This window comes from Mus caroli, unplaced genomic scaffold (genome assembly GCF_978045245.1).
Source record: "Mus caroli unplaced genomic scaffold, Mus_caroli_1 scaffold_19, whole genome shotgun sequence".
Taxonomy (NCBI): domain Eukaryota; kingdom Metazoa; phylum Chordata; class Mammalia; order Rodentia; family Muridae; genus Mus; species Mus caroli.
The window spans coordinates 82805723-82877811 of record NW_028227274.1 but is presented as its reverse complement, the minus strand read 5'-3'; the positions used below and the strand labels follow the sequence as shown (position 1 = coordinate 82877811).

General features: G+C 46.7%; 1 protein-coding gene and 1 pseudogene across 2 annotated transcripts; both read right to left on the bottom strand.

Moving 5' to 3' along the window:
• Positions 1 to 33045: 33045 nt before the first annotated feature.
• Dipk1c (divergent protein kinase domain 1C) lies at positions 33046 to 54155 on the bottom strand. 2 transcript variants are annotated; one of them, XM_085833448.1, is made up of 5 exons: positions 53967 to 54155; positions 43873 to 44532; positions 37211 to 37375; positions 36935 to 36996; positions 33046 to 34782 (listed from the first exon to the last, which is right to left on the bottom strand). In XM_085833448.1, the coding sequence occupies exons 1-5, from the start codon at positions 54153 to 54155 to the stop codon at positions 34590 to 34592; spliced, it is 1269 nt and encodes a 422-aa protein (XP_085689574.1). In that variant the 3' UTR covers positions 33046 to 34589. The 2 variants fall into 2 exon arrangements, with proteins under 2 accessions (XP_085689574.1, XP_021006835.1); XM_021151176.3 differs by lacking the exon at positions 36935 to 36996.
• Positions 54156 to 59005: 4850 nt separating this feature from the next.
• On the bottom strand, positions 59006 to 60051 carry LOC110285166 (WD repeat-containing protein 53 pseudogene; annotated as a pseudogene).
• Positions 60052 to 72089: the final 12038 nt, after the last annotated feature.

Below are 72089 nucleotides of genomic sequence, written 5' to 3'. Positions count from 1 at the left end.
CCTGCCCCTCCAAATCTCTTATATTCACTCAATTACTCTCTATCCTAGGTTTTACAATTTTATACACAACAGAGCAGCAATCTACTAAAGAAGACAAGCCCACCAAGTGTGCTGCGGGTGTTAGTGTTGATTGACAGTTTAACATGATCCAGACGTAACTAAGACGCAAACCTCCAGGCACACCTGCAATGGATTATCTGGGTCCTATTAACCTCTGGGCATGTCTGTTAGGTTGATCAAGGTGGGAGGACTCACCCACTTTGGATGAGACAGGTCCTTGAGATAGCATCTGGACTACAGCAGAAGGAGAACGGGAGCTGAGCAAAGCACGCATCTCTGCTTCCCGACTGTGGATGTGACGTCACCAGCTGCATCAAGTTCCTGGTGCCTGGACTTCCACACCATGATGGACTGTGAACTGTGAGCCAGAATGGACCCTCCTTCCTGAGTTGCTTTTGTTGGGATGTGTTATCATAGCAACAAGAAGGAAACTAAGACTCCAGTGGGAATATGTCCCCCACAGGCTTCAGTGAAGTGTCTGGTGTATATACAGACCATCCCTGAGGCATGATTTTCTGACTGTAAGGTGGGTTGAAGGCATGCCTACACAGCCATTCTATCATGTTCAGGACTGATCCCAACAAATCCCACAGTATACTTGGTATTCTCTTATAAAGGGGAGTTTCATGGTAGATAGTCTGACTGGGCTTTAGGCATTTTGAGCAAATTGGAGGTAGTCTGTAGTTACTGTTAGCTAACCTGTAGTGTTCTGTAGAATAGGTGTAATGAGCACATTTCCAACTCCTGATACAGTCGCACTGTGACATGTTTATCAAGACAGTCCAGGTATTAGGTTGAGAAACAGCTGTATAACTTCACTTACATACACTGAGTAGCACTCCTTCCTTCCTTCTACCTCATTTGAGTGTCCCAACTGTCTGGCGCATCTTTCTTTCCCTGTCACCTGGGGCTCCCTGGCACCTGAGGCTTGTTGAATGCATGATAATGGTAAGCCTGGCTCCATAATTCACCCTCTTTCTCATTGCCTTCATCTCCTTTGCCCCTCCAAAGTCAATGAAACCTCACAGCTCTCAGCCAATGGGGCTGCACCATGGCCAGGCTCCACACAGTAAAGGGTCTTCTCTGTTTGACCTGCACACAGTAGGTAGCTTGCCGTCTCCTTCAAAATGTCCTTCTAGATATGGTACAGAGCAGGAGAGACCCACTTCCGTGCCAATGCATTTCTAGGTTTCATGTTTCTGTGGCTCTGCTCTATGCTTTCCTTGGCTTTACCCCAAGCCTCTTGGGCAATTATTTTTGGCTCATTCAGAAATGGCTTTCAGCCAAGATATTGTGTCCTGAATACTTGATGTAGGGCTTGTCTGCATGTAGCATTTATGGCATTGCTGGCTGGTATTTCTGGGTAGTAAGTTTTTGTCTGTAACCCAGTTTCCTGCTCATGTTCCAAGCAGTCTGCCGGCCCAGCAGGGTACAGAACAGAGGTGAGTTCTTCAGTGAACTTATTTCAGGTTTCTTAGACCTCAGATCTGAAGAATACTGTCTAGAATGTCCACAGTGTTGATCTATCCAGATTAGCAAAAAAGCTTTTGAATCCCTAATGTGGTCAGTGGTGGGGCTAACAAATCCAGCGTGTATCTGGTTTCTGTCTCCAGCGGCTGGAGACAGTTCACATAAATGGGGCTTGCAAATGCATGACTTTCTCTCTGTGGGCTCTAGCACTCTGGTGTTGTTTGTTTGTCCTCTTGCTAATAAGAAACCCTAGGCACGGGCTGGTGAGATGGCTCAGTGGGTAAGAGCACCCGACTGCTCTTCCAAAGGTCCAGAGTTCAAATCCCAACAACCACATGGTGGCTCACAACCATCCGCAACGAGATCTGGCGCCCTCTTCTGGAATGTCTGAAGACAGCTACAGTGTACTTACATATAATAAATAAATAAATCTTTAAAAAAAAAAAAAAAAAAAAAAGAAACCCTAGGCACAGGAGGCTGGGGGTGGGTGGGTGGGGAATGGCTCAGTGTGTAAGGGGCTTGCTGACTTAGCACAGTGACCTGAGTTCCAGTCTCAAGTAACCAAGTGACGTAGACAGGCATGGGTTTTATCGCCTCTCTTCCTGTGAGAACACCCGAGGGCACACATAAACACCAGATCCAGACTGCTTCCTCGGATGGACTCTGCCTTAGTTGCTGCATCCAATCACTTGCTCATGGGAGCTTTATACCCACACAATGTGTGAGATTAGCGGAGGTGTGAGCCATTTCACTACAACCTAGCACCTACTCCGGCACATGTAGAAGTCTCATGGAGTCCCCTGGATTCGGCATTCCTGGATCAGTTTTAGATCTTCATTTCTCAGCTTACAATGGCAGCCTAACAGGAGGTATCCATTCAGTTCCTGCAGTTGCAAGTTGCCTAAGACAGCGAGCATGCTTCTGATCCTATTCAGATATGGAAATCTTCCTAGTTCCAGAATTCCAGACAGGCAGCCCCTTCCCGAGAGATGAATGCCAAACCCCAGGTCTATGCTAAGCACAAAGTTTTCAGTGGAGAGAGAGACCATCTACAGACACCCCGTTTTTCTTCCTGTAGGTAGAGCCAGAGTCCTAAGCATTCCCAGGTCATGAAATTTCCAACCTGGTTCTCACCTGTGATTTTGAGTCTTCTTCACCTTCCATCAGGGAATTCTTAACAAGGTCTTAATTCTGACATGGTTTTGAGTCTTCATGTACTTGGAAGGGGCTCTCATATGAAAGCCTGCCTCCCAGCCAGCTCCAACTGCCATCATGTGTTAACCAAAGTCTTTCCTTTTTTTCTTTTTTCTTTTTCTTTCTTTTTTTTTTTTTGTTTGTTTGTTTTGTTTTTTGACAATGTTTCTCTGTATAGCCCTGGCTGTCCTGAAACTCACTCTGTAGACCAGGCTGGCCTCAAACTCAGAAATCCACCTGCCTCTGCCTCCCAAGTGTTGTGATTAAAGGCGTGTGCCACCACTGCCCAGCACCATGTTAACCATCGTAAGTGTAGTTTGGTGGTATTTAAGTTCAGTATAAAGTGTTGCCACCATCGTGTGCAGAACAGCTGGTCCTGCCCCTCTTTGGGGGCTGCATGGCTTTCCCCAGTTGATAGCTTCTGGAGAGGGTGCAAGTGAAGGGAAACTCAACTCCCCTGGGGGGTGGGGGGTGGCCACTCGGAGTTGAACCATGCTCCTGTGAGTATATGGATAGCAAAACTTTGTGTTATGTTTGTTTTCTCTTTTTTCTTTTCTCCTCCTCCTCCTATTCTTAGTCTCTTTGTGGTGGGTCCATGGGGTAATGGAGCAGACATGGAGTACTGGGAGATTTCGGGGTGCATGATGTCAGATTTCCAAATAATCAAAACTAAAGTGGTGGCCACTATCCTGACCCTCTCTTTGCACATCTCCCCTGTGCCTTTAGAACTTGGACTCTATTGCCCCTGAACACAGGCTAGCTCCTTAGCCTCATGGCAGCCCCAGCTGGCCCTACTTCTGCCTCTCACAATCTCTTCAACAAGAAATATGTGTTCCCAGTTGCAGCTTTAAAATGCAAAGATGTTCAGCAGGAAGAAATCAACCTGGGCACATTCCACTGGCAGTCCTCCTCAGGTTCCGAGGCTACTGTTGTCCTACAGGTCCTGCCTATGAAACACATGGGATAGGAGAAGAGAAGAGAAGAGAAGAGAAGAGAAGAGAAGAGAAGAGAAGAGAAGAGAAGAGAAGAGAAGAGAAGAGAAGAGAAGAGAAGAGAAGAGAAGAGGAGGGGAGGGGAGGGGAGGGGAGGGGAGGGGAGGGGAGGGGAGGGGAGGGGAGGGGAGGGGAGGGGAGGGGAGGGGAGCGGAGGACAGGGGAGGGGAGGGGAGGGGAGGGGAGGGGAGGGGAGGGGAGGGGAGGGGAGGGGAGGGGAGGGGAGGGGAGGGGAGGAGAGCAGAGGACAGGAGAGGGAAGGGGAGGGGAGGGGAGGGGAGAGGAAGGGAGAGGGGGAGGGGAGGGGAGGGAGGAGAGGAGAGATATATTCCCCTCTTAATCTGGAAAATGAATTCAGAGTTTTAATGGAAATTTCATAAATTTATAAGAAATTCACGAGAAACTTTTGTGGAAGAGAAAATTGGAGGTGGGTATGATCAAGATGCATACAAATACAATATTGTAAAAGAATATTTGATACCAATGAAAGCACATCAAGTTGGGGCTGAGGCATTAAGAGGGCTGGGGTAGGGGGTGGGTGGCCTGCAGGGGACCCATTGAGAGGGTGCACGCCCTGCTGAACAGGTCTATGCAGATTTTCCCACCCTCCATTCTGGGACCCTGGTAGGGCTGATTTCCCTTCTATTCAAAGCCTCCCATTCATTGGACTACAATGCCTCACTTGATCTAACTGATGACCCAAATAACTTTAAGTAGCTCTCTGTGGGTGGCCGACTAATTATGGAGGGTGTCTAGTTACAGCTGTGCAAACCGGCCCTTTTCTCTCCCGTAATGATTGTGGTGCGGAGGGGGCAGTGTGCTGATTAAGAAATTCCTCTAACACCCTCTCCAGAGAGAAGAGGGGAAAGGCCCATTTGTCCCCACCATGGCCAGTGCAAACAAGGAGAGGAGACAGAAAGAGGAGAGGCAGAGGAGGGTGCAGAACACCTGAGCACCTCTGCTGTGTCTCCAGCATTGGCCTGATTGACAGTCACCTTTCCTGCCTTGAGGGGACATGCATGTAGTGAAGGAATTCATCCAAGCCAAAGAAAGGCAGAAGTTGAGAGTCTATTAGACATATTACAGTGTATCCTGAATATTCAGGGCAGTAGACAAAAACTATACAGAGGCATGGGGGAGGACACTGTTATGGGAGGGACTCTATGTTGGCACTTGAGGAGTGGTTCAGTGTCACTGTGCCCTGGTTTTTTATGTGTTTTTATGTGAGACACCTGTGTAGGCTCACACCCAGCTGTGTAGGTGAATATTTCATTGCTTCATGAGCAACGTTTTGTAGTGTGAGGTGTTTCTTGCTGGGACTGGCTATCTGTAAAAGGCAGAATGAAAACCCAGAGATTACATTTCTGGTAGTCCAAGCCTGCCACAGTGGCATTGTTGGACTGGCAAGATGGCTCCTTGGGTAAAGAACCAACTCCCTCATTGTCCTCTGTTCCACTATATACCCACTGTGGTATGTGTGTAAATAAACTAATAAATGTGATTTTAATGATTAAAAATGGCATTCTTGGCAATGGGATCACTACACCCTATGATGTAAGTGATGTGTTTATGAAAAGCTAAGAGATATAAGATATGTTCTATGGGGGTATGGTGAAGTATGGGGGAAGGGGGTGACTTGGCTGGCCATGCCAAGGCATCCCTTCCCCTGAGGGACTAGCCACACGACGGTATAGTATAGAATGGCATTTATTTATTCAGGGAATGGGAAGAGAAGTTAAGAGAGCAGTAGAGGCAGAGAGAGAGAGAGAGAGAGAGAGAGAGAGAAGTAGAGGAGAAGAATAGAGGCCACCCATGAGCTATGAGCATGGGGGTGGGGGGAAGGGAATGGAGAGAGAGGGAGCAAGAGGGCAAGAGTAAGAGAGAGAGAGGAGGGGACAAGCAGCCCCTTTTATAGTGGGGTTAGGCCTACCTGGCTGCTGCCAGGTAACTGGAGTGGAGTTTAGACAGAATGCTAATAGTAAGGGTTTGCTATTTCTGGTTCTTCCCAGAGGTAACAGCAGCCTTACTCTGAGCCCAGCCTGCTTTGAAGCAAAAGCAGCCTTGTTCTGGGGTTAGAATACCATCATGGCCATCCATCCTAGCATCCATATTTTCCCTTCTACATGTGCTGACCCCTGTGCCCATTGCCTTGCTGACACATCGTTCCCTGGGTCAGAGGGGGCCATCCTTCTGCCTGAGGCCTGAGGGGCAGCCATAACAGTCTTCCTGGCCATGCAGCCACCGTGTGTGTAGTTCTCTGCTCAGGACAGCAGGTTTCAGACACAGAGAAGCTGCTGCAAGCTACACATCACCCAGTTAGCTGGGCCAGTATGCCTGCCAGCTGCCCTTGCACCCCACAGGACTAGACTCTACTGGGCAGCACCCTACCCTCCAACCCAGGTCTATGTCACCATTGCTCTCCAAGCTGTACCCCAACAATCCTGCCCTCCTGGAGTGTGACTCCATCCCCCAAGGACCCCCATCTTAGTCCCAGTGACCTGGGAGTGCTCCCCTCCAAGGGGAACACCAAAAAGGCTCCTTGGTTCCTGCCAGGCGTGTTGGGTTGTCATCCTAGGGACTTGAAGGAAACTAAAACGATGACCAGTGGGCCTTGGTGCTCTCACACCCACCCTCAGCCCAATAGCAGCAGGAATTTGAGCATCCTCTAAGTCTACAGCCTTAGGGAGGCCTGTGTGTAAGGCTCCCATCTTAGTTGCCTCTACAGTCTTCGAGGCCAGTAACAAAATGGTTCTGTCCTCTGGTGTTCCCTGGAAGGTCTCCCTCATGAAAAAGATGTACAGTGCTTCAGGGACTGACAAGCGGAGGCAAGCAGCACTGACTGGGTCTTCATGCTCTCCAGCAGTGCTCCCCAGCTGTGCTCCTCCACAAGTGATGAAGTTGAGCATCCTCCTGCCATGCATCTAAGAGCTCTCCTTAACACTCAGCTGTTGTGCCCTACCCAGACTGGAAAGAAGGCATGTGCCAGCACAGCACTGGATCCAGACCCATGAGCAACTCACACAGAAATGATGTGAGAACCATTGAAGAGAAGAGGAAAACACACATGTTCATTCCCTTGCTGGATAAGCAAAGGTTACATCTGGCCTGGGGAAGAGTGTGATCTCAGATCTGAGGTCAGACCTACCTGGTTTCTCCATTTCTGCCTTCCTGGAACTGAGATACATGTCCCCATAGGGTCAGTGGCTTTGTTCTAGTGCAGTGGCTTCCGCTGTTGTAGAGTCTGGAGCAGTGGAGGGGTTGAAGAGACCACATCCAGGCTGTCCACATTAAGAAGGCTAGAATTAGAGCAGGGAAAATGACTCTGCCAGTATAGTGCTTACCACTTGAGCATGAAGACCTTAAGTCAAAACCCAGAAACCCCATAAGAAAAGCCCAAGTGTAACAGACCTGAGACCTGAGAATGACACCGGCCTTTCTTCTGCTTGTCACCCAGTGCTGATCACTCTGGTTTGAATCTACCCTCTAGAGTCATTTGCAGGGGGCATCACTCGAGAGCAAGTGGCATGTGGCCACAGCTGAGATATTCTGGGAGGACTCTTGTCTCCATGTGAACGTGGTTGAGCCTGAAGCCACCTATGCTCTGGAGCAGTACCCAGGCTGCTTATCTAGAAAGCATCCCGTGGCTGGCACCAAAGACAATGCACATAGGAGGCTCCGGCAGGAGATGTGGCTCTCCTAGGGCATGTGGTTGTAATCGCTGGCAAAGCCCAGACAGCTATAGGGATCACAGAGGAATCTGTCGAGAGTCACTAGCAACCAAAGAAGAAATCTATGTCTGAAGAATTCACACACCATCCATTCCTATCAGAAAGCTCTGCAGTGAGATCTAACTACCATCTAGGGATCTTGATCACATTCATTTTCTCTACCATGTAAAGAACTGAGAAGCAGGAAACTTCTCGGACACAGCAAGCAATGACAGACAGGTAACAAATATATTAAAAGCAAAGATAAATACACAGCAAGACACACAGAGAGGAAGAGCCCCTAAAAGGTAGAGACAGCACCTGAAAACCAAACTCTGTTTTCCCTGAGGGCTGATGGTTTTGATGATCTGGGATTGGGCCATTCCCGTAATTATGGATTGTTCAGCTTAAACAAAGAAAGGGTAGCATGCTTAGAACCAGCTTCAACATACCTGGCCAGCTTGGACCAGCCAGACAGAAAGGAAGCCCATGCTAGTAGGAAGAAAAGCCCACTAGGCTTCAAAGAAGAAGCTGGAAGTTTACCACCATTGTCATCTATCTGAGGTCCCTTTCCCTGTCTATCTGTCTGTCTGTCTGTCAGGGGTCTATCCAGCTCCTAGCTCCCAGGCAATGTGTAAAGATTATCAAGGAAAACCAGAGTGACCCAGTAAGGCCTCATTATTACTGAGGAACTCACAGTAATGTGCATGCTGGAAAGAAATCAAATTGTACATTGGAGGAGAAGAATCTATAGTACGCTGTCATTCTTTCCAGAATCTCCAAATAAGGGGCCTGGCACAGTTGGAAAAGATTTTGAGGCACAAGCAGCATTTAAAACAGGCATTTCCTGCCCACCTGCTAAGGCTCTAAGATTTAGGGTTCACCAATTTCAACATGACTCCTGGCCTTCTCTCTCCCTCCATCCCCACTCCCCATGTGTGTGTGTGTGTGTGTGTGTGTGTGTGTGTGGTGTGCCTGTGTGTGAGTATGTGTGTGGTCTGTGTGTGTAAGTGTGTGTGTGAGTGTGTGTCTCTCCCCTCCCCTTGCTGGGACCACAGCTCTGGACCACCCCAGCCAGCCCCTGTCTGCTCTGCTCCTTTCTCACAGAAATCTGGCCTGAAATGCCAACCCTCATGTCCCGGTGTTCAGGTCAGGGCATATCTATCAACCCAGCCCCAGACACAAGATTAGAGTGGTCATTTTAAGTAGGAAAATCAGGCTTGGGAATGCTAACTGCATTTTTATGGAGTGTAATAATCCGCCTTGCTATTCACAGAGCGTGATAGTTAAAAACACTGTCACATTCAATAAATGTGTGTGAGCCACAGCTATGAGCCAGGCTCTGCGCTGGATGCTAGAGACATAGAGACAAGGAGACCTAGGCTCTGACAATGAGCTCTTAGAGCAGTAACAACATAACTCTGTGCTAATTGTTTCTGACAGGTAGCTGCATCTGACTTACACACAGGGAAGCAAAAGGATGCTCTAGTCAGTACAATTGTTTTCCAATGTAGTTGGTATGGCCTGCCAGTCTTCAGCCGAGAAGGCTAGTTGTGCCCTGGATCTTTTTTTCAGCACATCATGCTGACACTCAAGACTCCAAGCCAGCAGCAAATCTTCCATGTTAAAAAGCAAACGAAGGGCCGTGCAGCCAGGACAGGAGCTGGCTTCCAGAGGGCCACTGACACATGTCACCATTCAGCCTTTCCTTTCCAACAGAAACATGAGCTGTTCCCTGAGACCCGGACTTTCTGCAAAGGCCTGTGAGGCTTTGCCCTCCCTGGGGCCTCCTCTTGGCTACTCTAGTCACACAGATTCTTTCCCTTTGGAAAGCTTGCAAGGGAGAGAACACGTTCCCACACTCAGAGGGGACCCAAACTGTATTTCCAAGCCATTGCAAGCACTAGCAGCCCAAAGGGGGTTTTCATGTTAAATGACTTTATTTGGCATGAAAGGCAAACACATTATTCACCATTCTTTAAAACACCTCTTTTTAAATACAAGTCAGTTGTAAGTACCTTTCTACTCACAGTCTTGATGCACATTTAAAAAGCCTTCCCTTCCCACCTTTCTCCCAGACCTTGTCAAGGCTTGTAGTGATTTGTAATCTGTGAGACTGTGTTTTAATATCTGCAGCTGTGAAGCTGAAAAAAAAAAAAAACTGCCCTCAGGTTCACCTTAAGGATCACTTACTTCACAGGAAAGTAACATTTCTCAGGACAGTGTGACTTTGGGTTAAACAGCAAAACTAAGCTTGGTGAAAATGGTTTCTATTCGAGTCCATGATGCCCCAGTGTAGACATGACCTTGTGTCTATTTGAATCCATGATGCCCCAGTGTAGATGTGACCTAGAGGCTTAGGTGACAGCAATAACTGACACAGGTCTCAACTTCTGTCACTCTGGGCCTCTGGCTCAGATACAAAGGTAGTAAACAGGGCAGAGGGAGACCCTTTCTCTCAGGTGATAGTCACACGGTCTTTGCTGTCTCAGACTGGGAAGTCCACTGACTTGAGAGGATGCGGCGGTGTCTCTCTTCACATAAGGGCTCAGTGGTCTCTTCAGCTTTGCAGTTCTCTCATGGAACCAGCAAAGCTCCCTTGCACTCTACACAGCTCAGCCTGGTTATGTTAGGAGATAAACTGCCCATTGTGCATTTTTGTGCATTCATTGAAACTAAAGTGTGTGGCCTGCTGCTGATCAATGACCTCTACAGAGATGCCCAAGTCCCTATCCCATGAGGGATATATGACAAGAGGCACTTCACAGATGTGACTGGGAATTCTTTTATGTGTTCAGTAAGTATTTATTATCCATAATCAGCAGGCCTGGTCAACAGCTGGATATACAGCCATGAACAAAGCAAACACGAATTCCTGCACTGATAAGACTCCTTTCTGAATGGGAAAAGAGACAATAAAAATAGTAGGAAAAAAATAAATAAACTAGAGAAGGCCATGAAGAGAGTGGTAGGGAGACCCTAGAACTGGAGTAGTCAGAGCTGCCCAGCCACACTTTAACCCAACACACCAAAAAAGACAACATTTTGCAAAGACATGAGAAAGAAAGAGAAGGCACATGGAAATTCCGAGGAGGGGCACTGCAGGCTGAGGGCTTATGGAGGGAGCATGTCTGGCATATTCAGGAAACAGGAAGAAGGTGGCCAGTGTGACCAAAGCCAGCTTGGGGAGCAGAAAAGCAGAAGGAACGAAGGAAGAAGGGCACGAGGGCCTTTAGGTCTTTGCCCTTTTATTCCAGGAAGCCGAGAAGCCAATGGAGGCTGCGTTTTAACTACATATGATTCATTCTTTGAGACTGTTGTTCAGCTAGACAGTGTACATTGATCAAAGCAACCCCATGCTCTCCCCACTCAGACCCTCTTGCCATGTCCCCTTCCCAACTTCATGTTCTCCTCTCATAGCCCACTGAGTCCAACCAGGGTTGTCCACATGCCCATGGGCAACAACAGATACCACTTCCCTTAAGAAAACTGGCTGTCCCTACACCAGCAGTCTTCAGGTGCCAACGCTTGTCAGCTATGGGTAGGGTTTCCAAGCCCCTCATTCACCTGTGTTAGAGTTTTGAATAGCTTGGTCTTTCAAAGGTCTTGTTTGGACGACCAGAACCGCTGTGATCTGTGGGTGTAGAGCCCTATTGTGTGCAGAAGACAGCACTTCATGGCGATTCTGGCTCTTAGTCTTTCCAGTCCCCCTTCCTTAATGTTCTCCAAGGCACATGAAGTGTGACATGAGTATTCCCATCTAAGGCTGAGCACAGTTATTCAGTTACTCTCTGAACTCTGGCTGGTTGGGGCTCTATATTAATCAATGTCCACTGCAAAAACAAAATCCTCTGATAAGAGTTAAAAGCTACCCAGATCTGTAGTGAGAATGTGAGAATTTTGGTTTCTTTAAAAAAAAAAAATCAAAATAAAACACATGCAGAGATAAGTGTTCTCATCTTAATCCCAGGTATGGGATATGGCGATGCTTCAAATTGTCCACAGCAGCTGACTATGATTGGCCTCATGCTCTAAGAGGGGTGTGGTTTTGCCAGATGCAGACAGTTTCTGCAATTGATGTTGGGAATTCTGGGGACTTTTCAGAGTATATATAAATGCTGGAGCCCCCCCCCCCAGAAAAACACAAAACAAAACAAAACAAAAAATGCTGGAGCCCCAATAGGTGGGTTGGTTGTTGGGTTGTTGGGAGTTGGTGGTTGGTTGCTGGTTTTGGTTGCAGTTTGTTAAGTAGTTGCATGCAAAGAAGAAAGAAGAAGGAACTATATATCCTGATTAGGACGATAGAACTTCTCCCAGGGAACCTCACACCCCTAACCAGCAGAGAGCAATCTAATGATAATGGCTGGCCGAGGCCCCTGTCCATTCTATCCTTTTTTTCTAGTGTTAGGGACTTGAAAGGGTGGGGAAAAGGTGGAAGAAAGAACAACCCACAAAGTAGCAAACAACAGATCTATGGGTAAAGATGTAAGAAGTTAAAGGCAGTTTGATACTGTTGTCAGTCTGGATTGGGAGAATCACAATCCCAAAAACACAGCTTCCAGAAGCTGAAAAGACTGGGAAAAAGTTGACCCTGCTACCTCACAAAGGAGCCAACACCATGACTCCGTTACCCCAACCCAGTGATGCTGACTTTGAACCTCTGACCACAAGAGTGGCAAGAGTCACTTATGTTGTTTTAAGCTCCTAAATGTGTGGCACTTGTTACATGAGCCATGAAAGGCTGATACAGTGTATGCATATTGGTTACTTTTCTGTTGCTATGACCAAAGCAGTTTATGGGAGGAGAAATGATCAGGCTCATAATTTGAATCACGTGGTGGTAGGGAAGCAATGGTGGTGGGCTGGTAGCAGGAGCCAGCGTCTGTGCTTCACCTCCTCACACCATGGCAGAACAGGAAGCAGAGGAAGGATGTTGCTGAACGTGCAGTGTTACAATTTGGTTTTCCTTTGTTCAGATTGTGACTGTGCCCCGGTTCTTCCCTCTTGAAATAAGGAATTATTCCACCTACAGGGTTGCAGACTCCTTCAGCTCCTTGGGTGCTTTCTCTAGCTTCTCCATTGGGGGCCCTGTGTTCAATCTTACAGATGACTGTGAGCATCCACTTCTGTATTTGCCAGTCACTGGCATAACCTCATACGAGACAGCTATAACAGGGTTCCTTCAGCAAAATCTTGCTGGCATGTGCAATAGTGTCTGGGTTTGGTGACTGATTATAGGATGGATCCCCGGGTGGGGCAATCTCTGGATAGTTCATCCTTTCATCTTAGCTCCAAACTTTGTCTCTGTAACTCCTTTCATGGGTATTTTGTTCCCTATTCTAAGGAGGAATGAAGTGTCCACCCATTGGTCTTTCCTCTTCTTGATTTTCTGTGTTTTGCAAATTGTATCTTGGGTGTTCTATGTTTCTGGGCAACAATATGAACTAACCAGTACCCCCAGAGCTCATATCTCTAGCTGCATATGTAGCAGAAGATGGCCTAGTCAACCATCATTGGGAAGAGAGGCCCCTTGGTATTGCAAACTTTATATGCCCCAGTACAGGGGAATGCCAGGACCAAGAAGCAGGAGGGGTGGGTAGGGGAGCAGGACAGAGGGAGGGTATAGGGGACTTTCGGGATAGCATTTGAAATGTAAATGAAGAAAATATCTAATAAAAAAGAAAATAAAAGAAAACTGGTGAAAATAGGGATGGCTCCGTGGTTAAGAGCATTTGAAATGTATATAAAGAAAATATCTAATAAAAATAATAAATAAATAAATAAATGAAATAATGAATTATGTAACTTGTTTGATTTTTTTTTTCTTTACAGGTACCTACAGTTGAGAGACTTTTAAAAGACACATTGGGCTTTGAAAGAGAATTTGGACTTTTAAAAAAATGTTGAAAAGTTTAAAGGCTATGGGACTTTTAAAGTTATACGATGTTTTATACTGTGATGTTAATATCAATGTTATATTTGGGGGACAAATGAAGAAGGAAAGTTTATGGTTTGCTAGTAGAGTATTTGTGTGTCAAGTTGAGAGGGAATTAATTGTGTTGACTAGTTCTTGTCAACTTGACATTTTAAGTTACGAGTCATCTGAGAAAAAAGGAGCATCAGTTGAGAAAATGCTTCCATTAAATTGCCTTGTAGGCAAGTACATGGAGGAATTTTCTTAGTTAATTATTGATGTGGAAAGGCTGTCCCACTGTGGCAGTGACACCTCTGGGTAGGTGGTCCTGAGCTACATAAGAAATTAAGTTGAGGGCTGAAGAGATGATGGCTCAGTGGTTAAGAGCATGGCTGCTCTTCCGGAGGTTGTGAAATCAGTTCCCAACAAACACATGGAGGCTCACAACCATCTGTAGTGGAATCTGATGCCCTCTTCTGGTGTGCCTGAGGGCAACTATAGTGTACTCATATACAATAAATAAATAAATAACTTTTTTTTAAAAATGTAAGTAAGCTGAGCAAGACATGGGAAGCAAACCAATAAGTGGTTCCTCCACGGCCTCTGTTTCAGTTCCTGCCTCCAGATTTCTGCCTTGAGTTCCTGCCTTGGCTTCTTTTTGTTATAGACTGTGAACTATAAATAAACCCATCCCTCCCCAAGTCTGTTTGGTCAGTGCTTTCTTACACAATAGAAACCTAGCTAAGATACTACAGTTAGTCCTCCACATTTCAGGAGCCCTTTGGCCTTGAAGATTATAGAAGGGAGGCAAATTCTTCACATGCAGTAACTCCACTTGAGATACTTCAACTGAGTATGAGGTCTCAGATCAGAGTTTCCGACCGTGGTGCTAGCACTTGGGTGACTGGGAAAGGCATGCCATCTCATATGAAAGGGCTCAATGCTGCCACTGGGTACTTGTCCACTCTGTGGGTGTCCATTTTTATTTTGTATTTTTTCCAACTAATTTCTTTGTTTAATCATCAATAAACCTCCTTTGTATTGATTCCCATTTGTTTCTTGCTAGGAATTCAAAGGCCTGATGTCAATTTCAATTTCAAAAGCTAGCAGCAATTGAGAAAAGAGCTTTCTTCAGATCAATACTCCCTCTCAACCTGGCACTGTGCAATTAATAATGACTTGGCATATGATTTCTGTACAAGGAATCAGGAGCCAATAGGACTGCAACACGCAGATATAAAACTAGTCATTTTCCCCTCTACCAGATTTGTATATAGAGACCACAGATGCTTTAAAGGGGAAGGAAGCGCCCTTTTCACTCATGCCCCACAGCTGTCCCATCGACTGTGAATGCCATGATTGCTTCACCAGTAACAAAGGAAGCCTTTTTGGCAAGAACATTGCCTCCTCTGCCCGCTGTGTATCAACCCCTCATTTCCCTTCCACTGATTGCAAATTGACAACATCACTGTCCATCCCAGCAATTTAGAAGCAGTTCACAGTTGCTAAATTGACTTGCTGGGATCCCACCTTAGTTGATCAAGGAAGTCTTAGGTGGGTTCTGCTCCAGAGTCCTCCACTGGTGCTCCTCTCACCTCGCATTAGCACCCCTTCCTAGCTCTAGGGACCCCTTTAGCAGAGAACTGTAGGGACTTGTGACCATAGCCTGTTAACCTCCACACCACCAGCACATGCAATAGGTTTTCCTAATAGATTAGAAGAGCAAACAGGGATTTTTAGTGCAAACAGGGTGCAGTGACTTTCAGAGCTACCTCCACAGGGCCAGGAGGCAACAGAAAAAAAAAGGCCAAGACCTTAATGGTATCACTCACTTCCACCTGGGGATAATTAGGTGTTTCCTACATCTTCTTGCTGCTGGAGTCCCCTTTCGAATGTACACCTTGGTGCCAGAGTGATATAGACTGTGTGATCTCTCCCTACACTCCTTCAGACTCTTTCTCTCTCCCAGGTGTTGCTTTCCACTCAGACATCCAGCTGGCACTGACTGGTAGAACATGCACACTCACACACACTCATGCACACTCACACACACTCATGCACACTCACACACACTCATGCACACTCACACACACTCATGCACACTCACACACACTCATACACACTCACACTCTCTCTCACACACACACACACACAGATGTACACAAGCACACTCTCATTATTCCATATATGACCATACACTCAAAAACACCTGAACTTTGACACTTTACATATTTATACACACACACAAATAATCTCAAACAGCATCCCCAAATTCATACACACTTTCTCCTTTCTGTCTGCCCCCGACTCACACATCCCCATTCCGCCCCCCCCCCCCTTAGAGAGAAGCATCAGAGTCAATTCAGCCTCCAGGGATGTAAACATATCCTAATTTCCCAAGTTCCCAAGACCTTGACTGTCTTCACAGGGGTCATAGCACTGTTTCATCTTGGCCGTAGCATTTCTCCTCCAAAAGCACGCTAAAGCATTTTAAATCATGCCAGCAAGGAGTAAGCGTGGCTTCATTTCTGAGAATACCGATGCATTTAACCAAGATGCAGCTAAAGATGTATACTAACCACTTCACTGAGTTACCTGCTTTCTCTTGGGACTGAGGCACTGGAGTGGCCACATAAGAGTGAAGCCTGACTCGCTTAACAATATCTCCTCTAGTCACTGCTCTCCACTGTCACAGTCCAGCACAGTCTCGCCCAGCCATCTGCATTGATTTCTCCAATGCCTACTAAAGACCCTGCACCCAGCTGAGACACCCATTCCACTTCATGTATTATCCATGTTAGAGTCTACCTAGGCGTGTTCAACCTGCAGCCACAGCCTTGTGCTTCCCAGGATAGCTGTAAATGAAGCTCAACACATTTGTAGCACATAATATCGTGTCACAGTGTCAAAGGGTTGGACACCTCTGGTACTGTAAGCGTCTCTTTGAATGTTACATCTCAAAAATAGTTTCATATACTACATGCTGAGTTGGATCAGCAGGTAAAAGTGTTTACTACCCGTGCCTGATTGAGTCTGATCTCCAGAACTGACTCTAAAATTGTCCTCTGATCCCTAAACACCCATATATATATACACACTGAAATATGTGTGCTCCCCTATACACTAGTAATCAATTTTAAAAGAACAGTTGCATCTCATTTCATATTTCAAAATAAAGTAACTCCAACATAAGAATTTTTTTTCAAGGAACTACTATAGGAAGGAGAGATGGAAGGGTGGATAGAGGGTAGATAGGTGATAAATGATAGATAGATTGATTGATAGATTGATAGGTGATTGATAGATGAGGATATAGATGATAAAGAGATGTAGATAGATTATAGATATAAATAGAGGATAAAGATAGAAGATAGATTGATAGATGAAGATAGAGATAGATGGTAGATTGATAGATAGATAGATACATACATACATACATACATACATATAAAAATAGATGGGTAGATAAAGATGAAGAATAGATGGATGGGTACAAAGGATAAGGAAGTAATGGTTACTCTCTCCAATGCTGACAGAATCTTGTCATTTTCTCAAAGCAGGCGCCCAAGACTTCCCTGTCTCCAGCTTTCCTCTTCCCATCCAGCTGTTCTTCTAGCAGGGAGGAGATGGCTGCACTGACAACTTCATTAGCCATCCCAGACCTGTGTGTTCCAAGGAAAATCCACATTAGGATTTATTATGGTCTATCTGGACCCTGAGGAGCAGCAGAGGGAGGTTCTGGCCAACGACCTGAAAATCACACCCCGGACCTCAAGTGGAAGCTTCTCCGTGCCCCACCCCAATTTGAACCTTCCAAGTCACCATCTGGTACTTCCTGTCCTCCCTAGTCCCTCCCATTTGGCCCCTGGCAAGGAGCTTACAGCCCTGGGAAGGTTTGAGAACACGGCAGAAGATGGATCCAAGAACAAAAGGTAGAGCCAGGACACAGATGTGCTCCAGCACACATCCAGCAGACCAGCTCAGGCTGGATGTGGAAGGACATGACGCTGACACCTCTCCTTAGTACAGAAAGTATAGAGGTCACCCTGTGACTGCAGCTGTCCTCACAGTTCGGAAATCAACACGCTGTCTCTAGTGTCCTCAGGCCGATAAATCAAAATCAAGCAGCCAAGACCCCACCGGTGACCTCAGCGATCGACCATCAGAAAGTCCACACTTGGCTTTCTTTGACTGACACACCAGCACTCTCCACCTGTATCTTAAAAGCCTGAGAACGCAGCTTCAGAAACCCCACGTTCATGATCAATCTCTCTGTAATGGCGACCACTAGCCACAAACTCACTCCATCTGTGAAGAGGGAGGAAGGGATGTTAAAAGCCACGTCATATGTTTCTACTTACACTTAGCTCATAGTTAAGACACAGCCCTATTAATCTCTGTTTTAAAATTGCATTAATTTATTTATTCTGGAGGCTATGGTATGTGAGAGCGGATGGATTCACATGTAATATGGTGTATATGTAGCTCTAGGTTACCACAGTGTGTGTGTGTGTGGCGGGGGGGGGGGGTTGGGGGTAGGAGGGTGGTCAGAAGACACCTCATGATAGTCAGTTTTCTGCTTTCACAGTATAGGTCCTGGGGACTGAATGCAGGTCGTTAGGCATAGTGGCTAGCGCTCAGACCCACTGAGTTCTCACTGGCTCCAAGCCTCACTCCTCTTTGTTACCCAGTTTTCCTTCCCTCAGAGAAAAAGAGTAGAAGATAAAACTGTGTAGCAGGGACGTGAGAGCTGGTTCAGCTGTTAAGAACACTTGCCACTCCAGCAAAGGACCCAGGCTCAGTCCTGCACACCCGCATGTACACAACTGTCTATACCTCCTGTTCTACCCATCCTCGTGCTCTTCTCTGGCCTCTGGGAGCACAGCACACATGTGATTCACATACATACACCCAGGCACACACATAGAACACATAAACAAATTAGTCTTCTTTAAAAAGAAAACTACTTAACATAATTTAAAAACAACAGCAGAAGGAAATATCGAAGTCCAGCTACACAAAATATCTGGGTAAGTTGGGTGAGCAGCACCTCAAATTTTATACCATACAGAGAACAAGCACCTGGTTCAAATATGAGGGTTTCTTCCCACTGTGGGCCTAGCGTGCCATAAAGGCTTTGTTTCTGAAGGGTCACTTGTGTAAAGCCTGTGTGAGACGCCTCACAGGAAACACAGGTCAGGTGCTCACTCGGATGGAGGACAGAGTTCTTGGCTTCCCCCTCGCTGATGACTCGAGCAAAAATAACCTCGATTTTTATAGACTAGAATTTTTTTCCCAAGGCCTTGTCCCATAATCTTATTAAATGGGACAGTTCAAAATAGGTCTCCCTGGGAAACTGAGAACGAGGCCACAAAGTCACGGCTTTAGTTCCAGCATAGGCCCTCAGAGTTCACATCTCCGTGCCCCTTTCCAGGAACCTGGATGCCATGCTTGGGTGTGGACAGCCAGCCTCACTGTTTGCTGAAGACTTAACTAGCTGCTGCTCCACTCAAAGTCCACATCTTCAGGAAGGGCAGCCCCATCCTTCAGTGTCTGGTGCCCGGAAAGCTTGGGACTTCTGTCCGTCCACCACTGGCCGGTCGGTAGATTCTGTCCAGAAGCTGTCTGTTCACTGAACATGCTTGGAAGTTCCATCAGAGCCCCGTGCTGTCTTCCTGGTGCCTCCAGCTCTGTTAAACACGACCTGCTGGTGTTTCATAAAAGCCCAGTCCCCAGCAGAACCTCGTGAGGTTCCTCATTATTCTCTCAGCTCCTCGCTGGTTACATCCATCTCCTCCCGCATCCCTCTTATAAAGGACCAGCCTCACTGCCTTTCCTTGCTGTCTGACATCCTCCTCTTCCACATCTTCAGCAGGCTGTACTGCTTCCTGGCCAACATCCACCTATTTCTCCTACTCTGCCTCTTCCCAGGGTACCCGGCGTGCCTTACCGTGTATCCCTTCCTGCTAACTCACTGTACATTATTCTTGGTTTTATTATCTGCCCCCTGGTGCCCGGCCCTGCAGTGAGAAGTTCTCCCCCTCAGAGCCAGGAAAGCTGGTGAGTTTGCCCAGCCTGGGATGCACTTTCTCTTAGTTGTAAATATCCCCAGACAGTCCAAAGTTCTGCACTCATGAAGTGGTTCATCATTACACTATTCAGGAATTAAATTTGGCAATGCGCCCTCGGGGGGCTGCATAAATTACAGTACTGAAAAAAAAAAAAAAAAAAAAAAAAGGAACGTTGTGACTGTTTCCAGGCTCCAAACTGCTTAGGGGAGATGTTGCTTTTGTAATGTGCTCCATCTCCAGGGGTTCCCGAGACACCAAAAGGGAACTGAAGCTCATACACAGCTCTTACAAGGCAGGCAAGAGTTCAACTTTTTATGAATAGCTTTGCCCCATTGTCTTTCTCCCTCGTGCCTTGAAAGCCCAAGCCTCTCTTGTTCTAAACGTTTGTAACGTTCCTCACCTAAGAACTAGGGGGAGGGTAGGTGTTCCTTAGTGTTTCTTTCCAAGATGATCACTCCCCTGGCTAGGCAGGGCTTCACCTATGTGCAGCATCAGCTCCTGGTTGCTCAGTTCCTACATGAAGATCTTAAGAGCAATGGGCAGTGGTACCCAGAGTGGAGTCTCCATCAGGCACCCTGAGTCTCCTCCCATTGTTTACACCCTGGCTAGTCTTCAGTCTAAACCAGTCATTCTACATGCCCTGCCCTCTCCAAGGACATCCTCCATACCCTGCTTGAATGATGGAAGCTTTACAACTGCCCTTTTCCTATGGACTCCCCTGGAACCATATCTCTGGTACCCAGGCAGACTCTATCTGAGGTCCTGGCTCCATGCTCTGAGCTCCTGGTCTAAGCTGTGAGATGACTGGTCTATACCCTACACATGGTGTCTATACCCTAAGCATGGTGCCTGGAAGCTGGGACAGGTGCCTGTTTGTATGGCAACCTCTTCTGTCACCTGAAGTAGCAGAGGCACAGGTTGCTGAAGATGAAGGCAGCAGGAGGAGCTGGGTAGTTAGAGCATCCAAAGAGTGTGAAGGAGGAACCTAGAAACCCAGCTTCTCTGGTTCAGGACACAGAACCAAAACTGGTTTCCAGTCAGTGCAGTTTTTCTAACTCTGGGATTGCCCCCTGGAGAATTATAAAATCAGAGGAAAGTACCAGGCAGACTCACTATCTTTCACTGAGACCTGGATGGTGGAGGGAGTCACCTGACAGGGTGACAAGGGAACAGCAAAAGGATACATCTATGGAAAAGCTGAGATTCTGTGGGCTGTGCACTCTGATAGAGACATATCACCACCAACAGCAACCCACAAACTCAGGCCAGGAGGTAGGTTTGTTGTATCACTAGAGCAGGAAGCAGGTCTTGCGGGTGTGGCAGGAGGTCTCACATGGAGGCAGGGGCGGTCTCCGGTTGTAGTCTTCTGGGAGGAGGAAGCTGTGGTTGCTAGGTTTTGCACACACTGATCACTTATGTACCTGGGTCAGAGGATGGCTTTGGCATTCCCTTAGATTTAAGCCCTTGACATGGGGGTCTTAGACTTGGCTGTGTTCCTATCAATATGGGGGTCTCTGATATGGCTGTGTTCCTATCAATCATTCACTCAGTCCTGCACCCCCTCCTCAGAATTTGAAAGGAGCCTGATAGTGGTGGTCTGTGGAGTGGGGTGGGGTGGGGTGGGTTGCATCTTTAAGAGCTTTTTAACATTGAACCATCTCTAGAATAGTACCTCAACCTCAGAAAGCTACAAGGCAGAGTGGGTAGGGACAACTCTGTCAGAACTAGTGACTTCAAACAAAGGGAATGCCCTTGGAGGCCTATGTAAGTCAATAATCTCTCCTGTACAGAACTAATTCACAATGGCAGGGTGCCTGTGACATACTCACATGCCAGGCACATGCTGGGCCCTCAAGCAATATGAGACAGGGTCTGTTTAGATGGGATACAAGTGACCTAATTAGGTCAAATGTCTAGACCTAATGTCTAGACATTTGACCTAATATTGTTTCAAACAGTCAATGAGAAGTGTGTGTGTGTGTGTGTGTGTGTGTGTGCATGTGTGTGTGTGTGTGTATAGCACCTTCTATTACATTTTGTTCTTATTTTGCTTTGCTTTGTTGACACAGCCTCGCTCTACAGCACAGACCACCCTGTGATTCACTATGTAGTGTATCTAGTCTGTCCTCAAATCCTCCTGCCTCCCTCTCCCAAATGCTGGGCTTAGAGGCATGAGCCTCCACACCCAGCATGTCAGTGCCATTGCTGCCCCAGATCATAGACATGGTTTACTATGATGGCATCGAGTTCTCACTGAGTAAGTCTCCCTACTGGGAGATGGCAGCCTTACAGTCTCCAGGAAGCTCCCTGCTACCACAGTCCTTTTTGGTGAAGTGGCAGAGACTTTGCATCATGTCTCCTCTGGGCTTTTGGGTTCATTCTTCAAGTGCAAGCTGAAACCTTTACTTTTCCTTCTCATCTCAACTATTGCTGTAAAAATTAGCCTCTTAGACAAAACCCTCAGAGGCAATAAGCCCTCATGTGTCCCACAGAAACTCAGAGTGCAGTCTGTCATAGGCTGCATCTACACACTCTCTTGATGGCCTTCCTGGAACTTGAAGCTGAGGATGGAACTCCCAGCCCATAATACTCCACAGAAGGGAAACTCTGAAGGCCTGGGAGCCTGCAGGATGTGGGGACAGAGGGTGTACCTTAGTTTCTGGGCTACTGCTATAAAGAGACACCAAGACTAAGACATTGCTTAAAGAAAGCACTTAATGGGGCTGGCTTACAGATTCAAAGGGCTAGTCCATTATCGTCCCGGCACAAAGCAGACAGTCGTGGTACCAGAGCAATAGCTGGAGACTTTATGTCCTGACCCACAGGCAGCAGGCAAAGAGAGACATTGGATCTGGTGTGGGTTCTTGAAACCTACACCCACACCCAGTGACACACCTCCTCCAACAAGGACAAAGCTACTCCGACAAAGCCACTCTTCCGAATCGTTCATCAGCTAAGGACTAGCATGCAAATGTATGAGGCTATGAGGGGAATTGCCAATCAAACCACCACCGGGTTGTTGCAAGAAGGAATACTGCTCCCAGGGCACTGTTCACTTGTCTCCCGTGGAGAGCCACAGTGAGAAGTTCACTTCCTACTGTCCATGCAAGTCACCTGGTGGCTAGGTGAGGGTTCTGGTGTTATTTCATGACTGGTGTGGTAGTTAGGCTCCTGAGAAGTGGCACTATTAGAAGGTGTGGCCTTATTGGAGGAGGTGTAGAGGAAGTTAGAGGAAAGTGTGTCATTGTGTGTCACTGTGGAGACAGGGCTTTGAGGTCTCATTTATACGCTTAAGTCTGGGCAGTGTGATCCAGTCTTGTCTTGACTACCTTTGGATCAAGATGTAGAATTCTCAGCTCCTTCTCCAGCACCATGCCTGCCTGGATGCTGCCATGCTCCCAGTCTTGAGGATAATGGACTGAACCTCTGAACCTGTAAGCCAGCCCCATTAAATGTTGTCCTTATAAGAGTTGCTTTGGACATGGTGTCTGTTCACAGCAGTAAACCCTTACCAAGAATAATTAAGATTTGGAGCAGAATCGGCCTGCAGATGATTCCAGCAACTGTTTTAAGAGAGAGAGGGGAAAAAAAAAATAAAACAGCCAAGCTTACAATTCAGCAGAAGGGATGTTTACAATAATCAGGGGCAGTGATCAAAAGCGCCAATTTTAAAAAATGGTGCAGCTTTCTCAAAATTATGCAACCTCTTATTACACTGTTCACTCTGGTTTCATCTCTCCATCTTCAAAGAGATGGCAGGACACTAGACAGAATGAAAGGGGGTTGATTAAAGAGAAGGGAACGGCACCACAGGAGGACTCAGAACACTGGAAGAGCCCGAGGAAGGCCTGGGAATCTGAGGCTGGGCTGCAAGTGCAGACTCCATATTCCTAGATGATCTGTCAAGGGTTGAGCTCACCACCTGGCAAATGTGGCTTTAAGGAGAAGAAACTGTGTCCCTGCTCTAGCAAAATATTCAAGTCTCTGATGGATGGCTGGAGCAGAGTCCCCACAGACATCCCTCAGAGACAGAGAAACAGGAGAAAGCACAGGGTTCTGAGCTTCTGCCAGTGCTGCCTGAGGGTCAGATGGAAATGCCAGCATCCTCAGCAGTGCCAGAGCAGAGACACAGCAAGAGGAAGGAACTGAAGCTACCAGAAGGGCCCTGCAGTTTTATGGAGATGTGGTGTTACGTGTGACGACTTAAGATGTACTAGGGTTCTATGTGGCCTGTAACAGTGCCCAGCCTTTTGCCCCTGTGACACAACATTGTCACGTAAAAAGTTCACATTCAAGAACCAAGCAATCCAGTCACCAAAATGAATAAATAATAAATAATGCAGATGTGGTTTCATGGTTCTTTACATACATTTTTATGTGCATTGGCACTGGTCCTGCCCCTCTGTACTTCTCATGGGGAGTGTCTACTACTCTCTAACACATTTCTGAAGCTGAGCTTCATTAGCTATGCTGCAGAAAAGTTGGCAAGATGATTCAGCTGGTAAAATCACTTACTCACTAGCTGTATAAACTGCTAACACATGTGACTGTATCTTTATGCACCTAATATAATTGTCTCTTGAGGCATATTGCCTCAGTCTGCTAATCTAGGCTTAGTCCTGGAAGCTTCTAGCCTCCATACAAACTAATCTAGACCTAGAATGTTTTCAGCCTTCTAGACTTACTGCTGAATAAGCTCACCTTTTCTAGAGCCTTCTGAACTCTAGCTGGCTGGTCAGCTCAGCTGTTCTGGCTCAAACTCCTCTCTCACTTGACCAATTCAATCTGGTTTCTCTCTCAGACTCTGACTGAATTGTTTTGCTTGGCCTCAAACTAACTCTGGCAATCTGTTCTAATCTTCCGGCTCCTTCTCATTCTCTGGCTCGTTCTGTCTTCACCTGTGTCTAGCTTATTCTCTCTTCAACCTGTCTCTGTAAGATTCTCCCAGGAAAACTGCCCCCTGTCCTCTGCACTGTTCTCTCTGTTCCAGTGGGAGTTGGGCATGTCTTATTCTGTCAAATCTGTCTCTGACCCATTACCTTTTCTGCTATTCAAATAGGCATCACCTTCAAACTTGGGTGTTTCCTTCTACAAACTAACTTTACCTTCGATGTTTGGGATTAAAGGTGAGTACTAAGGGCATGCCTATATTCCAGCCAGAGGGATTAAAGGTGCATGCTAAGTCTGAGCCACACCACAACTAGAAACAGGTTTTCCTAGTAAACAACACAATCTCAGGGTTCACAATGTGATCAAATATCCTGCAACAAACAGGACCATTCCAAGGCATAATTGAAGGAAAGTTGATTTGGTTTTTTGTTTTGCTTTGCTTTTGTTTTTGTTGTTGTTGTCTTGGGTTTGGTTTGGTTTGGGTGTTGGTTTTGTTTGTTTGGGGGGTTTGGGGTTTTTTGTTTGTTTTTCTCTGTGTAACCTTGGCTGTCCTGGAACTTGCTCTGTAGAGCAGGCTGACCTTAAACTCAGAGATCCACCGGCCTCTGCTTCCTGAATGCTGGGATTAAAGGCACAATTAAAGGGTTTTTATTGTAGATTTATTGTAGAGAAAGAGAACAGCCAGAGGCATCTTGGAAGAGTCCAGAGCAGAAAGGGAAAATGTTAACGTTTGGTATTTTGAAATACTGAACACTGGTTGTCCCAGAGACCTCACTTAGACCCAGGTGATGCTATGTGGCCTTGCCCACCAAGTTATCCCTGACTGGTAAATAAAGATGCCGACAGCCAATAGCTGGGAAAAGGAGACACAAGCAGGGTTTAGAGTCTCCAGGCTTGGGATCAGAGGAGAACCATTAGGTGAGGAGAAGAACGTGAATAAAGGAGAAGCCACTATGGACTAAGAATCTTAAAATAATGGCCAGATGGGTTGGCTAATTGGAGTTAACAGCAGACTAGATGAAGCATGGCAAATTACATAATGGGATTATTGGCTGGGAAATGGACAGAATCACATGAAGGATAGATATCTGCCCAGCTCTTTTGCTGATTAAAGCTTATAATAAATATAAAGATTGTGTGTGTGTGTGTGTGTGTGTGTGTTTTATCTAGGAACTGAATGGTCAAAGGTAGGTTAGAAACCCTGTACTAGGATTAAATATTTCTACAAGAAAACAGTACACTGACTATGGCAGCAGACTGGGCCTGGCCAGGAGACTAAGCAGGAGCACAGCAGAGGCAGTGAGGTGCAAGGGGCAGTGTGAGACGAAGACAAGGTGAGGGCCAAGAGAGGAAGACAGGAGAGCCACATGGTGGACATAGCAGGGTGATGAGGAGAATGGGAAGCCGGTGGGAGGGGAGCTCCTGGGCTGGAAGAAATTTAGGGTCAGCGAGAAGGGAAGGAAAACTGAGAAGAGCCAAGATGCCAGCATGGACTCCGAAATAGGTAACAGGTACTGAGGGACCCTGGAGGCTAGCGTGCGCTTTGATATTCTAATAGAAACCACAGATAGCCATTTGTCCCTTCTGCCAGCGATAAGAGACATAGTTCCTTCGGTAGGGAGATCTGGCTTCACAAATTCCTGAGAATGCTGGCTTTTGTTGAGCTCCCAGAATTTGTGAAAATGGAGTCTCCTTTGGACCTGACACTGCCAACCCTGCCTACCTGCCTATGATCGCTGGAACCCATGTTGAAAGGAGAAAGGACCTCCGCAAGTCATATTCTCATATGTTAAGTTACCACTACATGTGTGCTATCACACACACACACACACACACACACATACACACACACACACACACACACACACACACATACACACACACACACACACACACACACACACACACAATGTAAAGTACCTGTACAGGATATTTTTTAAACTATTTTGTTTTTATTTTATGTATAGTGTTTTCCTGCATGTATGTATGTGCACCATGTGGTTTCCAGGGACCATGGAATCTCCAGAAGAGAATATCAGATCTGCCTGGAACTGGAGTTATAGGCAGTTTTGAGCGACCCTGTGGGTGCAGGGGACTTAACCCAGATCCTCTGTGGAAGCAGCAAGCCCTCTTAAATGCTGAGCCATCTCTCCAGGGCCTATACGATCATTTTTATGAGTTATAATACAGCTTTTGGAAACTACAATTTTCATGGGAAAGGCAAGATGGATAGTCTTATTTCTGGATGTGAAACTGAAAAGGTCATCTCAGAACTGTTGGAAAACTCCACCAGGCGCCCTTCCCCTCCTGGAAGAGACAGATCAGAGTACATAGGCTGAAAGGAAGAGGCTAATTAAGCCCCTAAAACCTCATTCCCTGAAGACTAATCAGTTTAAAGGGTGCACTGTTCCACCAATCACATTGTGCCTAGTTGCTGATGCTCTATTCTGCCCCTGAAAATTGTATAAAAACTCGCTGAACTGGCTGCCCAGGGTTGCCTCCTCTCCTTTGGGTGCAGGATGAATGACCCCCGCATGCTGGAAAAATAAATTCCTCTTGCTTTTGCATCGATCTCCAGCTCATCAAAGTCTTACAAAACCCACCAACCAAATAAACAAGAACAACAAAAGAATCAAAGCAACACACACGGAGAGACTTTTCAGGAGAGCTCCCTCAACCCCGTCTTCAGGTTGTTCCTAAGGAGCTTGTCGTTTGGATGGGTTTGCACATCAAACGTGAGTTTTCAGGGGCTCCAGAGATCAAAACCTGTAGGCAGGCTTGGTCGCATGTGCCTTTACCAGCTGAGCAGTCTCACCAGCTCTTCTGTAGCATATCTAATGAAGCTCAGCTTCAGCAATTGTTAGAGAGTAAGAAACACTCACCCTGAAAAGTACAGGGAGCAGGACCTTGGCATCAGCTATAAAGTGTCTTCCAGGTGGGCTGTGAGTCCGAAGGGTAGAACAGTTGTTCAGGGGCTTGTTTACTTACCCAAAACTGAAAACCAGACGTGCAAGGCAAGGACACAGCCTGGGAGGCAGACAGACCTTTAGTACAGCATTTCAAAAGGAAGCCATCAAAGCTACTTTTGGTGGCTCAGATCTGAAAAGTCCCCTCAAAGCTCATGGGCTAAAGGCTTGATTCTCAGCTGACCATGCTCCTGGGAGGAGTCGGACATGCCAGCCACAGGTGGTACTAGTTAGGGAGAAAGGTCACCGAGCACACACCCTTGACAGATGCATTGGAACCTTCCATCTCTCCCACTTCCTAGCCCTCATGCAGCTTTCCTCTGCCTTCTGCTCCCTCCACAACACAGGCAACCATGCCCACCAAGCATGGATTAAAACCTCCAGGCAAGAAGCCAACACAAGCCTTTTTGTCCCTTAAGAGCTCTTGTCACAAGGACTGGAAGCTGAGTGACACAGCATCATCTTCTGGTTGGGAAAGTGGCAGGTGGGTCAACATTCGCTAAACCGAGAAAACAAAAGGTACTTACTTCTTAGCCACTTCATTCACCTCCACTTCCTTGCTGGCAAGAGATGGTCAGAAGTTACTCAGAAGGCGAAGTGCAAGAAAACGTGAGCCGTATCCACACTAGACTCCTGGTTCGTGGACCCCATGATGGCTGTGAAGATGACTCCGCTGATAATAAGCCTTAGGACCTGAGTTCTACTGCTAACAGCCATGCACAAGCCTTGCATGGCCACACACGCTTGTAACTCCAGTGCTGAGGAAGAGGGAGAGGGATATGGAACCCTGAAGCTCGCTGGTCAGCCAGTCTGCCTGAATCAGTATGTTCAGACTCAGTGACAGACCCTGCCTCAAAAAAAAAAAAAAAAAAAAACAACGTGAAGAAGCAATTGAGATGGTAAAAACCAAATCCTCTTTTGGTCTGAGAAGTCAGTTGGATGTCATAGAAATCAATACATTTTAACCTCTCAGGAAAATAGAAAAACAATAAATACTGATACCTATTGTCAACCTCTGGCCTCCATATACTTATGCATAAGCACACATAAACACACACACACACACGTAATCAGACAACTCAAAAAAAAAAAGGCTAAGTATATTAACCAAAGAAATGACATGTAGCCATTATGAAGTCTCAGTCTTGCCAGTACTGTACAAAAGGAAATCTGGAGACTAGAGGCTGGCTTTCCTATCCAGAAGAAAACAATGATCAACTAATAATTTGTAAGCATACATATATAAATTGCCAGTGTTGGTAAGGATGTGAGAAGAAGCAACACTTTTAATCATTGTGATGAGAAGGGTAAGTCTTTCCAGAGGAAGTGGTACCAATACCTATATGCTGGGCACCCTGAGGAAGAGGATGGCTGTGACCCACACAGTGACCTCAGAGTGTGCAGCCTCCGGGAGTGCTGGATGCTGCTGGCAGGAAGAGGTCTGCATTGCAAACAACAACCGTAGCTGCACAAGCTCTCTGGGGCCTCTTTATCAAGGAAAACTCCAACACACGTACAGCTGAGACCAGAGCCAAGAGTGGACAAAATGAGCCATCCTGTAGAAATCAAGGGCCCAACCCTGAGGTCACATGGGCTAGGGTGGGGAACCGAGGAGGAGAACCTTCTAACTGGCGTTTGTCATTCTGCTGAGAGACATCACCACCAAGCACCAGAGCAAGGTTCACCAGGTCATCCTCATGGGTGGTGTATTAGTGAGGGTTCGCTAGAAGAACAGAACTAATAGAATGAATATTATATACATGTATCTATCTATATATGTGTGTACATATATACATGTTTACATACATGTATAATATATGCATATTTACATGTGTGTATATACATATTTATATGAGTGCATATATTTATATAACCTATACATATATTATATATATGAGATTTACTAGACTGGCTTACAGGCCATGATCCAGCTAGTCCAACAATGGCTGTCCCTCAAAGGAAAATCCAAGAATCCAGTAGTTGTTGAGTCCACAAGGCTGGATGTCTCAGCTGGTCTTCAGTATCTGCCAGAATCCCAAGGAAGTCAGCTTTAATGCCAGTGAAGGGACGGACTTGCCAGTGAGACCAAGGGCAAGCAGGCGGAGAGCAGAAGCTTCCCTCTTCCCTGTTCTTTATATTGGCTGCCAGCAAGTGGGGTCCAGATTAAAGGTGGATCTTCCCAGCTCAGAGGATCTGGATTAAAGGTCGGTCTTCCCACTTTAAATGATTTAATCAAGAAAATTACCTCGCAGATGGGTTTAGTTGACAACCAAAAAATAACTCCACCCGCAGTGAAGAAATACGAGAGATGAATTTGTTAATTCCAGATGTATTATTCGGTTGACAGCCAAGAAGAGCCGTCACAGGTAATTAGTCTCACTGAAGGAACGATAGCCTGGTGGGAGATGAGTGCAGCCCAGGCATAGGAAACCAAGGAGAGGGACACATGGCTGCAACAAAGGCATCTTCATTCCCCCACCGGCAGAGAACCTCCAGAGGGATTTTTGTTTTGGTTTTTGGTTTTGTGTGTTTGTTAGGACACCATTCGATTATGTATCTCGGCTAGCCTGGACTCACTGTACAGCGCAGGGTGGCTTAGAACTTGCTGTGTAGCTCAAACTGGCTTTACACTCACCATGTAGCTCAGGCTGACTTCAAAATTTCAATCTTCCTACCTCTTCTTCCTAAGCAATAAGATCACAGGTGTGCACCACCATGCCCACCTGAGAGATGTGGTTTTCAAATGAGAATCACTACCGGTTCCATCAGCCTCTGTTATTAGCACAGACTGCCTCTCCAAACATCCAGAAAGGAAAGCCAGTTGTAAGGAGAACCTGTGTGTGTGTGTGTCTCTGTGTGTGTGTCTGTCTGTGTGTGTGTGTCTGTGTGTGTGTGTCTGTGTGTGTGTCTGTGTGTGTCTGTGTATGTGTCTGTGTGTGTGTGTCTGTGTGTCTATGTGTGTCTATGTGTGTGTGTCTGTGTGTCTCTGTGTGTCTATGTGTGTCTGTGTATATGTGCCTGTGTCTGTGTGTGTCTGTGTGTGTATGTGTCTGTGTGTGTCTGTCTATGTGTGTGTGTCTGTGTGTGTGTGTCTGTGAGTATGTGCCTGTGTGTGTGTCTGTGTGTGTGTGTCTGTGTGTGTGTGTCTGTGTGTGTGTCTGTGTGTGTGTGTCTGTGTGTGTGTGTCTGTGTGTGTGTCTGTGTGTGTGTGTCTGTCTGTCTGTGTGTGCGCGTCTGTGTGTGTGTGTCTGTGTGTGTGTGTCTGTGTGTGTGTGTCTGTCTGTGTGTGTGTGTCTGTGTGTGTATGTGTCTGTGTGTGTGTCTGTGTGTCTGTGTGTCTGTGTGTGTGTCTGTGTGTGTGTCTGTCTGTGTGTGTGTTTGTGTGTGTATGTCTGTGTGTGTCTATGTGTGTGTGTCTGTGAGTATGTGCCTGTGTGTGTGTGTGACTGTGTGTGTATGTGTCTGTGTGTGTGTGTCTCTGTGTGTGTGTCTGTGAGTATGTGCCTGTGTGTGTGTGTGTCTGTGAGTATGTGCCTGTGTCTGTGTGTGTCTGTGTGTATATGTGTCTGTGTGTGTCTGTGTGTGTATGTCTCTGTGTGTGTGTCTGTGAGTATGTGCCTGTGTCTGTGTGTGTCTGTGTGTATATGTGTCTGTGTGTGTCTGTGTGTGTATGTCTCTGTGTGTGTGTCTGTGAGTATGTGCCTGTGTGTGTGTGTGTGTCTGTGTGTGTATGTGTGTATATGTGTCTGTGTGTCTCTGTGTGTGTGTCTCTGTATGTATGTGTGTGTACTGTGGAGATGCATGTTCTTTCCAAGGTCTTTACCTTTCTCACATGAATTTCACAGATCTCAGAGCCAGAGTAGCATTTGTCAGGACAATATGAGTTTCCTTATATGTTGGTTTTAGAACATTTGTGCCAAACGCTGCCACATCCAGCTGCTCTAGGAAGAGGCTCCTGATAAAGTATTAAAATAGTCCCCCTTCCAACACCTGCAGTAATGTCCTAACTGTGCATTCTGGATCCTCCAAAAGGACTAGCAAGGGAGTGAGCACACAGTAGGCCTCTCAGCGGGGCAAGCCTGCTGGACATCTAAGAGGAGGCCTGCCTGAGAACCGTTGGTGCTTCAATTTACCAGAGTTTGTCTGTATCAGCAGTGCTCGTATTCTGTTATAGGATATGGGCAAGACGCCCACTCAGTGATCAGCTCGGGTATCCCGGAACTCAAGAGGCCTGTGAGATCTGTGCAAAGGAACAAGAAACCTGTCCATAGGTCAGCAGGCATGTGATTCCAGAATCCTTTCATCGAAAGATCGTGTTAATGCTAACCAGGATAAACTTTGAAAATTGGTTTGTGACAAAAAGATTCACAGTAAACCAAGCCAATTTTGGAAGAGGAAATACCATGATCACAAAGGTAGTTTTCCCAGGGCAAACCTCACCCAATCCAGTCTGGATGTGCTAACTAACCCCTGTGATTTCCCCAAATGCAGGAAACTGCATAATTTGTGATAGCGAGGGACTATGTTCTTGCTCTACCCTGATTAAAAAGAAAAGGAAAGGAAAAAAGCCAATTTTAATTAGGGTAAAACTCTTTAAGTTAATGGTTTGTCTGTTGTGAGTGTTATTAAAAACCCTTTTATCCTCATGAGTATGGCTATTGCTCAGCTGGGTCAACAATGACCATTCTCGGTTGTCATATTAAAAATATTAAATATGGCCAAGTGGTAGTGGTGCACACCTTTAATCCCAGCACTCAGGAGGCAGAGGCAGGTGGATCTCTGTGAGTTTGAGGCCAGCCTGGTCTACAGAGCAAGTTCTAGAACAGCCAGAGCGACACAGGAAGACCCTTTCTTGGAAAAAAAAAATATGGGGCTGGGTTCATAGCTCATGGTACAGTGCTGGGCTAGCTTGCACAGGGCTAGCTTGCACAAGGCTAGCTCGCTCAAGGCTCTGTACTCAGCCTCAAGCATCAAAAACAAAAGCCAAAAGCCTAAATATTGATAATACCATCATGTCTGTTTATTATAAAAGCAGTATTTTGAAAAAGGTTTAAACGTTTTTAAAAATTGAATTTCACCACGGTTTAAGAACCACTGCCTTAAAATAGATCCTTAGGCAAGGATTCTGTGTGTGTGTGTCTGTGTCTGTGTGTGTGTGTGTGTGTGTGTGTGTGTGTGTAGCCAAAAACATGCAGAAAGGGATGCTATTGTGTGGGGTGATCATATATTGCACAGTGTCCATGGTAAACAAAACATTTGTTTCCATTTAGAATCAAATAAAAACTAACAGCGGCTGGTCCGTAGCCAGAGGGCTACTAAGGAGTCATTTGACTCCCAGTGCAGAGACAGAAAAGTTGCTAAGCCTCATAGGAGTCCCAGAGCTTTCTCCCTACCCTCTAGGCTATCTCACACCCACCTTCTTCCCAGCCCACTTGCCTTCCTCCCTGTGACTCTTCCACTCCCAGTGGAACCTGCCCAGAGAAGAGCTGCCTCTGTCCCTAGCCTGAGAAATGGGTACCTTGCTCTGCAGGCCAGGCCATGTTACCAGCTATGAGACCCTGCTAGCCTAGACCTGGGCACCTACGTGGGCTTTTGCTCACTTCTGGCACAGAGTGACCTGTGCAGGCTCCCATCAAAGGGCAGAAACAAAAAGCAAGTCTTCCAGCACAGGATAGATGATAGCCTTTAAGAAAGTCAGCCTTCTCTGGCAAATTGCTGGTAGGTGGGCTGAGGGGATGGGGACGGCAGGAAACAGACATCTCCTGCCTTCAGGATCATAGATAGCTTCAGGACTGGTGTGACCTCTGACCCTCCTCCATCCCCTAGTGCCACTGCTCAGAGTAGGGAGGATGTCATCTGTGTGCACAGCCCTGAGAAGTGCGTCCACGGGAGTTAAAGAGGCAGGTCTCTGGACTGCAAAGGTCTTATATGAAGAGAAAAGGTGAGGCTCTGTCATTCTGTACGTGTTTAAAACTCCAAATTTTGTCCTTTTCTCCTAAGAAGCCACTAGCACACCTTCCCAATCTTCGAGGCATCCTACTGTTCTTGAGTCCCCTTCCCTGTGACTTGTAGAGTCTGGGGTCCCTGTTCTGAGTAGAAGCAAGATGGTAAGCATAAGGCTTGCTGGTTCCACTCTCTGTTGGGGAGCAATGCACAGTTTGGCTGCCTTCGTGCGAGTTGGCCATTGGAAAAGACCATCATCAAATGTCCACAAGAAGCCCAGGGCACCACAGTGTCCGCTGCCCTCGGCTGGGTCTTCAGTCGGTATGCAGACAAGCTGTTCCTAAGTTCTGCCTGTGGTCAGAGCCCACCCCAGCACTGTCTCTGTCACTGCAAGACACTCTGCATCCCGCAGACACCTGGTCCAGCTCAGAAGAAAGATGCGCTGCGATCGATGCATGGGAAAATGCTCCCTAAAATCCCACAGAATGGGAAGCACTGAAAGTTGCCTTTCCACACACTCCCCAAAGCAAATTGTGCCGCTAAGGACACACATTTTATTGCATTTAATTCCAGGGGGGAAAAATTAGCTCTTCTTTGCCAGCTAGGCAAGATGCCTAGGGACACATTGAAAAGCCACGTCTCCACACAGGCTCTGAGTGCCCACCCACTTACTCACTTCTGGATGTACACATGCATGCACTTCTGGGTGGATTCACATTGATTCATCCATGAGCACAGATTCACAGGCACAATGACTGGGTCATAGGCATGCGAATGTGCATACACACGCACACACACACACACACACACACACGCGTGCGTGCACGCACAGGAACACTCATAATTATGAGAACATGTGCAATCCCACTTACATACACACAACCCCATGTTTATTTACACACAACATACTCATGTGTATACAATACACATTCATATATACAAACCCACTCATACACTCATGCGTGCACACAATTATTTGCAAACATATCCATCTGTATGCCCACAGCCACGCTTTAGCTTGTTAGTGGCTAACAAGGAAGAGCAGCAGCCTCTTGTCTGTAGTGGCAAGGTCTGTGTACAGTCCTCAGAGGGTTCCAGAGTGGCAACTCTGATGAAACTCCTCCCTTCGGTCACTGCTGAGGGAGTGACAGGCCAGAGGTCACCACGAAACCAGATCGAACCGAGCTGGGCAGGAGCAAGAGAGGTCCACGTCACAGCCACAGAAGGGGAGCTCAGCTGCACACTTCAGAAGAGCATGCCACAGGCTCTGACAGCTCATTTGCATAGCAACTACAGGAGGAGTCCCTTGAAGGTCGCTTCCTCTGTCCACTCTTGATGGCAAAGGCAAGAGAGAGGCTACTTCTCTGCCTCCTGCAGTTCCTTCAGAGTGGCCTGCAAGAGCCATCGAAGCTTCCAGAACACACTGGATGAGGCTGTCCAGGAGTTCCCCGAGGGGCCCCCGTGCTGAACACACTCCTGCACGGCCTGCTGTAGCTGCAGCCGAAGCTGGAGGGAGACAGCCGGGCTCCTGTGTGGTGAGGAGAACCAGTGTCGGAATATTTTATCACAGATGACCTGGAGGAGGTGGGGAGGAGTGAGAGGTTAATTCAGGGGAGCAATTCCTTCTTTTTTTTTTTTGATATTTTCTTTATTTACATTTCAAATGTTATCCCCTTTCCTAGTTCCCCCCTCCCAGAAACCCCCTATCATATCCCCCCTGCTTCTATGAGGGTGTTCCTCCACCCACTCACCCACTCCCACCTCCCCACCCTCAATTCCCCTACACTGGGTCATCAAGCCTTCATAGGACCAAGGACCTTTCCTCCCATTGATGCCTGACAAGGCCATCCTCTGCTACATATGCAGCTGGAGCCATGTATACTCCTTGGTTGATGCTATTAGGATGTGGTGGAGCTGTTAAAAGGTGTGAGTGAGTTAGGTCATTGATGTGTGCCTTGCAAAGGATGCTGGGATGGAGGTCTCTTCTCCCTCTTTGCGTCCCTGCCACCAAGAGGTAAGCAGCTCTTCTTTGCCATTCACCCCAGCCGGGATGCTGTGCTCCACCACTGAGCCCAAAGCAAAGCATCAGGCTGGCCATAGACTGACCTCAAACTTCCCTCATTATAAGCTGTTTGCATCAGGTGTTTTGTCACAGCAACTGAACTCTGACACGAAAAGGGCATCTGTCAGAGATCATGTTACACATGCTGACCTTTTTCTATTTAGTGCTTTATGCTATATCCCGAAGAAAGCTGACTTTCACTTCTGGATCTATATTCAAAGACAAGTAGTCAGGCACGGGGGTGAGTGTGCCCACATCCACTCCAGAGCCACAACGTAATGTCACCATAAGGGTGGACACACTTATGTAGCTCCCTAGAGCTTCAGATGGTGCTTAATAGCATTTTACTGACTAGTCCCAATTGACAAAAGCATATTATTGTTGAATTTTAATTAACATCATTTTAATTATGTCTTTAAATGATGAGATGAGATATGAGATAATTTCCTAAATCCTTCGGCCGTTTGGGTTTTTCATCTGTGTCTCATTACCCCTGCCCTCTCCTGACAGTTTTCTTTGGCTCAAGATTCCACTTGCTTCTCAATGAATCTGTAAGAGTTCTGTGTGTGTGTGTGTGTGTGTGTGTGTGTGTGCATGCATGTGTATATATGTGTATGCATGCGTGTATATGTGTATTGTGTATATGTGTGTGTATGTGCGTGTGCAGGTAGGATGTCTATATGTGTGTGCATGTGTGTATTTGTGTGTATGTGCGTGTGCATGTAGTATGTGTATAGTGTATGTGCATGCATGTTTGTGTACACATGCATGTTTGTGTAGGTAAGAAGACAACTTGCAGGAACCAGTTCTTACCACTATGTGTGTGAGTTCTAGAAATCAAAACCAAGGTGTTGAATTTGGTCAGAAACTTAACCCACAGAGCCATTTTTGCCAGTCCTTAGTTTCTCTAATGCAAAGACTTGTGGATGAGACCAAAGACGATGGGGACTCTGGAAAAAAACAAAAACAGAAAAAAAACCAAAAACCAAAAACAAAAAACCCAACTCTTGTCTGTATGGCGTAAGGACAGCAGAATCACAGGTACATGGAGGGGGCTGACACAGGCACCCCGAAAGCCTGTGTCATTGATTAGCCTTTTCAAAGACGAAACACCCAGTGACCGTGGCACTTGACTCAGAAGTCTGCAGACTCTGTGGTGGTAGAGCCAGTGTTGCCTGGCCTGGGCTAGAGCCACTCGCACGATGGATAGACAGCTCTGTTGCATGGGGCTCTCCTTCATGGCAGGAAAACCCTACAGTGTGTTTTCCTGAGCACCTGGCCTTATCTGCTTCAGTTCAGCTCAGGAGTCCCATCAGACCCTAGGGTAAGCTCCTTGGAAAGATGGACTAGAAAGAGGTACGACTGGGAGTGTGAGCTGGAAGACAGAATTAGTATATGTGAGAGGCTTTAGGGCAAGGAGTCTGAGGCCTCTTTCTTTCTCTCTGTGTGAGAATTTACAGGAAGACAGACACTTGCAGGAAGAATGGATCTCCTTAGGTATGAGGACAATTTGTCCCAGAACACGCCTCCTCATGGGTCACTAAGGTGAGTGTGGCTGATCCGGCCGGCCGGCTAGGCAAGTGTCCCCTTCCTATATCAGCATTCTGGGTGCTTCCTGCTTCCTGCTTTAAGTGGCCAACCTCCTGGAGAGAGCCAAGGGCATGCAAGTAAGTGTACTCCCCTGCTAGGATCTCCAAACAAACTCTCAGAAGCAACCTCACGAGGAGCTTCAGGAAAGAGAGATAGGCCCACTGGGGGGCTGTGTTGGAACCTCCACCCATCAGACCCCACTGAGCCGTTTCAGCAACCACCACCCAAGTAGTAAGAAACAAAATGTGGTGAAGACCCGCCCCCTCCCATGCATGCTCTCAGGATGCAATGAGCCCAGAGGCGTGCAGATGTAAACATCACCATCCCCAGTCCTCTAGGCCGCTCACTCACTTGCAGGTTGCTGTTGACACGCTGGGCTCCACACTTGTGCACTCGGAGATCACACTTGGAGAAACAATCGAAGAAATTGCAATCTTCATCTCCCGTGCAGTTTTGCTCTAGGATTTCCCTCATTTTAGGCTCAAAAAAGGCCATGTCTACGTCAATAGCTACCACCTGAAATCAAAACGGCAGAGACTGCCATCAAATAGAGCATGGGCCCTGCAGGAGAACCCACTTACGGCTCCTTTTCCTGTCCTGATGTCAATAGGTTATGGTGACTGGAGAAAGGGTCACCACAGGGCTGTGACCACCGAGTCCACCTCTCAGGAAGAAATGCTCAGGTCATGACCTTGCTCCCCCAGGGCATTTACAAGTGCTTCCTCTGACACAAGCTATTTTCATAGATTATGTCCGAAAGTTTTACTGTAAAAAATAAAATGCTTTCCTGTCCCTAACTCAAGGATGGGGACTGTAGCCATCCTTTCATTTCATTTCATCTTTGGGTCTTTTCTGTACTTTAAAAATGAAATATGTAAAAGACCTTAAAATGAATTTCTCTGTTGCTTTTTTAAAGTTAGCTTTTATTTGTGTACTTATGTACATGTGTGTGTGTTTGTGTGCAAGTATGCCGCATGTGTGCAAATGCTTGTGAGACTGAAAAAGGCTGTTGGACCTCCTGCGGCTGGGTTACAGGTGGTTGTGAGCCATCCGACCGACCTGTGTTCTCCAGAAGAGCAGCTGGCACTCTTAACCACTGAGCCATCTCTCCAGCCTGTGCCTTCCATTTCTTTCTTGACTGTCTATGATGTTTGTCAACAAAAGTAATCAGAGAGGCTTTCCCAGAGATCACTGATCATTGAGAATTGAATAGCAAAGTAGTGCCGCTGTGAGACACAGGTGTGGGTGAAATACAGGTTCATTGTTAGAAGTCATGGGAAGGTTTTAAAGGCAAAAGTAAGGGAGCAGAGGAGATGGCTCAGTTTCTAGAATGTGCTTGAAGATCTGAGTTCAATCCCCCAAACCCATGTTAAAAAAAAAGAAAAGAATAGAAAAGAAAAGAAAAGAAAAGAAAAGAAAAGAAAAGAAAAGAAAGACATGGTGGCTCACAACCAGCCGTAATGAGATCTGACACCCTCTTCTGGCGAGTCTGAAGACAGCTACAGTGTACTTGTGTATAATAGTAAATTAATCTTTGGGCGGGAACAAGCAGGGACTGAGAGAGTGGAGTTGACCGGAGCGAGCAGAGGTCCTAAAATTCAATTCCCAACAACCACATGAAGACTCAAAATCATCTGCACAGCTACAGTGTACTCACATACATAAAGTAAATAAATAAATCTTTAAAAAGGGGAAAGAAAGAGAGAAAAGAGAAAAGAAATGAAATTCCAGAGCTGTGGAAGCAAAAGCAATAGATCCCTGGAGTTTGAAAGTTAACCAACCTAATCTATGTGGTGAGGTCCAGGCTAGTAGGAAATCCTGCCAACAATAATAGTAGTAGTAGTAGTAGTTATAATAATAACAATAATTTAAAGGTGCATGGCTCATGAGAAATGGCACTGGCCTACACACACACACACACACACACACACACACACACACACGAGTGTGAACAACCCAATGCACGAGATAAAAGTAAGGAGAGGAACACCAGAAGTTTTGAAACAAGAGTCCTTGGTCATAAGGATTGACAATTATGGCATCTGTTCAAGGATTGATGCAATGGGGTGGACGTCCTTGTATCTTTAAAGACGTGTCTTTGTTGGAGGCTGCGGTGGCTTCTGTGAAAGCCAGTAGATTTGACAGAGTCCATGTGACACTCACTATCAGGCATCAGGCACAGCACCTTCCCTCCCTCCCCATTGTTTATGTTTGCTGTGAGAATTCCATTTTGACTCTGCTAAGTTTCACATTTCCTCACTGCTATCCGGGTGAGGATTACAAATGCTGTGAGAGATACATAATTGAGCCCCAAGACTATGAGCAGTCACGGCGGCTGTTTATGGCACATCTGGTACCCACATCAACACACCGACCAGATGGGCCATGGGGTAGGATCAGCATAAATAAGCCCTTCGCCAAGGGCATCAACCACTAATTCCACTGTCAGAGTAAGAACTTGAGGACTGCCGGAATTTCAGATTTATCCTTCTGGCTTTCAACCAAACGGGCTTCAAAACCAGAAAAAGAATAACTTATAAATTATGCAGATTTTCCTCCACCACCTGGATACAAAATAAAAAAAAAAATGAGCTCAAATTTGCAAGAATCTGGAGTCTGCCCAAGTCCAACAGCTGATAGCTTTGAGATAAGAAGTCATTTCAAAATGTGACATCTCTGATGGAACTGGCTTCCCACAAGCCCTCACAGGCCATTGTGAAAATGTCAGCTCCCCCTCCCCCCAACCCGGTAGCATCTCAGAGAGGGTTCATTCACTGCTCTGTCATTTGGTTTCAGAAGGAAGGGCTTCCCATTTCTACCTTTGTTTTCTTCTCTACACTCAGGGTGGTGGGGATTGTCAGTAAAACAGCAGAAGGGACTTAAACTATTTTAAAACCTGCAGAATAACAAGAGTAAAGTACAGAGAACCCCTCCCGCTTTCATGATCTTTGCCTAATAACAAACTCAATCTAGGCAAACAGGCCATTGTTTGTTTTGAGGGAGTTAATTTTTTTCATTTTTTTTTGTTTTTCTCTCTATATATAATATCTTTTTATTTAGTCATCAACAATGTCATGCATATGTTCCAAGCATCTTGACCATATCTACCCCAAGTCTCCCTTCCTATGTCCCCCACACATGCGATGACATCATATTCACCAGATGTCACACCCACCAATGTGTCCTCTTCCTACATCCCCCCATACACACCAATATGTCCTCTTCCTACATTTCCTCTCCCCACACCAACATGTCCCCTTCCTACATCCCCCACCCACACACCAACATGTCCCCTTCCTACATCCCCCACCCACACACCACCATGTCCCCTTCCTACATCCCCCCACCCACACACCACCATGTCCCCTTCCTACATCCCCCCACCCACACACCACCATGTCCCCTTCCTACATCCTCCCATACACACCAACATGTCCTCTTCCTACGTTTCCTCCCCCCACACACCAACATGTCCCCTTCCTACATCCCCCCACCCACACACCAACATGTCCCCTTCCTACATCCCCCCACCCACACACCAACATGTCCCCTTCCTACATCCCCCCACCCACACACCAACATGTCCCCTTCCTACATCCCCCCACCCACACACCAACATGTCCTCTTCCTACATCCCCCCACTCACACACCAACATGTCCTCTTCCTACATTCCCCCACCCACACACCAACATGTCCCCTTCCTACATCCCCCACCCACACACCACCATGTCCCCTTCCTACATCCCCCACCCACACACCAACATGTCCTCTTCCTACCTCCCCCTCTACCCACACACCAAATGTCCTCTTCCTACATCCCCCACCCACACACCACCATGTCCCCTTCCTACATCCCCCACCCACACACCAACATGTCCTCTTCCTACCTCCCCCTCTACCCACACACCAACATGTCCCCTTCCTACATCCCCCCACCCACACACCAACATGTCCTCTTCCTACATCCCCCACCCACACACCAACATGTCCTCTTCCTACATCCCCCCACCCACACACCAACATGTCCTCTTCCTACATCCCCCCCACACCAACATGTCCTCTTCCTACATCCCCCCATGCACACATCAACATGTCCCCTTCCTACATCCCCCCACCCACACACCAACATGTCCCCTTCCTACATCCCCCACCCACACACCAACATGTCCCCTTCCTACATCCCCCACCCACACACCAACATGTCCTCTTCCTACCTCCCCCTCTACCCACACACCAAATGTCCTCTTCCTACATCCTCACACACACCATGTCTTCCATCCTATATCCCTCCCACACCAACATGTCTCCTTCCTATATTCCCACACTCACCAAAATGTCCTCTTCCTACATTCCCATACACACCAGCATGTCCCCTCTTTTTCTTGCTATTTTCAGGGAGCCGAGAAGCATCACAGAAGCCTGGTAAGCATTCTGCCACTGAGCTACCCGCCAATCCTAATTAAAAGTGAGTGTTTTGCTGATTTTTTTTTCCTTTTGAAATGCTGAGGGTTGACCCCAGGGTTTTCCGAATGCCAGGTAGAAATCTATTTCTGAGCTACATCCCAAGCCTAGATAATCTACCAACCTTTCCTGTCTCATCATTTGGCCAAAAAACAAAAACTAATCTTGCCACTTAGCTTGGTTAAGAACACGAAAGTTTAAAAAGATCTGGGAGCTGGAAAGATGGCTCAGCAGTTAAGAGCACTTGTTGCTCTTTCAGAGAATCCAGGCTTGGTTCCTAGCACCCACAACCATCCATGGCTTCATTTCCAGGGAATCTGATGCTTTCTTCTGACCTCTATGGGCACCAGGAACATACATGGTTCATATACAAACATGCAAGCAAAACACTCATATACATAAAATAAAACAAATAACTCAAAAAATATTTTAAGCCAGGTGTTAGTGGCACATGCCTTTAACTCCAGCACTCGGGAGGCAAAGGCAGGCAGATCTGAGTTCAAACCCAGCCTAGTCTACAGAGGGATTTCTATCTTGAACCTCCCCCCAAACCCCTTGCCAAAAACAAAAAACAAAAACAAAACAGATTTTAAGTGCTACATAGACATACATCAGGCAAAGCACCCATGCACACAAATTGATATAATAGTTTCTAATTTTTTTTAATTAATGAGTCTATGCTAATGAACCTGTAACTTGTTATCAGAGCAAGGACCATTCTTTCTGACTTCTGGCACTTTCTCCAGCCTCTGTGTCCCTCCTCAGCCCCATTCATGACACTCTTCCTTTCATCTCCCAGTGAGAGATTCATCTTTAATTTATACTGCATAGCCTAGAATAAATTGCAGCTCCTGAGTGCCTAAAATAAGAATAGCAACAAAACAAACAGGGAAACCTTCACAAGATTTCTCAGCATCAGGAGAATCATGAAACTCATCCTGCACAAAATGGCATAAGTAGTGTCTGCTGCTCGAACCTGGTCTGGGCACCAGACTGAAAATAATCCTCTTTTCTCCACAGAGTAGGTTGTTCAAGGTCTCCCCACACTACCCTCCCCCTCCCCTCCCCCTCTTCCTTCTTCTTCTTCTTCTTCTCTCTCTCTCTCTCTCTCTCTCTCTCTCTCTCTCTCTCTCTCTCTCTCTCTCTCTCTCTCTCTCTGAAAGCATTTCTCTTGCTTGAAAGGCATGCTTGTCAGGTTGTCAGGTTGTCAGGTTTGGGGTGACCTTCCTTTTCCAAGCTGTTCATTTGTACATACTTCATAAATCCTGGAGACCTACATTGGGAGCCTTGGAATCTTCTGTCCCTGTGCCTCATCTACAAGAACCCCTCCCTCTCTTCAGGGCAGGAGTCAGTCAGGGGTCAAAAAGAGAGCCCACCTTTTGGAAGCAGGAATGCAGTGGTTCTTAAAGACCACAGTGAAGGTGCCTTGTTAGCTTGTGTGTGTGTGTGTGTTTGAGACAGGATCTTATCATGTACCCCAGGCTGGCCTTGAACTCACCACCCTCCTGCTTAGTCTTTCTGAGTATTGGGTTGGCTCACAGTTGGTGCCTTGTCCTTGTGAGACACAGAGTCAGTTGGTCTGATGTGCAGTATGAAAATGTACATTGCTGGGCTGGTAAGATGGATGACCAGGTAAGGGCACTTGTCATCAAACCTGAGGACCTGAATCCAAACTACATGGTATTAAGGACAGAACCAACTCCCACAAATTGGCATCCAACCTCCCTGCATATGCTGTGATATTTATCCCCCCCCCACCCAGAATAAATAAGTAAATGTAACAAAAATTAGAATTTGCATTGCTAGCAAGCTCTGTGATGTTAAGGAGAGTCACTAGTACACCCTCCGGGAGGAGCCAATTCCTGGTGATAGTGTCTGTCTCATGAGCGCCTCTCTCCCTCCACTGTGGGTCACAGATAGCCCTGATGTCCCTCATGCAGGCAATCACAGCCGCTGAGAGCTCAAGGGGACAATGGCTACGTCATGCCCAGAGGACAGCATTCCACGCTACCACATCCCTAAGACTCGAGTGATTATAACCCCCATCTCAAGTGACTATGTCGTCAGGACTCATAATGTCTTATGTGCAGACATGAAACTGACTAGAATCTCTCCAGAAGAGTAATGTCGGCTGGCAATGACTGTTCTCTGCACACTGGTTCTGTGGACACAGAATGCCTGGCCTGGAAGAACAGCTACATCATCTGCAGCCCAGGAAAACTGTCCTTAGAAGACCACAGATCCTGTAGCAGCACTAACTAGACCTCATAGCTGCCCTCAAGGAAGTGAGATGTCTCCTCCGCCCCCTGACTGTCTCTGCCTCCTGTGGGTTTCTTCACTGGACTGGATCTCTCCTCTTGGGGTTGAAGATGCATTTGCTTGAACCCTTTTGTCAACCTGGCAAGGAAGTGGTCTGGAAAAGGAATCACCAGGAACCACAAGGCTGCCCAAAGTTGCACGGGCTTCCTTCCAGAGGCCAAGAACTCACTTCCTCCCACACAAACCAGAATCTCTTCTCTTACCACAAACATGGCAGCCTGCCTCCACTCACCGTAAAGTCCCTCTTGATGGCGAAGTTCTCAGGTTTGACATCACAGAGGTGGAGGCGGTGGGAAAAGTCACTGTCGAAATGGCTCACCATGTCCAGGAAGCTGAGGGCAATGTGGCTAATAGCCTGTGCTTGGCCAGCATCATCCAGTGGGAAGAGAGCCTTGTGGTGAGGGCTACCAGCAGCCAAGTACTCCACTGCATAAAAGTGACCGCAGGATCCCAGCACCGGTAGGATGTGGTGGCTCAGATCTGGAAGCAGGCTGAAGTATACGTATTCCTCCTGTTGGAGCAGTGACCACGCACTGGCCAGCTGTTGCCGCCAGCCAGGGCCCTGCCTGGCAGGCCATAGCGGGGCTATGCTGTTGTTGGGCAGCTCCAAGCCTAGTGTGTTCTTGACCTCCCCGGCCACCATCAGGAGCAGCTCAGCCTCAGGGATGCCGGGGGCACCTGCCCCTGCTTCCTCCTCCAGCAGAGTGAGGGGAGGGAAGCTGGAGAAGGCCTCCCTCTTGGATTTGAGGACAACGGTCCGGCCGCGCCACTGGGCCTGCAGCACCTTCTTACCACGCTCGTAATACAGGCAGCGTTGGTACAGCAGCTCCCCGCCCACACACAGGTCCTCGCACAAGGCGCCCGTGAGCCAGCCACCGCGATAGTCCTGGCACTGGAACAAAAGGAACAGAGGGTCACTGCAGGGTAGGAATAGGGGGCAAAGGACTTTGTAATTAGCTGAGGAGAGAAAATGCCCATGAGACTGTTGGAGGCCACCCGGGAGGTGGTTTCAGGTGATTACCCTGTTCTGTGAGTTCCCAGTCAACGCCTAGTGGAAACATTGATTAAATATTGCATCTGCGCAGATCAGGTACCAACTGTTTCACACGCTGTCACTCTATTATACAGTATAGCAAGTACTTCCATTGTAGCAGGTATCAAAGGAAACGCAGAGGTGAATCAAAGCAAAGGGAAATGTGTTGACCACGCAGACACTAGGCTGCCATAGAAGGGACTAAAATCCTTGGGTTGATTTTTTGGTATGCAGGGAGGTTCCAGAACGGATCCCCTACATGTACAGAGGGCCAAGCCTAATTTCGTGGGAGTCTCATCAGGATTATGTCACTCAGTCTAGCCGAGGACGGGGCCTTCAAAACCACACATCCAGCATCAAGAGCTCGTCTTCTGCAGTGGCACTGGATGCACGTGAGAACATCTGAACCCTGGAAGAACAGACCCGGGCCATGGCCATCAACTCTGACTCCACTGTGGAGGCTTAGCCAGAGACCCTTAACATTCCCATGCCAGAACAGTTAGGTTGGATGAGGCCTTGGAGTCTCATCTGCCCCTCAGTGTGACCACGGTACTGTCCCTTCCAAACACGCCGGTGTTTGCTATTTTCAAACATGGGGTGCTTTTGTTCCTGAAGCTCTCAGGATGTCAGATAGCATGCCTCCGGGCTCACAGAGTGGATGTAAGGCTCAGGGTGCCATGTCTTGTGACACTCTGGAAGCATGGAGACAGTCTGCAATTGTAGCAGCGGTGAAGAAAGATTCCCCAATAGCCTTCGATGGGGTGTCACTTCTAAACACCATGAGACTCCAGGATAGAACCACTCAGAGGGTGGGGAAGACTCTCCTGGCTGACAGTCGGAAGACACACGAAGGAGCATGGAGTAAGGAGAAGAATCACAATTCTGTTCTTAATTGAAATATATATATATATATTGTAGCTGTCTTCAGACACACCAGAAGAGGGCATCAGATCCCATTACAGATGGTTGTGAGCCACCATGTGGTTGTTGGGATTTGAACTCAGGACCTCTGGAAGAGCAGTCAGTGCTCTTAACCACTGAGCCATCTCTCTAGCCCTATTTTCACCATTTTTCTTTTCTTTTTTTTTATTAAATATTTTCTTCATTTACATTTCAAATGCTATCCCAAAAGTCCCCTATACCCTCCCCCCGCCCTGTCCCCAACCCATACACTCCTGCCTCCTGTCCCTGGCCCTGTACTGGGGCATATAAAGTTTGCAAGACCAAGGGGCCTCTCTTCCCAGTAATGGCCGACTAGGCCATTACATCTTCTGCTACATATGCAGCTAGAGACAAGAGCTCTGGGGGTACTGGTTAGTTCATATTGTTGTTCCTCCTATAGGGTTGCAGACCCCTTCAGCTCCTTGGGTACTTTCTCTAGCTCCTCCATTGGGGGCCCTGTGTTCCATCCAATAGATGACTGTGAGCATCCACTTCTGTATTTGCCAGGCACTGGCATAGCTTCACAAGAGACAGCTATATCAGGGTCCTGTCAGCAAAAATCTTGCTGGCATCTGCTTCACCATTTTTTGTGAAACCTAAATCTCTGGACTCATGTGTATCACACGATGAGCAGACTTTCTAAGGCCGCACAAATGAATCCCTCCATATTAGCAATACAAGCCGCTGTCCTCTCCCAAAGCTTCTACAGCGAATGAACCCACATCCACTCACCTTACTCCTTACACGGTTCTAAGACAGGAATAAAATCTCAGTGTCTTTTCACCCTGTTTTGCTCATTGCAAAAGGCCTGGATGATCCACTGTGGACACTGTGCAGTGTGGTGCACTGAACAAACCACTGGACGGAAAGCCTTAAGCCTGAAGTCTGACTGCTGGGCTGCCATTCCCAGCGTGCCTCCTACCTGGTCAGGACCTCCTATTCCTCCTCTGTATCTTAGCTGCTCTGCCTTCCTTACAGAGTGACAGTGACAGTACAGCCCGGTGAGATGCACACAAGGGAGGTATAACCCAGGGCCAGGCTAAACAAGATGACCTCTGAACCACGATCAGATATGCCAGCGTGTCCTTTGCAAAGGCAGGCGGGTAGTTTCACATGGGTCAGCTTTATTGTTTCTGAGTTGATTATAAGATGCACCTTAAAGTCAAGAAAACAAACTCCTGGTGCTTACACGCAAATAATTTCAAACCCAAAAGCTGACTGGAAGCCACAAGCTTTCATGACTCATTTGGCCACATGTGGTGTCAAGCGAGGCCGAGACAACCGGGCATTTACAGCCGCTGCTTGACTCTGACTGCGTACATCTCAGAATTCCTTATCTGCTCCGTGACTGGGGCTGCCCCACATGCAAAATATAATGTACACACCACACTACCTCCATACCATGCAAAAATTCCAAACCACAAAGTAGTCAAGAAGAAGTTGTGGACTTTTATGAATACTGAAGACAGAGTGTTCAAAAAGCCGGTTAACAAAGAACACACCTATGCTTGAAAGTGGTGCCCGGAGCGTTCTGACCACTTTAAGACAGTGACTTCCCAGCAGTCCCAAGACCTGAAGCCACGGGTCCAAGCTGCCCCTCCCCCCCCCCCTGTCTCTCCTGTTACGATGTCCTTTAGATCTCTATGAAACACAGAGACTGAGGCTCATACTAGCCAAACACCATGTGACAAGTCTTCTCGTAACAGAAAGCTCTGCAGAAAGAAAGCCGGGACCCAGAGCAGGCAGGGTGGCTCAGCAGTCCATCCTCTTGCTCTTGCGGAGGATCGGAGTCCAGTTTCCAGAACACACAGGGCACCTCACAGCCATTTGCTCCATTCCAGGAGAGGGTCTGACACCCACTTCTGACTCAGACTCTAGGCACACACACAGTGCACATAAATAAATACAACTGAAGCCTCTATACATGAAATAAAATAAAAGTTTAAAATAGAAAGGAAGTGTTGGGCCTGATCTCCCATCTAGAGAATAGCACTATAAGCCCAGAGTTGTGCTGCTGCTGCTGCTGCTGCTGCTGCTGCTGCTGCTGCTGCTGCTGCTGCTGCTGCTGCTGCTGCTGCTGGTGGTGGTGGTGGTGGTGGTGGTGGTGGTGGTGATGATGGTGGTGGTGGTGGTGGTGGTGGTGGTGATGGTGGTGATGATGGTGGTGGTGGTGGTGGTGGTGGTGGTGGTGATGGTGGTGGTGGTGGTGATGGTGGTGGTGGTGGTGGTGGTAGCAGGTGTGTATGACTGTGCATATGGAAAGCCAGAATTCAACTGAGAGTTTCTTTCATGTATTGCTCTTTACCTTATTTTTTGAGACAGACACTCTCAGTGAACTGGGCACTCACTGTTTTGGCTACACTCACTGGTCAGTGATTCCAGGCTCTGCCTGTCTCTGCCCTACCCCCCTGCTGGGGTTACAGATATATACCACCATGACTGACTTTCACTGAGAATCGAAGCTCAGGCCTCCATGCTTGTACAACAAGAACGTCACACTTTCTGAGACATTTTCCTAGCCTCCTTGGGCTGGATTTTTATGTCTAGAAAAGCAAAAACCATAAGGAAACTGTATAAACCTACTCTGGTAAAACTGCTTTAAATGGCCTTGCTTGAGGTTGTGCTCCTGTGCTGCGCTGTGTTCTTGGGACTTGACAGAATTTGGCGGAAATGCTGCCCTTTGACCTTAGCTCTGAGACCCCTTTCCAAGGCACAGGGGCAGGAAGTGAGCATGGGAAGGTAGTGTCAATCAGTCTTTGTTCATGTGCTTATGTGCTCATGTGCTCCCACAGCACATAAGGAACAGCCAGCCATTCAGGCTTCTCAGAGGCCTTCCCGGAACGTCCTGGGAAGAGTGGGTACTAAGACAAGCAGTGAGTGGGGAGATATGGTCATACGACAGTACGTGTCATTCATTCCTGTCACCCATTGTCTGCATCTGTGCTTCCCCGATGTTGTCTCGTGTTTACAGCTTCACATCTCTATAATAAAACTTCCTCAAGATACTTTTAAATTAAACAAGAGAATCTGAGTGATGTCCAAAAAGGCCTTGGATCAGTTCCACAATCATTTCTCTAATGTTACTGCATTAGTAATTTAATTGGGAATGCTCTTGCACGAGGTGCGGGGCAGAATTGAAAAAGAAGGAGTGAGTGCCCATGTGGTGGGGGAGAAGGCAGAACTGCATAATCTCACAGTGCTGCAAAGCAGAGAGAAGGGAGCCAGTCCCCATGAAGCCCAGAGAAGAGGCCCTGGAGACCAGGTCGAAAGCTGGGCCCTGGCTGTGCCCCTAGCCAGCCACAGAACTGTTCTCTTTTGCTTAGGAGTCAAAATTAAGTGTGTAGCAGGGGGCAGCTGACTCTTCTCCTCTAAATGGTGACTGTCACTGCCACAGCCATGTGTTACACCTGCAGATTCCAGAGCCAGAGAATCCCATTGAGAGCAGTCTAGAACAGGGCCTGAGGTTTAGTCCCCATCTTGACACAAACAGATTAACATTGACAACTTTTCAAATTAACCCATTTTTGAATGAGTAGTCATGAGACCACCTCCCCACTGAAGCTCCCAGGCTTAGCTCACAGGAGAAATGACAACTTGCAGGCTCCTGGCTAATACCAGAGCACAGTATGGACAGGACCAGAACACAACGCAGTTTAGTTTTGGGTCAGCCTAGGTTTGCCTCTGGGCAGGTAGGAGGAGGACAGAGCAGTGTCACAGGAGACATCACAAGGTCCAACAAAGTCAGAGGCACAGTCCCTAGCATGGTATCCCTGGACAATGTAAGCTCCCCTCTCCAGCTCCCCAGACCTGGTTATGAGAGGGGAGGATGTGGTTTGACCTCAGTGCTAACAGTGAAGGGAGCCTCATCGTTGGGCAGTGAAGCAGAGCTAGCTGTGCCCAAATTCTGACAAAGCACAAGTATCCAGAGAATCAGAGAGGGTACTTCAGAATGGAGAGCAGTTAAAGCCTGGGCCTGAGGCCAGACTGGAGTAGTCTATCAAAAATATTATTCCAGGCCTTGGATGATGGCTTAGTGGGTGACATGCTTGTTGCACAACTATGAGGACCTGAAGGTGTGTTAGCACTCGTCTGTAATCCCAGTGCTCCTGTGGCAAGACTGGGGGATGGGGGCAGAAACAGGAGACTCTCTGGTATACATGGTGGAAAACAAACAAACAAACAAACAAAAAAGAGACCCTGTTTTCAAACCAAGTAGAAAATAAGGACTAACACCCAAGGTTGCACTCTGATCTCCATATGTGCTCTGTAGGATGCATGTACACATTCACATGCGTGGGTGTGCGCGAGTGCACACACACACACACACACACACACACACACACACACACACACACCAGTCTAAAAACTTCTATTTCAAGCTTGGCACAGTGTTTTACACCACGGTCCTAGCACTGGGGAAACCAGGGCAGAATGACAGCCGAAAGTTTGAGACCAGATTTTCTATAGAGTGAAACACTGTCTCAAAAAAACCTCATCCAAAATAGTCATTCTCCTGTCCCATCTCACAGACATGCTTCCCAACCTGTCAAATTCCTCTCTCTCCTCCCACTTGACAGCCATGTGAGCATTGTCTGTGTTGGGTCCACCAACATATTGCTTTATATACACATTTGTTTCACCAATGAAACGCCCAAGAAACTCGCCTCGGCAAATTTGGAGGGCAATTTCCAAACAGGAGTCAGGAAATGCTTAGAACCATGGTGTCACTACCAAGTTGGTATCAGCCTAGGGGTTGGGAGGGGGGAGGTGGGGGAGCTTGGGGTGGCAGTTGTAAAAGCTTAAACTCTTTCTGGGCATTAGCACATTGGCTTCTTGCTGGGAAGCCTAGTATCAAAAAGGGCAGGATGTAAAGTGGAGTGGCCAAAGGCCCCCAAGCCTGCTGGCTAACATAACTTTTCAGTGGTCTAAGAAAGAAACTCACCTAAGCGTGTGCACTCACTCAGAAGCAAGAGCCTATGATAATAGTCCTTCTCCAGGGAGGAAGCCACACAATGTCTTACAGAATCTCAGCAAGCATCGCCCCCTCATGCAAACCCTCCTCTACAAGGGCGCGGAAGACCAGAGGCCCAAGCTGCCGGGTTCCCTGAGGCCTGTGCAATCTCTATTAGGACACACACACAAGACAGAGAGAGAGAGAGAGAGAGGGAGAGAGAGAGAGGTCTGCCCTGTTAAAACAACAACAAAAATAAATAAATAAATAAAAATTTAAAAAAACAAAACAACAACAACAACAACCCCGGAATCTTTAATGTAGGTAATAGTGCAAAATTCCGTAGCACCTAACTAGTGCGAGGCAGTAAAGGCTTCTGAATATCACAACCTATGGGACGATTGTTGTGGAGGATAAGGAGTCCCCTACGCTGATGTCCAGGGTGTGCAGTGTGGAGGTTTTCAACTCAGGGTCTCTATTGTCCAAGGCACCAAGTAGACTCTTGAATCCTCAACACATTACCATCATTAGGCAGGACAATGGGCTTAAATGTTCCCATCTGCAAGAACAGCAAATGCTGTTAGAGTTTGTTGAGAAGGCTAAGTGAAATAGCACGCTCTGTGCTTCTGCCTATACTACTCGGCAGCGTGGGCATCAACAGGCACTGGCAGAGCTACGGTGGTCTGCCTGCAGAAGCTGGGGATGTTGGGGTGTCCGTGTTAATGCTCCCCAACCACTCCTCAGCCCAGTAGAGCCTCAACGCATCGCTCCCCAGAGAAATCAGGCTCTAGCAACCTCACAGACAACCCAGGAGAAGTGCCCCTTCTGTGGATGCTGTACAGATGGTAAGTCACACAAAGGAGCAGGAAAACGGGGAATCCAAAGGACCCAGGGATTGAAGCTTCCAAAACAAGTGAAGCTCACTTTCTAAGCAAGTCTTGTCTCTGCAAATGTTGGACCTCACCCCATCCTCTAGCTATCTCTTTACCACCTGATTGCTATATTCTGCAGGTAAGTTTCCTCCACTACCAGCAAAGCTACCTGACACTCCGGGGCCTGGGAACACAGAACTGCCCGCATGGGAGACTCACCAGGACTCTTGGCTCTGCCAGAGAGAACCTCCCTTTGGCTCTAATTTCTTATGTGCACTGGGTACTCAGAGTGAAAGCTAATGAGAGTCTGGAGGCCAGTCAGAAAAATAACAACCGCTTTTATTATGTAGGATGAAAGCCAGGCAAAATGCAAAGTGCCGGGGAAGCCAGGACACAGAGGCGCGATTCAGAGCCAGTCCTCAGAAGCCACAATGCCAGCCTCTGCTTGGCAGCTGCCTGGCTGGAACTGCGTTTTAGTCTGCCCTGATTTAAGGTCTTGGGTCCAGTGAGTCAGGGCACTTTCTCAGTTTTGCCTCAGCAAGTGCAGAATGAACGTATCAGGAAAGGCCAGTGCTAAGGTGAAGAGAGATGCTTGCCTGAGTGAAGAACAATTCACACACAGCATCCACAGCGCCCCCCCCCCCTCCCCGCAGCGGTTCACCTGACACTCCCAACAAACACAAACTTTGGGAAACCGGCTTTGGGAATTTGGCAAGAGTTAGGATTGAGAGCTGTAAAAGACAGAATCAATCTTTTCAGCTCTCTGTCAAACTAAAAACGATCCCATATGGCTGCATCGGAGATGTATTGGTAAAGCTTCTAAACAGAATTGGTTTTAATTTACAGCCTGGAATGCAGGGAAAGTTATGACTACCAATTACTTAAATCCTATCAGGCAATTTAATTTCCATTAGGCTTCTCTCAGCATGACCAAAGGTAAATAAATAAATAATGGGCTCTGTTTCCTATTTTAATCTACAAGGTTATATTAAGTTTGTAAGTGGGACCTGGGTCTTAGCCAAACTACTAAATGTTGTTGTCTTAGTCAGCGACCTTCACCAAAGTAAAAGGGAATTTTATTTTGGGGATTTTTAGATGGCTACTGGGGAAAGTAATGCTCCCATCTGCAAGAAGATCAAGTGTTGTTAGAATTTAAACCCTGCGATTTAAAACTTGATGAAACTTCAGTTAAGCAGTGAGCAGAAGACAGAATGTATGTGCCCCTATGTGGAGAAAGCAAGTTAACACAGTGACAGTAGCAACATTTAGTTAGGAAACATGCTTTGGTGGCTTAATTTTTCCCAATCTCTTTGAAAGAGGGAGGGAGGGAGGCAGAGGGAGAGAGGGAGGAAGGGAGAGAGGGAAGAAGGAGGGAAGGAGGGGAGGAGTAGGAGGAAAAAGGAAGAAGGTGGTGGTAGAGGTGATAAAGAAGCAGGAGGGGAAGAAAAATACTTTTAAAATACTCAATGTTTACTACTTAATCCATTTCTAAATTCTCATAATCTGAAAACAAAAAGAAAAGAAAAAAAGACCTTTTTAAGCAAGTGAACTGAAACCCCTCCGCCCCTCCCCCCCCCCAAGAGTTTCTTGAAGGTTTCAAACCAAATGCTCAAGATTTTAGGACTTGAATAATCACAGTGAGGAGCAAATACAGGCGACTTTCTCCGACTTTCTAGAGGTCGGGCGATGCCTGCCTGTACTCAAGTCTCTCCTAAGCACGAATTCCTAAGCAGAATCCAGAAAATAAATAAATAAATAAATAAATAAATAAATAAATAAATAAATAATAAAAAAGAGCATTTTACTTCTTAGAGGAAAGGCCAGTCCGACCATTCAGCAGTCCCCTGATGTGATGTTTCTTTGTATCTACAATAGCCGGGCCAGGTTAAGGAGCAGCTCAGAGACAATCCTCTGACTTTCCCTCTTTAGCGGACCACGGTAGACCATGGAACAGGGTCGACCAGGCTGGCTCCATGGCGCCTTGTGCTCCTTAGGAGGTGTCTGCCTCGGTTCCTCTGGACCCGAACAGCCAAAGGCCTTGTCTTTAGGTCATCAGGAGGAGGAGCCCAAGCAACAATCAAACAATGGGGTTTGATCAGGTGGGGGTGATCCGGCAGTCCCATGGGATCACCGAAGGATGGTGGCTTAAGGGGCGAGATAGCTTAAGAAAGAGGTGTATCCTCCAAACCTGGCCACTAGAACTGGATGTAAGCATCACTGACCAGGAATGGCCCTGCAAACTTTCTGGCATGAATACTGTCCCGGGACGCAAGACTAATTCTGGAGAAAAAGGAGGGATGCCCCGATCGCCCATAGCGAACTGCGAGCTCTTTGCCTGGGTATTTCATGCACGCATAGGAACCTAATCTCCCTTTGGCGGGTACCCCCACCCCATTCCCATATCCCAGGATGGAGTGGCCGCTACGATGTTGCAGCATCGCAGGTGACGTGGACTCCGAGGACTCGGAGAAGGTGTCTGGAACCCGACCTGGACGCGCGACACTGGGCAATGCGGCGGCGGGACCTACCAGCGCAGCCAGGATGCGCCGGCTCTTCTCATCCGTGCAGCGCTCCGAGAGGACGCTCGGGTGTGCGCGGAGCAGCAGCGCAGCTGCCAGCACCCAGCCGGCGGTCCACGCGGCGAAGGCGAGGAGCGCGCCCCGCCGCCAGCGCCCGCACCGAGCAGCCCGGCACCGCGCGCCCGCCGCCCGCGCCATCGCCAGCCCTGAGCTCGGGTCGCCGCTCCGCAGCTCCAGGGGCGGGGAGGGGGAGGGGCGGCGGGAGGGGAAACCATCCTGGGGCACCGCGTAGGAGTCCCAGCGTGGAGATCCGCTCCCGGCTTCTGGAACCTACCCTCCCTGGCCACCTTTACACTTTCTTTTCCACTTTTCTTCCCTAAGACCAAGCCTCTCACTTCTCCGCAGGGCCTCACCACTTCCCTCGTTCCTAGACTGCCGCCCTCTGTCTAGCCACTATACTTGCCCCTTCCCAGGACCCCACCGGACCCCCTCCAACCTCTAGGCTGCGGCTCTGTGCTCATCCCCATCCCCACCAAGTCTGACCTCAGCCTCGGATCCCTTCCCGTTTCCCGGGGTGACATCTCCAGGTTTGGAGAGGAAGAAATGGGGGCAGTGAGGGACCATATGGAACACCTGGACCGCCTCTTCCCAAGAGTGCGGGGCCACACTACAGCCTCCCAGACTGCGCAGGATTTGAGGGCTTCCTTGTAGTAGTAAGGAGGAACGAGCTGTCGCCACTAACGTGGCCACAGCAAAGGTCCACTCGTGCGTCTTCTGCTTGGGGCTTTGTAGCTCCATCCTTAAGCTCCTGCTCTCCAGACTATTCTCTTCTAAAGAGGCCACAGTGGGTGGCACGCTCAGAGTCCTGAGAGGTATTGTTCGCTTTGAAGGGCGCTAAAAGGGACAGGGCCTCTGGCTCAGGCATTCACCGGACAAAAACGCAGCAGGGTTGCTGCAGACCCCATCTCAGATGCCCTCCCGCGGCCCCGTGCCCGCCCTTCTCCAGCTCGATTTCTCGCCACGATTAAGCGGTCTCTAATAACCTCTAGGGAACTGGTGTCCTAACAGTCTATTCTGCAAGTCTCTGGTTCTGGAATAGCCGCCTCCCAGAAATTCTGAAGCAAATTAGAATGCTCAGGATGAGTTGTAAGATTCGTGGGAAGTTTCCAAAACGTAACAAGGTTCAGGAGGCACCTCCCTGTGGCCATGTAACTTCTGGGACACAGGAGAATAAGATAAAGTTTAAAAAATAATAATTGTTAAAATGTTTATTTTGGTTTTGAGATATTATACTTATGTCTTTTTCCCCTTTCCTTTCCTCCCACCAAACCCTTCTCTACTCTCAAATATATGGCCTCTTTTTTCATTGATTGTTGTTACTTGCACATATGTGTGTGTGTGTGTGTGTGTGTGTTTTTCTACATACCCTGCTCATTCTGTATTACTTATATGGATGTTTTCAGAGTTGCTTATTTCATATCGGATAACCAATTGGTGTGTTCTTTCCTGGGAAAGACTATTTCTCTCTAATTGTGTGTGTGTGTGTGTGTGTGTGTGTGTGTGTGTGTGTCTTTTACCAAGGAATGAAAAGTATGGGGCATGGAGGCACATTGCTAATCCCAGTATTCAGGAGGCAGAGACAAGCAAATCTCTGTGAGTTCAAGGCCAGCCTGGTCTACAGAGTAAGTCCAAGATAATCAAGGCTGTACTGTGAAACCCTGCCTCAACAAACCAACCAATCTACGAAGAATGGGAAGCAAACGTTGATATTAAAATTAATATTAGAATTAAGTTTGACTTTGTGACTTTTAAACTACAGTACTAGGCAAACTTCTTTTAGCATTTTATACGAAGAAAAACAAAACATAACCCCATAATAAAGAGAGCCATTTAACATTGTTTGAATGCAGCAGTTAGGATCGTCTCTGGATCCCTGACTACAGGACTGCACCACTGTGGTTGTGGGCTTTGTATTCTGCACAAAGCCAGAAAAGATGAAGTGCATCAGAGCTCAGTTCACTGTGCCCTTAGCCTGGGACTGGTAGGTCTGATGGGAGACAGGTGACAGAGGCCTGTGGGTCATAAATAAGTGTATAATATAAGCAGATAAAGTGTGTGTGTGTGGGGGGGGGTCATACCTACTTGATTTAAACATGTTCAAACTCCTTAAAGAAACTATGAAATCTCAGCTACTTTCCTGACTCCCTTACCACACTGGAGTCCTAACACTGAGAAATGGGACAAAGATTCTTCCCGTCACAGTAGTAAACTTCCTCTATGCAGATCTTTACCCAGTTGTCTTCCTTTGCCTTGAAGGAAATGTAAATTTAGCTCCATGTCACCACTGAGTCAAAAGTCTTACGAGCAGACAAGAGGTACCACAGGACACCCCCAAATTCTAAATTCAGGCTCATGAACCAGAGTCTCTATCATCTTGTTAGTTTCATCACTATGACACTGAAGAAAAACAGTTTTCACAAGGAAGGACTTATTCTGGTCCATGGTTTCAGAGACTTCCATCCACAGTAATTTGGCTCCATGCATCCATGACACAGATTACAGAAGCAAGAATGGCTGTTCAGCATCTAGCAGCCAAGAAGCAAAAGCCAGATAGGAAGGGCAGGGCATAAGATTAATCCCAGGTGACCTCCTACCTCCAGTCAGGACCTACATCCTACTTTCTATCGCCTTTCAATAACTCCATCATAATATGGATCAATCAATGGATTAGTCAGAGCCTGCTCGACCTAATCTCTACTCAATGGTAAGAACTATCAACTAGGAACCAAGCCTTCAATACAGGAGCCTTTGGGGGTACATTTCATGCACAAGCCATACTAAAGAGTCACTGACATTCGCAAAATGAACACATCCTGTTTCTAGATATTCTGTATTATTTGAGCATCTCTGGCACAGCCAGATCCTCAGTGGACAGGGCTGTAACTTACTGTATTCTGTAGTCCCAGAACCCAATACAAAATATGCTTGCCGCATAGATGAGTGGAACATGGTGCGAGTGTTTCCCCCAAAAGATCAGAAAGCTTTGAGTACCCTGAAGAATTTTTCTTGAGAAATTGCTTCTAACAGATAAATATTTCTATCTGATTTCTGGAGGCGATGTTGAACAGTGCAGACACATTCTGGGGAGAGGAATATGTTTGAACATATCCTCTGGGTTCCCAACTCTTCCCTTGATAGCTGAACTTGTCACCCAGGGCAGGGTGTGAATATGTTGCTTGTAGGCTATTAGCGGAAGAAACTGTAATTCTGTAATTTTCTAAACACATGAGGTTATTCGTTCTCATTCTTCTAAATTACATGAACTTACAAAGACTTTGTAAAAAAACAAATTCTTGGCAACGAGAACTCTCACTTGTGACTGCAGAGTGCTTTATTGAGTTGTACTCGTTAGCTTTGTTCATTGCTGTTGGAGAACCGGATGCACAGGTTGAGGAAGTAGTACGATGTTAGTCTGGGTGAAGACCTCTTCTGTATGGTCTGTCAGTAGAAAGGAGACTGTTGGGGGCCCAGTCACTCACTGATCAGTTCAGTGTCCTCAACTCTGTCTCAGGATTCTGTACATATTTATTGCTCTAGAAATGAACATGGAGACTACTGTGGAAGGCCCACTTTTCAATAGTCTAACAGAGATACAGGAGCAGATCAGTGCCAAGGAAGAGCCCCATGCTCTGTGCTAGGAGTGTTGACTAGTCTACCCACTGTGGGGAGGTTTCGTAACGAGCTAAAGCTAAATCCACCGTATGCTCCAACTTCACCACTCCTGGGTCTACACCCAAAGGACTCCAAGGCAATGCATACATCACACGAAGGTTAATTGTGATCTCTGGTGTCTGAGGAGTCTGTCTGTGGCCACTGGCTGTTGCTCAGTCCTTTTGTAAGACATCGTGGTGAGCACACGCTGGGCATTGAAGCTGCTCCCTTCATATGGCCAGGAAGCAGAGAGGGAAAAGTGGGGGCAGGGGGGAGACTAAGAACTTGTACCCTTCAGAGCCACATCTCCCATCATTTACCTCTGCAGACAGGGCCCTACATATTGGTTTCTGCCATTTCTCAATGATGCTCTCAAATTATGGACCCATAACAAATACATCAATCCAGTGATTAGTTCAGACCACTCAGGGTCCAGGCACTTGCTGAAAATCCCACCTCCTGAGTATCACACTAGGGACCAAGCATACAGGTTTTAGGCATATTTAATATCTAAATTATCACATTCTATCCAGATCATTGCTGTTTACACAGGTGTCTTGCCTCGGGCCAAGAGCATTTCCAACAGTTACCATTTTTACCAGCTACTTGAAAGAGTTTAGGTAGAGCATGAATTTAACTTATGAAGTTTGCAATACCAAGGGGCCTCTCTTCCCAGTGGTGGCCAAGTAGGCCATCTTCTGCTACATATGCAGCTAGAGATACAAGCTCTGGGGGTACTGGTTAGTTCATATTGTTGTTCCACCTATAGGGTTGCAGACCCCTTCAGCTCGAGGGAATGCCAGGGCCAAGAAGCAGGAGTGGGTGGGTAGGAGAGCAGGATGGAGGGAGGGTATAGGGAACTTTCGGGATAGCATTTGAAATGTATATAAAGAAAATATCTAATAAAAAATAAAGAAATATAAAGAAAAAAAAAGAATTTAACTTATGCACAGTGTGCTCTGCCCTCTGCTATGACAGCAGTGGCTCCTCGTACATGTGAGACAAATGTGGGTACACAGAAAAGCAAGTTTCTGGCCACCTTGGGGCAGTGAAAATATGTAGAGGACACCAGAGTTGGCGTCACCATCACATACCAGGTACAGCCCAGGCGTTAGAAACGCTAGTGACGTCATCATCACAAGAACACCTTTCCCAGTTCCTACTTAAGTGAAATGGGCCCAATTTCTAAAATGAGATTTTATTTCTGTGATAGTCCATGGCTTGCCTTGGTGAGGTTCCAAGCTGTGCATACTGGAAATTGTATACCAGAGGACAGATTTCTTTTCTTTCTTTCTTTCTTTTTTTTCTTTTTGGTTTTGCAATGCATTTTATTGAACCTAAAGGTCACTTAGGGGACATACAGACACACAACTCCTCTGATCAGCCACTAATATGCTTTGGTTCCCTTTAAGTTTTATACTTAAAAGCCAGTTCACTTTTTCTCCGTGTTCAATACCGAGCTTCGGCAGATCCTTTGCATGCCCCTCATCCTCAGCTCCCGGGGCTCTAGAGTTCCCACCACGCTGCCCTCTTTGCTTTCTTCCTGTGGATGTGCCTCGCAGGGCTCTTCTGCAGCTTCTCCATCTTACAGCTCACATCCCACAACCTGATCCTCCCATCATTCCCTCCACTAAGCAGCAGACTGGACTCGGGCAGAAAGCAGACCTGGGATACCCCCAAAGTGTGACCCTTAAATCCCAGTTCTCGCTCACATTTGACTCCCATCACCCTAAAGATGCGCACCTTACCATCCTCTGCACCACAGCTAAAAATATTGCCGCAAGACGCTACAGAGACAGAGTGGGCTAGCGCAGGGTTTAAGAGCCGACCAGGGGTCTGGGGGGCTTCCGTTTCCTCTGTTTCATCCTCCTGTAAATTTGTAATCCAGACAGGACGGGCTTTTTGAAGACTCCACAGCATTATCTGCATATCCAGGCCTCATGACACCAGGCTCTGAGGCCTCTGAGGTCGAAAAGCCATAGAGGAACAGATGTTGGAATGTCTCTTCAGGGATTTTGATTGCCCCAGAGTCATCAGCCGAAGCCAGCAGACTTTCAGTTTCATTTAATGAAAGACAGTTGATTTCCTCCTCATTCACATGGAAGTGGTCCAGGGACCCTTTAAGAGACCTGACATCTAGTACACCGATGGTTTCTCCATGGGAGGCATAGAGCTTGGTGGGGCAGGAGGCAGAAAACGAGACGCTGGTAACATCATCAGCCCCTTCCAACTGCATGTGTCCTAACGGGGTCCCATCTTCACCCCAAGCCACAAGGTCTCCACCCTCTCCTCCTGAAGCCACCAGCCCGTCTTTATTTGCATTTAGGCAAAGGATTGAAGAAGAATGTCCACCAGTCCACTTGATTGCCATGATGGCCTGTGAAATTCTGGGCTTCCCATTCCCGGTGGCCCAGGGGACAGATCTCTAAGAGGTGAGAAGAAAGGGGGAGCCATGGTACTGCCATGGAAAGTGAGAGCCTAGAACCATCCAATGAATAAATCCAGATACCTGCCCTGTACAAGGGAGCAAGGGCAGAGCTTGACACCCAGCTGATAGTAGCAACATTAGCGGTAACCTGAGCATGCGCAGAAGGGATTACATAAATCGTAGCTGTCTGTCTGCCGAAAGATATGGCATAAAAAGGTGGCAGATAATGTTTCTGGGAAAATATTACAGGAGAATATCTGTCATTTCTATTTTTTTCCATACCTGGGAAAATCACACTTGTTCACTGGCCACCCTGGTGTTTGTCCACACTACGTATGTGAGGTGGGTTGTGATGAGCCTATAAGGGCTTCACATCTCCCGACCATGTGGCTGGGCAAGGTAGCCTCAGCATGAGAAGCCATCCAGAGTCAGAGCTGTCCTCGAGCTTTGTGGGACTGTTTGGCAAGATAGGCCATATTTGATTTCATTATTACTTTTGTAGTCATCTTGTACATCTAGGATCGTATAACAGATGCCTTTTGTACTGATCTCCTTTTGTTCAATTATCCCAAGGGTCCCCCGTGTTGTAACATATATCAACACTTCATTTCCTTTATATTACAGTTGAGTCCATTGTGCGAACGCAGCACTGAATATTTTAGCACTTTGTCAGCTTGTGAACATCTAAATGATTCCTCCTGCCCATCTTTTTTTTTTTTTTTTTTTTTGCCATTGCACGTAGCACTGTTGTGGGAGTCTGTGTACATGTCTTTATGTAGATGTATGCTTTTATTTCTGGGTTCTAGAATTGTTAGGTATTAAGGTAAATTTGTATTTAAGTTTTATGTGCGTCTGTGTGTGCATGGGAGGTATACTGCATATATGTGTGAGAAAAGAGAGGTGTATATGTGCACGTGTGTGAGGAAGCTGTATGTGTGTATGTGTGTATATGTGTATATGTGTATATTGTACAAGTGTACATGTATATATGTGCATGTGTGTGAGTAAGATGTATATGTGTATATGTATATATGTGTATGTGTGTATATGTGTATGTGTGTATATGTATGTATATGTGTATGTGTGCACATGTGTATATTATACATGTATATATGTGTATATGTGCACATGTGTGAGGAAGCTGTATATGTGTATATGTATATATATGTATATGTGTATATGTGTACATGTATGAGTAAAGATGTTTATATGCAGACATGTATGTGTGTGAGAAGTGTGTATATACATGTGTGTAAGGGGGCATATGTGCACATGTGTGTGTGAGGGGGTATATATGCACATGTGTATGTGTGAGACAGAGAGTTGTATATGTACACATAGTGTGAGGGGGGCTATATATGTGCACATGTGTGTGTGAGCATGGGTCAGAGGATGATGCTGAATGCCCTCTTCTATCCTTATCCGACTTACTCCTTTGAATCAGGGTCTCTCCTTGAATCTAGAACTCATGGTTTTTGGCCAGGCTGGCAGTTATCAAGCTTTGGCCATACCCTTGTCTCTTTCCTCCATGACCTAGGGAGACAGGAACACTCAAGACCATGCTCAGCACACTAAGTGGACATCAGGATTCAACCTTAGGTCCTCATGGTTGCCCAACATGTACATCTAAGCACTGGGCCATCTCCTGTTCCCTAGACTTTAACTTTTAAAGAAACAGCCAGTTGATTTTCCCAAAATGTTTGCACCATTTTACATACCATTGGATTCGTCTCCGCGTCCCGCCCACAGGCACTAGTTAAATTCACTGATGACCCTCTAGGATCAACGTGGTGGTATGTCCTGGAACTGTGAACTGTATTTCATAAATAGTCATTATTTTCATTTTTAAGGGTCAGAAGTGGCCCTACAACTTAAGTAAATGGTTCTGTCGTCCCCCAATTATATCCACCTATGATAGAACTGCAATTTAGGGATGTCAGTTCAAGTCCTCAAGACTTACTGGGCCCAGCTTGTCATAGAGGTCTGTGAGTGGAGAAAAGAATTGACTGGTCCCAGCCCTAGAGTTGTCCGGAATGCTGGGCCATCTCCTGGGAAAACGAGGGGCTGCTTCTCTTTTGGTCTCCGAACACCAGCAACATTGATTAAGGCCCAGGCGCTGCAAAGGAGCAGTCATTTCCTGCCCCTTTCCTTCTGTTGGGGGAACTAAGGGGAGTCTCTCCGCAAAGCCCCCACTCCTCTGTTTAGCTGATGCCTTTGTTGTTCCTGGGCTCACCCAGAACGCTTTGCACTGATCGACTCGCTATGCTCCATTTTGGACTGAGCTTGGTGTGATGAGCCTCTGGGGTTTTCTAACCACCCACAGTTGCACTGATTTTTCTATGACTACACTTTAGGAAATATGCAACCTTTTCTTGGCCTCCCTTCTGTAACAGGTCCCGCCGTAGTTTCCAACTGCAGCCTTCAGTTCACCCCACCCACAGCAGCGCCGGGGGATTTCCCTCCAGAAGGTAGTCACCCCCACGCTAACCCTTTGCCCATGGGTGTCTTCCTGTGAGTTCCTGTCTGAGATGCACATCAATCCCATGAGAGTGATGCACAGGGAAAAACTGTGTCATGCCACTTGGCACTGAGATGCTTATGCAAGCATCCTTAGGAAAAAGTGACATTCCAGAATTGTCATTTCTCATTTGGCAAAGGCATGTAACTCATTGCCAAGGTCTGTGCTCATCCATAAAGCATGCTAGGGAAATAGAGACAAATAGATTCCTGGAGCTCACTGGCCAGCCTAGAATACCCAGCAAGCTCCAGGTTAGGGAAAAACTATCAAAAACGAGGTGTAAGGAAGGCCCTGAGCCTTTGGGGTTTTCTAACCACCCACAGTTGCACTGATTTTTCTGTGACTTTAGGAAATATGCAACCTTTTCCTGGCCTTCCTTCTGTAACAGGTCCCAGACATTGGAAGTTGACCTCTGACCTCCAGAGGCACCTCAAGAACATGCACACACACTGGGGGAGGGGAGTTGGCTTTATTACACAGAGAAGTTTGTGCTACCTGGTCCTGCTCCCCAGGTCTCATGGTCTTTCTGAGTTTATGTAGCTTTGATCTACTCTATTGGGGCAGAGTCTTGGGATCCCCAAAGGCTGGAGTGATCACAGTGCCCCTAGTAACGTCCTAGTCCCCAACGCATCCTTTCTACATCTCTGATAATACAGCACTGTTGGCTTTTTGTTTTTAAAATAAAGTTGAGAGAGAGAGAGAGAGAGAGAGAGAGAGAGAGAGAATGTGTCTTTTATTTTGCTCTGTTTCGAGACAAGATCTCATGCAGCCCAGGCTTGCCTTGGACTTTGTAACAGAAGAGGATCTTAAACTTCCAATCCTCCTGCCTCCACTTCTGAATGGTTGAGAATGAGAGTACAGATAAGAATTTAAACTTGGAGCCAAGTGGTGGCACACGCCTTAATCCCAACACTCGGGAGTCAGAGGCAGGTAGATTTCTGAGTTCGAGGCCAGCCTGGTCTACAGAATGAGTTCCAGGACAGCCAGGGCTATACAGAGAAACCCTGTCTCGAAAAAAAAAAAAAAAAAGAAAGAAAGAATTTAAACTTGGATTTTGTGTATGTGCATTTATTTTTGTTGTTTGTTTGTTTGTTTGTTTTTAGAAAAAGGTTAGCATTATAGTACAAATAAGAGAGGCAGACAGGGAAGTTTCCTGTCCATGCCCCACCCCTTTGTGGGCGTGGTCCTCTGTTGTCTCCACCCTCCACCTCACTTGGGGCACCAGGAACTGTAGGAATGCCGTCAAGCTCTAAGAAACATTAAAAGTGAATCTTTTCTATCAAACACTATAAAACGTTTTTATGACAAAGAATTCAAATCTTTCATCCCTCCCACCCCATAAAACCTTTGTTTGCACAAAGGCCCTGGATTAAAGTGGCCGGCCCCTTCCCCCTTCTTCAGCTTTGTACTGAGTCTCTTTAAAGCTAGCCAATAGGAAAAGAGTGTGAGGTTGGGCCCAGACAATGGGGAAAGAACTGAGCAACCACAGGCATTAGAATAAAACCCAGTGTGCTTCCTTCACAGACGCGGATGAGCCTGCTGTTTTCAGAGTGCAGCCTCTGGATCAAGAGTGAAGTTTGTCCTGTCAAGACCCTTCACTTGGAGGGGTGGTCTGCTTGAAGTCTGGAATTTATTCCTAACAACGTTTACTCGAAGCCCGTGGGTCCTATGCAGGTCACTCTGGGTGTGTTCCGTCAGTGGGTTTGAACACGGGCTTTCTACCATGGATCTAAAATGCAGGCCAGAGTCTGCAGTGCTTACCTGATCACCCCTACTCTCCCCCACACCCCCTGGTTACCACTGAACTTTTTATTGGAATCAAGCAGTATATAGCTTTTCAAGTTGGCAATTTGGGTCAGTATAGTGAAACATTGTCTCAAACAAAACAAAACCGTACAAAACAAAAACAAGTTTCAAGTGTGCGGATTCGTACACATTTCTGTTGCCCTCAGAGCAGGTCCGCACTGCTCCTCTTCTGACTTATGCTCACACCTACAGCTTGGTACAGCTTCTTCTTGACCACCACTTCTCTGTGAAGGACCAGGAAAGCCGCTCACCCTCAGCCACTCCCTAAGTCCTGAAGATAAGATTAAAAAAAAAAAAAAAAACCTCTCCTGAAAAATGAACTGTGAAAGCAGCTCATAATAGATTAATGACATTATATATTTTCCTTTATCGACATTAATATTTAATGATAAAGCAAATGCCTGAAAGAGATACATTACAAAACACAAATGTGTATTGCAGACATAAATCACATCAGATTTTCCACGCTATCCCTTTAAGAGGCAGTGGCAGTCACCACACCCGCCCTGAGCAGCCAGCCCCTGCCATATACCTTGCTCATGCTCTCCAGTTCAAACCCTGCTCTCATTAAGAACCAGGTCCTGAGCTCCTTCTCAGACCCCTGGTGATTCCTACTCTGCTCTTTCCTCTGTGGTTTTGACCATGGAAGCATAAAACAAGATCTCCTGAACTAAAACTATCCCTGGGTTAAAAACTCTGCAGATCAACTGACTGATTAGAACCTTGAGGTTGTGGAGAATTAAGAGTGTTGCATGAGCCAAAGTATCTGGGGGGCTATTTCTAGTTCCTTTAGTAGCTATTTATCACCAGTCTCTGCATTTGATCTAATGTCTTGTTATATCTCTGTATTTGATCTAATACCATGTAAAATCTTTGGAATGTGTTAATTTGTAATTAGTGGCCCACTTGCTATTCATAATCCCCAAACTAAAAATCTCATCAGATAGCCTCTGGGACCTACAGCGGAGTCATCTCCACTGTGCAGAGATATCCTCACTGAACTGTGACCAACCCCCACCCGATGTCCGCACCGGTGTGCTTAGTAGCTCACTAGTTAAATGACATTTGTCCTGTGACTATAAAAGTCCATGTAGCCTCTTATTTGTTAGGATGTGACGTCACATTTCTGAGCCACAGTTACAGAATTAGCTGATTCTTATTGTGTTTGGACCCTGTTTTATGTTGACCCAAGCTAAATTATAGTTTAGATCATAATTTAGATTATAGTGTCATGTACTCAATGCTTAGCCCTTACCTTAAAACTATAGAAATAGTAAGACCTTTAAGAGGTGAGGCCTTGTGGATAGTATTTAATCAATGGAGGTGTGCTTTCAAAACTTATGGGGAGAGCATGGTCTCTTTCTGGGGTTTGCTGCCTGTGTGCTCCCCATATTATGTGCTACTGAGATGGAGATCAGTCATCCATAGGAATGAGGCAAGGACTTATGGGAAATCATAAGTAGCCATGTGGTCCAAGAATGAGAAAGGAATGTGACTCCATCAGTAACCAGAGAAACAAGCACAAGGACATGAGAGAGAGGAGGGTAAAGCACTTCCTTGCCTGGATGAACAAGGCAGAGTTGCCTTGTGCTGAGGGTCCGTGAGTGAGGAGGGGGGATGGGCCCCTCCGTGGCAATTTGAATAAGAATGGCTCCTGCATGTTCATATATTTGAAGGTTTGGTTCGCAGTTGTTGGACTATTTAGGAAGGATTATAAATTGTGGTTTTGTTGGAGGATGTCTGTCTCTGTCTCTTTCTGTTTCCCTCTCTGTCTCTCTTCTCTTTTTGTCTCCCCCTAGTCCTCCAGTCCTTAATTTTCAGATAAGATGAAACTCTCTGCTGCTGATCCAGTGCCAGGCCTGCCAGTTACTGCCACACTCCCCCCCCCAGATGCTCCCAGAACCACCCTGTAATGTAAGCAAGACCCTAATTATATGCTTTCACTTTTAAGTCACCTTGGTCATGGTGTGTCTTCACAGCAATAGAGCGGTATCTGAGATACCCTCATTGGTTCAGTCCTCACTTGCTCAAAGGATGATCAATCTCAACAAAAATGGCCCAAGTCTCCATCCAGTTCCCACCATGTGTCCCATTAAAGGCCATTAAACAAAGGAGTATGATGGTGTGGCCTTCTTTAGACTATAGACACACAAAGTACATACATACCACATAGACATACATACATTTTATACAAACACACACTCCACAAAAATACACACATATGGGGCTGGAGAGATGACTTAGCAGTTAAGAGCACTGACTGCTCTTCCAAAGGTACTGAGTTCAAATCCCAGCAACCACATGATAGGTCACAACCATCCATAACGAGATCTGACTCTCTCTTCTCGAGTGTCTGAAGACAGCTACAGTATACTTACATATAATGAAATAAATCTTTAAAAAAAATACACACATACATATACCACATACACCATACACACACAGATATGGATATATATATATATATATATATATATATATATATATAACAGATATACAGACATACATGCACATACACATACGTATATCACACATACACATGCACACTACACACATACCACACACATCATACACACACATGCACACATTACACATACCACACAGACATATACACACAAAGGCATACACACACCACACAGACACACACTACCACTTACATTCACACACACACACAAGATGCATACAGACACACATATAAACACACCCAAAGCATACACCACAAACACACATACAGCACACATACACAAACACACACAGGCAAACACTTCATATATACACAGACACACACATACACAAGCACATAAATACACATGCCACATATACACAGATACATATACACACAAAAAGATAAACACAGAGAGACATACACACCATATACACACATATCACACACACATAAACATATACACACACTACCACACACACAGAGAGACAGACACACATATACCACATATATACAAACACACATGTACAGGCACACACACTCACACCAAGACACACACAGACACATACAAAGAGGCATATGCATACACACCCACACACATACACATATACACTCAAAGCACAGCACACATACATAAACACACATACAGACACACACCAACACATACATCCCATATACATAAACACAGTTTTTCTCAATTTTTCTTTGATAAAGCTTACTTCTGCTTGCTCACTCTTCTCTGTAGACACTTCTGCCTCATTAACATGAGAGGACAAACTCAAGAGCCAGCGGCTCAGAGAAACTCCAGTGGCAGCTGACTGTCACCTAAGTAACCCGAGTTAAACCAACCAGAGCCCAAGGAGGCTCTGCCACTCACACATCCCACAGTACCAGGACAACCCAAACTGCTGAACAAGCAGCAGACTGATCGTGGACTGAACCTCCAATACGTGAGCCCAAAACAACCTTTTCTCTTTATAAGTTGATTGTCTTGGGTATCTGTTATAGTAACGGAAAGCGGAGTAACGAGAAGTACCTCCTCTAATTGTACAGCCTCAGGCTCTTTCACCTGGTGTAATGTTCTCGGAGTTCATTCAAGTTGTGAGTGCCAGAAGTTTCTCTCTCTCTCTCTCTCTCTCTCTCTCTCTCTCTCTCTCTCTCTCTCTCTCTCTCCCTCTCCAGGGTTTCTCTGTGTGGTCCTTGCTGTCCTGGAACTCACTCTGTAGACCAGGCTAGTCTTGAACTGGCTCTGCAGCCCAAGATAACCTTGACTTTCTGATTCTCCTGCCACAGCTTCCTGAGTAGTTCTGAGATGACAGGTGTGCACAGCTGTAACTGGCCTATGACTCTAGGTCTAGTCATAGGTTTGTCTTAGTAGAGGAGAAAACAAGTAGTTGGTAAGTGTTCTGATAAACCATTGGTGTGTCAAAGCAAACCCCACGGTTCTCATCTTAAATGGAAAAAGAGATAATTTATTCCAGAGCCATTTCAACTGACCATAGCTTCGGAACACAGATATAGGGCATCCCAAGTTCCATATTTCAACATGGAAGCAGTTTCATGATGTTTTATAGTTTTACAGAACAAAGAAAGTCACAAGCCAAGACAACTTTAAAATGTATTAGTGAATATGTAGAAGAGGTGGTACAGTGAGATGGGAGGAGCTTTCCTACGGGCCCAAGATGCCATTTGTGCTGACAAGTTTTATGTCAACTTGACACAAGCTCGAGTCATCAGAGAGGAGGGAGCTTCAATTGAAAACATGCCTCTGTAAGATCAGGCTATAAGCAAGGCTGCAGGGCATTTTATTAATCAGTGATTGATGGGATGAGGCCCCACCCATCGTGGGTGATGCTGTCCCATCATGGGTGGTGCTATCCCTGTGCTGATGGTCCTGTGTTCTATAAGAAAGCTGTGTTCTATAGGAAAGGCAGAGCAAGCCAGTAAATAGAACTCTTCCATGGCCTCTGCACCAGCTCCTGCCTCCAGGTTCCTGCCCTACTTGAATTCCTGCCCTCAAGGCTTTTCTTGATGGACTGTCCTATAGAACTGGGGGTGAAATATAAACCCTTTCCTCCCCGAGTTGCTTTTGGTCATGGTGTCTAATCACAGCATTCATATCCCTAACTAAGACTCCATCCGATGACCTTCATAGCTTTGGAGGTGGTGGAAGTTAACTGATCTCTAAGTCAATAGACTCCAAAGGGTTCTTATGTATCGCACTATTGTTAGTTTTCTCACAGAGGTGGCCAAGAAATGACTGTTCCAGGGCTAGAACTAGCCCAAGTTAAAGCAATTAGCCTCTCGACCTGCATCATTCCAACTTCTCCAGTCTCTGCAGACAGCTGCTTTTCAGGAGTTTTCATTTCACGGGTGTTAATTTTCCTTACTATGAAATCAGAAAACAATCTATCTTTAAGGCATGCCTGGGGAGGTTTGATTGAAAGTCATATCTAAAGTCCATGGGGTGGGGGGAACCTACAAAAGTTTGCGTGCTTGCCAAGGTACAGGATTACAGAACCCATGGGACCAGTCGATGCAAGTTAACAATGCTAGTCTGATCGCAGAACAAACCAAAGAACTTCAGCTGCCTGTCATCTGCACAGAACAATTATCTCAGCACAGAGTTCCTAACTCCTCTGCTCCACCCCTTTCCCCTCCCGCTTTCTCCCCTCCCCGTCTTCCTTTCCACCTGCACTGCCAGGTTCTTCACATTCTGAGGTGTCATCTTTTCCGTTGAGGACTCATTAAGCTTCATGCATTTAGCACTTAAGAGATTCCAGCTTGAATTGAATGGGAAAGCCTCACTTTGGTGCTCCCCAAAGAAGTATCTTTTCTTCTTGCTTTGAGTTGGGCTTCCCCCTGCAACTACAGCTTCTCCAGTCTGAATGATGTGAGAATGGATGTGGAGGAGACTGGGAGGGGTTTCCAGAGCAGAACAGCAGGGGTAGGACCCAGGAAAGCAAACGCTTGTCTTTGTAGTGTAACCAGAAAGCAGGGTTTCAGCCCTGTGACATCTACTGCTTTCAGTACCCTGACCCCTGACATCTTGGCCTTGCTCAAACCCAGTCACTTTCAGTGCTAAACAACAGCTCCTTTTATGTAACGGGAAGGCAGTTAATCCTATTTCACATCTGAACTCCAGAGTTCTTTAGGAATGCACTACTTCCCTGACTCAGATCAACCTCCGACCAGAACATCTGTAGGGAAGGGGTGAGAGGCACCCTCCTCCTCTACTTTAAATAATGATGTTTTCATGGTCTTCCTTAAAATCCTTATGTCTTTCATTATTTTGGAAACTCTCTTGTGAGTTGTTTAGCAGCAGAACTAGGCATCTATATTTTGTTTCTTTATTTTTTTCCTGTACCTAAATCAAATACTTTAGTTGTGGAATATAAGCAAACATACAACCTCTATAGAAAGCTATAGACGTTCTATAGGATGGTCTTGTGGGTGCCCATCAGTGGAAATACCTCCAATGTCACGCTCAAGGGCCTGTCTTTCCCCATAGCAATAAATGCAGACATTAGCCTCTACAACTACCTTTCTTCCTTCCTTCCTTCCTTCCTTCCTTCCTTCCTTCCTTCCTTCCTTCCTTCCTTCCTTCCCTCCCTCCCTCCCTCCCTCCCTCCCTCCTTCCCTTCCTTCTTTCCTTCCTTCCTTCCTTCCTTCCTTCCTTCCTTCCTTCCTTCCTTCCTTCCTTCCTTCTTTCCTTCCTTCCTTTCCAGTTTTTTGAGACTTGGTTTCTCTGTGTAGCACTGGCTGTCCTGGAACTCCTTCTATAGACCAGGTTGACCTCAAGCTCAGAGCTCCTCTTGCCTCTGCCTCCTGAGCACTGAGATCAAAGGCATGCACTACCACACCCTGTCACAACTTTATTTTTAAACCAATGTATGAACAATTAGCTGTGTGTGGCTGTGGTTCCTGTGTTATGAGTTAGAACACATGCAAAGACTTATGGAACCACTGTCCCCAAGAGCCCTTCCTCCTACTCTTGTTTTCGTTTGAGGTGTAGGAGGGCACATGTGTGTTTGAGTATACATGTAGGAGAGTATGGGCTGTGAAAGGTAGAGGGCACATGTGTGTTTGAATATACATGTAGGAGAATATGGGCTGTGGAGGTAGGGGTCAACTTTAGCTACTGTTCCTCAAGAAATCTCCATCTTACTTGAGATGGTCTCTAGGGCCAGGTTCTAAGTAGGCTGACTGCCCAGTAAGCCCTAGAAATCTTCCACTCTCTGCCAGCAACGGGCTTGAAAGTGTTTGCCACTGTTGGAGTTCGTCAAAAGACCCTCACCCACAAAGTCCACAGAGACCGCCATCGCTGCAACCCACATGAGGATTTTTATCGATTCAACATGTTGGGGACTCCCCTCCCAGCACGCAGGCCAGAGGAGAGACACAGAACAAAGAAAGAACACACTTTTTAATACCGTTGTAAGGGGCAGATATGAGCAACAGGGTAGCTGTCTTATTCTCATTGGTGTAGCAAGTAACCTTTTCAGGCATTGGTTGGTTCACCTAGTAACTACCTCTGGCCTGGTGACTCACTTTCTTGCCCCCATGGTGGGTTTTTATGATTGGGTCGGCAAAGCAATAGTGCATTTTGAACTTATGGATCAGCTATTGATGTGCCAGAAAACTTCGTCAGCAAGGATAGGGCAGTATGTGGTTTATCTAGGAATTCAAACTGAGGCAGGGTTTCCAAGGACTGTGAGCTGTGTTATAGCTAATTTTTGAGAGCAGCTAATCTTGCTCCAGCAGCTATGGTCCTCATGACCTCTTAGTCAGTCTTCTCAGATGGGGAAGGGCTGGGTGGTATTGAACTATTGAACTTGCTTACATTGGCAGGGAAAGGGAACATTCCTCAAGCAGCAAGGAGAAGGGAAAAGCGTCTGCAAACAGCTTTGGTGCACATTAGCCAAGTGGAAAACTATATTTCTTCTCCACCTTTTGTGGAGTTCTGTGCCTCAGACTCAGGTCCTTGTGCCTGTATGGCAAGCTTTTTATTGTCAGCCATCTTCCCAGTGCCCTCCCTTCCATCCTCCCTCCCCAGACCCTTCACCCCGGCATCAGCTACATTCCCAACATCCCATTCATTTACCATGTTATATACATTTGCTTCAATCCATCTCGAAGTATTTTCTAAATTCCCTCGTGATCTTGAAAAATTTTGCCCGTTGTTTATAAAAGAGTGTGTTCTTTCATTTCTACGTGTTTGTGGCT

Coding starts and splice junctions, on each gene's coding strand:
- Dipk1c (XM_085833448.1), bottom strand. CDS start 54,155: ATGGCGCGGGCGGCGGGCGCGCGGTGCCGGGCTGCTCGGTGCGGGCGC. Junction 37,376..43,872: donor CCATCAAGAGGGACTTTACG/GTGAGTGGAGGC, acceptor TTTTGATTTCAG/GTGGTAGCTATTGACGTAGA. Junction 34,783..36,934: donor GCAGGGGAGTACACTTACTT/GCATGCCCTTGG, acceptor CACCTCCTCCAG/GTCATCTGTGATAAAATATT.